This window comes from Thamnophis elegans, chromosome 16 (assembly GCF_009769535.1).
Source record: "Thamnophis elegans isolate rThaEle1 chromosome 16, rThaEle1.pri, whole genome shotgun sequence".
NCBI lineage: Eukaryota > Metazoa > Chordata > Lepidosauria > Squamata > Colubridae > Thamnophis > Thamnophis elegans.
The window spans coordinates 18,584,607-18,656,695 of record NC_045556.1 but is presented as its reverse complement, the minus strand read 5'-3'; the positions used below and the strand labels follow the sequence as shown (position 1 = coordinate 18,656,695).

At 42.6% G+C, this 72,089-nt stretch overlaps 3 protein-coding genes across 3 annotated transcripts in view; 2 read left to right on the top strand and 1 right to left on the bottom strand.

The window, feature by feature from the left end:
• Positions 1-22,734: 22,734 nt before the first annotated feature.
• On the top strand, positions 22,735-39,058 carry CILP (cartilage intermediate layer protein). The gene is given in 15 exon segments (XM_032233163.1): positions 22,735-22,798; positions 24,480-24,563; positions 25,620-25,889; positions 29,002-29,187; positions 29,918-30,090; positions 30,092-30,143; positions 30,146-30,232; positions 31,728-31,808; positions 31,811-31,835; positions 34,754-34,911; positions 36,685-37,260; positions 37,263-38,105; positions 38,108-38,317; positions 38,320-38,939; positions 39,023-39,058. Coding segments are annotated over 15 exon segments (3,465 nt in total).
• Positions 39,059-42,651: 3,593 nt separating this feature from the next.
• MTFMT (mitochondrial methionyl-tRNA formyltransferase) lies at positions 42,652-58,822 on the bottom strand. Its single transcript, XM_032232608.1, is given in 10 exon segments — positions 42,652-43,098; positions 43,101-43,201; positions 43,965-44,055; positions 44,955-45,036; positions 50,092-50,183; positions 50,773-50,853; positions 51,598-51,695; positions 52,246-52,368; positions 55,310-55,522; positions 58,612-58,822. Coding segments are annotated over 10 exon segments (1,161 nt in total). The 5' UTR covers positions 58,785-58,822; the 3' UTR covers positions 42,652-42,991.
• Positions 58,823-66,021: 7,199 nt separating this feature from the next.
• Positions 66,022-72,089, top strand: part of LOC116519000 (organic solute transporter subunit beta-like) — a 19,124-nt gene continuing 13,056 nt past the window's right edge. Inside the window, exons 1-2 of the mRNA XM_032232607.1 lie at positions 66,022-66,198; positions 70,450-70,548. Coding sequence (XP_032088498.1) covers positions 70,509-70,548 — 40 coding nt within the window. The 5' untranslated portion in view covers positions 66,022-66,198; positions 70,450-70,508. The remainder of the gene's footprint in view (positions 66,199-70,449; positions 70,549-72,089) is intronic.

Here is a 72,089-nt window from a genome sequence, read left to right as displayed (position 1 = left end):
AAATTCCCTGTGGGGAAAACTCCATGTTTATCTTGACTTAATGAGAGGCTTCCTTCATCTTGCTTAGTTCACTGGTGTCCCCTTTCTATGGATGAAGCCATTGGGGTTTTGACCTTTCTAATCAGAAGTGCTAAGTTGACCATCTTGAGATGTTCATGGAATCCTGTCTGAGGTGGACCCTCCTCTCAGCTCCTTTCTCCGAGCTGAGTCTCTGGTGTTCCCATGGATCACAAGGAGGAGGAGGAGGAGGAGAGAGGGAAAAAACAGGAGATCACAGTCAATTTTTGAATATTGAAGTCCCCAATGCTACGGACAAACTGTCCTTCTCCTTCACAACCATGGAAATGAAAGTTCTGCCACCATTGAAAAACTTTGTTGTCCACAGCTCTACTGGGTTGATATAGTGCTGCTGGAAGTCCCAAAGTTGCTAAGGCAAAGAAAAGCACGGAGAAGAGAAACAGAGGGACCAGATCATAAACCATTCCTTCTTCTTCTTTTGTTTCTTTTTCTGGCCATCTTAAGTCCATAGGCTTCCAAGTCTCTGCAGTCTTCAGTAAGAGTTCCAGGCATTTTCATCAAAAGTTGGTTTCACCATTCTGTAATTCAGTCTCACTCCTGCCCTCCCCGACGCCAATTTTTATTCAATAGCTGTAACTGTTGTGGTCTTCTCTATCATCCCTTCCAACAGCAAATGGAACCTCAACTCCAAAGTTGTGTAGCTTTCGCATCCGTCTGTATCCTACACAGCCTGTCTGTCTATTCTGTGATATGTCTAGAACTCAAGTTGGCATTACGAACACAAACGCAAAATCTTCATTCCAAAACACAGGGGGTAGACTTGAACTTGTTTTCTAGAGGTCCCTTGGTGCAAGGAAGACCACTCCCAATTTGGCAGGCAAATTTGGGGCTAAAATTCAGACCCCCTTGGTGGATCCAGTTCTTCTGACCCACTTCCAATTCTTACAGCCCAAAGCTCTACAGCACTGTATTCAGGCTTTCTGGTTCCAGCATTGATGGCCCTGTAACTGGTGTTTCCTCGGGCCAGTCTAGCTCTTTCCATTTGCTTCTGGGCCTCTAGGTGTCAGCCTCTATATCGCTTGCTTGCTATCAACTGCCATAGTAATGGGGAGGGAGGGGATTTTTGATATTTGGGGGAGATCATGCTGGAGGAGATATCTCAAAGAAGGAGTTTTGTTCTCACCATCTTCTGCACATGCTGAAGGCTCATGTTTGGGTCTGGTCAAGGCCCGTTATTTGTCCCAGCTTCTGGCAACCTAGCAGTTCGAAAGCATGTAAAAAAATGCAAGTAGAAAAATGGGGACCACCATTGGTGGGAAGGTAATAGCGTTCTGTGGGCCTTCAGCATTTAGTCATGTCGGCCACATGATCCTGGAGACGTCTTTGGACAGCGCTGGCTCTTTGACTTTGAAACGGAGATGAGCACTGCCCCTAGAGTCGGGAACGACTAGCACATATTTGTGAGGGAAACCTTTACCTTTACCTTACTGTTAAGCACATGGTGCCTAATGTCACACAGCAAACAACATACGCAGGTAGTGTTTGACATGACCACTACTGAGCCCAAAATTTCTGAGATAGGTGTGAAGTTTTTACGACCTTTTTATGACCTTTCCTGTGTCGTTAAGTGAATCACTGCTGTTATTAGTAAGTTGGTTAATAACATGGTTATTAAGTGAAGCTGGCTTCCCCATTGCTTTTTCCTCGTCAGAAGGTCGCAAAAGGTGACCAAGTGATCCCGGTATATGGCAACCATCATAAATATGGGTGAGTTGCCAAACCTCTGAGATCTGATCACCTGAGCCTGGGGATCATGTGTGTGAAAAAGGGTAATAAGTTGCTTTTTTCAGTGCTGTTGTGACTTTGAATGATCACCAAAATAACTGTAGTAAGTCGACTGCTTTTGAGGCTGATTCCCCAGGCAGGGAATGATGGGGACTATACAGTGGTGGGATACGACCGGTATGCTGTACCGGGGCTAGTGCCTGCTGGGAGCACCAGGTACGGTACGGTGCTCCGGAGGGCCCACCTGCCTGCCTGCCCTCCTTACCTGTATTTGAGCCGATCAGGGCTTTATGTGCACGGAGCATACGGCGACTGTGCAATGCTCCACCGAGCAGCTGGAGCATCGTGGGCAGTAAGTAAACATGCGTGCATGTGGTGGATGCCGGACCCCATTGCAGCATACCAGTTGCAACGGGATCCGGAACCTATCACTGGGACTATAACATAAAACATCTGGAGGGCACAATCTGACAAAAGTTGCATTACACACAGAGTAAGTATCTATTCGTAGAACCGGTTCGTCAAATCTACAGAACCAGTTAGAAGAAGTTCCACCAGTGGACTTGGAAAGCAGGCCACACCTACAGAAGATGTTCCAAAAATTTTTGAAACCCACCACTGATTACACACCATGCTAAATCATCTTGACCATTTCCGATTTTGTCAGAATGAATGAAAAACATTCCATCCATGTGTCTCGCCAGAGAGAAAAGGGTATATATTCAACATGTTTATTCCCACCACGACAGTTGCTTTGGCTGGCATGATGTTAGCTTAGCAACACAAGAGAAGGTGAAATCACTTTGTACAAAAGGGAACACAAGGTTCCAGTTTCCACCCCCATCCCCACTCGCATCTGCCAAAAGTGTTTCCCAGCTGCGCTAAACAGAGTTGGCAGATGTGAGTTTCCACATTGATCAACAGCTTAGCCCCCGTAGATTCTTTGTCCTGCGTTCCGTCACTCAAATCTTCACTTGCAGTGGAGACTAGATAGGAAAGCTGAGCAAAATACAGGCTGAAATGACATCATTGTTGGGGGAGTAGCTGGGGCAGGCCAAAAATGAACACGGTGGAGCATCTGTCTCTTTGCAAGCGGCCCAGATGGCTTCACTCAAACTCTGACCAATAAGATTTTGTAATCGTCCAGAAGTCTGTTTCTAAAGCACCTTCTGAAAGGCCTTTCCTGGCGTCTACTTTCTAGGCCAAGGGTGTCAAACTTGATGTCATTGAGGGCCACATCAAGGTTGTGTTTGACCTCCAAGGGGACCGGAAGGGCAGGGTGGACATCACGCTCAATATCACTTGTGTCAGGGGCACCTGTGGTCAGTGGTGGGATTCAGACCACTGGCACCACTTTGGGAGAACCCGTTGTTAACTTTCTGAGCAGTTTGGTGAACTGGTTCAGAGGTGGGTTCTTTCTGGTTCGGACCAGTTTGACCAAACTGGTAGTAACTTGGTGGCCTGCTTCACTGGAACCGGCAGCGACCCGGGCCTGTCACAACCCTGAACTGGTTCTCCTATGGTGGCGCCATCTTGATTTTTGGTTCTGTTCATGCACAGAAACACTTTTCACTGCAGAAATGTCATTTCCCCCACTTTTCTAACATTTTGCGCATGCACCGACTATTTTAGTCGAAATGGGCATGGACGCAGGGTGGTTTTTTGTGCATTGAATTGGCAGTAATGCCGGCAGCAACCCACCCCAAAACTGGTTGTTGGAAGAAATCATTAGGGCAGAGAACCGATTGTTAAATTATTTGCACCCCACCACTGCTTATTGTGGCCGAGCATGCGGCCTTTCTTTTGCTGGAAGAGGGTTGCAGGAGGCCGTCGCAGCCAAAAATGGAACTCGGGAACCTGTTTTCGCTCGCAGAGGCACCGTGGGCTGGTCCTTTGCTGTTGCCAGGGTGGCCCCGCAGGCCAGATTTAAACACCTCGCGGGCCAGAACTGGGCCCCAGCCTTTAAGTTTGACACCCCTGTTCTAGGCTGAATTAATGAGCACAACAGATAGTGTGGCACTCAAGGTCCCTGAAATTCATTAAACTTGGACGGAAGCAATAGATCAACACTATTTTCCAATGGATGTTTAGTGTTTTTGCATGATGCCTGGTATGAGTTCAGAACCAATTTTGTACCTTCTATAAAATCCTTAATGTGAATTCTGTCCCCAGATGTCTGTTACAGAGGCAGGATATTTTCTGTATAATCATAGATTCATGGGGCTGGAAGGAACCTTGGAGGTCTTCTATTGCAACCACCTGCCCAAGACAAGAGTCCTTATCCATCAATGCTACTGATGGTCTTACCTAGTTTGGTGATGAAACATCTGCAAGAACAGAACCAAGCTCCGAGAGCACCCAACCGCCCCACAAAATAGGGAATTATTGTAAATAGCAACTTCCACAACATAGTTAACATTCTTCCCTTTTCTTGCATGCTTCACACATATGTTTTATTGATACATTTTTTAAATAAAAAATTCCATATCTATCCGAACAGCATGTTGTCTGGGCATAGTTTTAAGTAGAGATACAGCAATAGTCATAATCATAATCATAATAAACATATTGATATGAATCTCAAAAGTAATAATACAATTAGTTTATCCATCTTGAAAATTATCAATACAATTATTATTATTATTTTTTACTCTTTTTAGTTTCTAACCTCTGTTTCTGTTAGTTAGCCATTGGTATAACACGTCCCATGTTGAAAAGTATTTTGTTACTTCCTTTTCTTTTCTTTTAAATGTTAATCTATCCATCTCAGCACATTCTAATTTTTTATAAAACTTTCCTCTGTAGGGATTTCTTCATTTTTCCATTGTTGTGCAAATACAATTCTTGCTGCTGTTAATACATATAAAATTAAATATGTATTCCCTTTATTCATACTGTTCTGGTAATATAGCCAACAAGAATACGTATTTCTAGTTTCAAATCTGTGTGTTGCTTTATCATTTTTTCTAACAGTATGTATTTTAGTTCAATAATTCTTTATTTTTTGCCTTTGGGCATGTCCACCACATGTGATAATATGGACCTGGTATCTGATTACATTTCCAACTTTTAGCTGATATCTAAACATCTTTGCTAATCTTGCTGGTGGTAAATGCCACCTATAAAACATTTTGTATAGATTTTCCTTATGTGCTCTTGACGTTGTTAGTTTACAATTTCTATCCCATAGTGAACCATTCTTCCATTGAGCAGATCAAACAGCTTTCCTAGATCCCTCTCAGTAACTGTGAAAGGTATCTTGGAGTCCAAGTGGACAATCAGTTAAACATGAGCCAACTGTGCGTGGCAGCAGCCAAAAAAGCCAATGAAATCCTAGGCTGCATTAATAGAGGGACAGAATCAAACTCACGTGAAGTATTAGTATTGCTTTATAAAGTCTTAATATGGCCACACTTGGTATACTCCATCCAATTTTGGTGACCACAGTATAAAAAGGGGTTGAAAGTCTGGAAAGAGTGTAGAGAAGAGCAACAAAGATGATTGGGGAAACAGAGGCTAAAACATATGAAGAATGGTTGCAGGAATTGGGTATGTCTAGTCTAGAGAAAATAAGGGCAGGATGTGATATGATATGATATGATATGATAGCAATGTTCCAGCATTTGAAAGGCTGCCACAAAATGAGGGGGGGGGAATATTTTTCAAAACACCTAAAGGCAAGAAAAGAACCAATGGATAGAAACTAATCCAGGAGAGAAGCAGTCTAGAACTAAGGATAAATTTCCTAATGGTGATGACAATCAACCAGTTTTCCCTTCAGAAGGTGGGGTGCCCCATCACTGGAGGCTTTCAAGAAGAGACTGGGCATCCATTTGTCTGAAACGGTTTCCTGCTTGAATAGGAGTTGGTCTTGATGACCTCCAAGGTCCCTTCCAATTCTATTATTCGGTGTTCTATGTTCTAGATTATCCAATGTAATATCCTTGCACTATCTAGCATGTACAAAGCTAATTCAGTATACTCTGTGACAACCTTCGGTTTATGAACTTTTAATTAAAAACTAACTACCCAATAACTAGAGTTCTTGGACGTTGAGGCAAAGATTACCTTCAATTTAGAGTCCCTCTTTTGACTACACCTCTGGATACTTCTCTGTCCACTTAGTTCACTGACCAACCAGTGCTTCTTCCAAAAAAACCTTATGTGTATGGTCCATCTTCATTTAGGTCAAGGGTGTCAAACTCAAGGCCCCGGGGCCGTATCCGGCCTGCGGGGTGCTTATATCAGACCTGAAAACAGCAAAGAACTGGCCCACAGTGCCTCTGCCATGGAAAATGGAGCTCGGGAGGGCCACACACGACCCTCCCGAGCTTTGTTTTCACTGGCAAAGGATTGCAGGTGGCTATTGCAGCCCAAAACGGATTCAGGAGCCCGTTTTCTCTGCAAAGCGCTCAGGCCACCACAGGCACCCCCCAACATGAGTGATGTCGAGCTGGCCATGCCCACCCTAGCCAGGGTGGGGTGGGCATGGCCTCCCAAGGTCAAACACAACCCTGATGCGGCCCTCAATGAAATCAAGTTTGGCACCCCTGATTTAGGTTACTCTCAGTATTCTTCTTGCAGAGCTTCGGCTAAGGAAGGGTAGTTGATTCAAGGCCACCGCATCGGGATCAAGAGCTGAGCGGAACACTGGACTGTAGTTTCTCCTGCCAAATTCCAATCTCCCAACTACTAGACTGCGCCACCTCCCATCTGGCCCACCCCCAAAGTTGTCTGCAGGTGCAACACCCACCAGGGAGTCGTTGCTAACAGATCAGAGTTCACGTTTGCGAAGCTGCCGTTGAAGGCTGCTCATTTGGAAATGAATCCTTTTGTACACACTGTCAAGACATGTCTGGCCTTACTATCAGTATGATCCCATCTGGATTCTCCTGAACTTTTGCACCAGGAGTGGCGGGGGGGGGGAAGTCTTGGAGTTGCTGAGTGCAGCAGGAACGCCCAAAAAGGACATACCAGATTTTGGAGGCTGGAGAAATTATTGCTTGAGCAAATCTTGAGCAGAAAATGGGCTTCTAGGTTTTCTTGAAAGATGATCCCATTTCCTTAAGCAGCTTCTGCACACGATTTGTGTGCCAGACCTTGCAGGGATATTAAAACTTGTTAAGCAATCTTCTTAACCTGAAGTTGAAGTTACTGATACCTTTTAAAACAACAGATTAATTTATAGGATCCCATCTGGATCGGTTGCTCAGATTGGATTAGTTATCAACAAGGTTTACTCAGAAACGTGCTAGTTTCTCCATTTCTGATGGTGAACAGCTTCCCAAAACTGCAAATGACTCCATGAAATAGAAAAGATATATGGCTTTTGTTTTCAGCCTCTTTCAACAAATATTGCACCTGCCAGTTAATCATCAAAAGCATTGATTTATATATTGCCCAGAGGATTGGGTTTAGTACATATTGCACACTTAAAGTCCGTGGAAATTCTCCATCATCTAGGTCATGGTTGTCCCAAAGGTGCTTTTGCAATCGGAAACTGGACTTTCTTGGGGTTTTTTTCTTTGACAAACATTTTTGCTTCTCATCCAAGAAGCTTCTTTAAGTTCTAAAAACTGGTGGGGAAGAGAAGTATTTATGATTTAAATCCTTCCATTTCCTCCACTCCCCCTGAGTCAGTTACAATTGAAGAAGCTTCTTGGAAGAGAAGTGAAAAACCCAGGAAGTCCCACTGCCTTTTCGAAAAGCACCTTCGGGACTACCTATGGGGATTCTCAGTCATCCAAGGTCATGGTTGTCCCAAAGGTGTTTTTTCAAGAGGCAACTGGACTTTCTGGCTTTTTCTTTGAAGGCGTTTCACTTCTCATCCAAGAGCTTCTTCAGCTCTGATCCATTCTCATCCAAGAAGCTTCAGCGCTGAAGAAGCTTCTTGAGTGAGAAGCGAAAACATTTTCAAAGCAAATCCAGAAAGTCCACTTGCCTCTTGAAACAAAAAAGCACTTTTGAGACACCTTTGGGATTGCACACTCAATTACCTGAACATCAATAAGCCCAAAACTATGGTAGTTGTTTTATGGACCATGTATTATTGGAGCCTGGTTAGGCAGCGCACAGAATGAATTGAGATCTATATATACTTAGGACTTACTTTCATATGTTTGATATGGTCAATTACTGTAACTAATCAATAAAGTGTATCATATTGAGTATTAGTGGAGTCTTGCAAATGGAAAAATTTCCTGGTGGGGAAAGTTGGATGATCTCATTGGAAGTTTGCAGAGCTGGTAAAACCTGTTGCAAAAAATAATAATAATAAAGGCATTTGATGGTAAAATTGACGACTTTGTGACTGGGTCTTCCCTCCCCTTCATTAGGATACATATATAGATGTCTTCATTTATTTATTGCATTACAAATAAAAAGAAGAAAATAAGCTGCTGCAAGAAACCCATTGCCAAGGAGATGGTTACAAAACAATAAAACATCACCTCTTAAACTAGAGCTTTGCACAATTGTGTGGCTTGGAAGAAATCTCTTGCTGTCTGGAATATAAATGAGGAGCTAACCTGACCACATTCCATGCTCAGTTGATCTTAGGCAGTGGTGGGATTCAAACAATTTAACAACCAGTTCTCTGTCCTAAGGATTAACTGGAGTGGCAGTTTCTGTAAACAGGGCAATAAAGATTAGGCTAGAATGTTTCCTTCCTGCCTTCCTTACAGGATTAGCCCTGTAAAGTGGGGAAAAAACAAAAGGAGATTTCTTCCAACAACTGGTTCTCCAAACTGCTTAGAAAATTAACAACCGGTTCTCCCGAATAGGTGCAAACCGGCTGAATCCCACCACTGATCTTAGGATCCCTGACTATAATTGAATGAATAGAGTAACTTCTTCTTGGGGTTGCCTTATTCATAAAAGTTGAACCAGAAGAAATTGGATTTCCATTCATTCTGGATATTAGGGCATGGGCAACTGTTTCTCCTCTAGATCACAAGACCCACAAAACTAGGGTTTGAAGTCTAGATATCTGAAAGGCATCAGAAGAACACTCTACAAAAGGAATGTCTAAAATACTGAGTAGGTAGGTATCTTCTAGTTAAGCGGGACTACACTATTCATTATTCCGAACAACCTTTTCTTCAAGGCACCCGAAGGCAGAATAAGAAGTAATGGATGGAAGCTAATCAAGGAGAGGAGCAACCTAGAACCAAGGAGGAAATTCCAGACAGTGAAGACAATTAATCGTGGGAACGGCTTGTCTTCAGAAGTTTGGGTGCTCCATCACTGGAGATTTTTTAAAGAAGAGATACAACAACCATTTGTCTGAAATGTTATAGGGTTTCCTGCTTGAGCAGGGGGTTGGACTAGAAGACCTCCAATATCCCTTCCAACTCTATTATTCTGTTATTCTCTTAACAGTGGAGGTTCCTGCTGATGGGAGTTATGGTCCAATGCCTTTGGAGGACTCCTAGGTCTGGAAGGCTATGCTGAAGCTTAGTTAACTGTGAAGGAGAGAAGAACAGTTCCCTTCTGCTTCTTGGAGATCGTTCTACAGGAAATGATACGTAGGTTCCATCCACCCTTTTGTAAAGTGAACGTAAACCATTCCCCACCAGAAGAAATGTGCCAGATGGGTTCTTGGCCAGAGAGAAGAACATTTCTTCCGAAACGAAATTGAATTAAAGTTGCTCTGCTCTATTTAGGAAGGGACCGCAGACTACCAGCATCGTTCAGCACAGGGAGGGGAAAGATTATTACAGAAACCTGATGATGTCATGCATGCAGGCATCACAGGTCATGGGTCTGCACCGTCCAACCTGAATCAAATGTTCTCTTATGTAAAGCAGGGAAGAAATGACTCACTCTTGGTTGGAATGGCGCCTTCTCGCTGGCCTGAGCTATAGGTGCTCCAATAGCGTGAAGAACCTGTCCATTTGGATAATGGGTTTTTCTGAAGAGAAGAAGAAGGAGGTGGATGTGATATAGAGCAGTGATGGCAAACCTTTGGGGCACCAAGAGCCTAAACCGGAACACGCCTCCATGTGTCAGCATGTGCGCCAGTGGTGGGTTGCTCTTACCGTTGCTACTGGTACGTTGGTCGCGGTCTGTCCGTGCAGCCTGATATGCACTGCACACGCATGCACAATCCACCGCCCCTGCGACACTCGCTTGTCGGGCTGTGCGCAGGCACCACACACTATGGATACAGGTGCAGGATGCCTTTTGGCTTAAAAACAGCCTATGGAGCGTCGGCGGGTGAGTGGGCCAAACAAGCCACCATACCGGTACACTCTCAGCTGCTCCTGGCCACCACCGGTACAGCGGAACCAGGCCATGCCCGCAGCAACCCACTACTGATGTGTGCGTGCTGGAGTGTTGGAAACCCGAAGACCAGCTGGCCGGTATGCGCATGTCAGTTTTTTGGGTGTTTTTCAGGCCATTTTCAGGCTGTTTTGGGGGGGCATTTTCAGGTCCAAAAACCAGCCCAAAATGGCCTGTTTTTTTAAATATGATTTTTTTTAATTTTCAAAACAGACACAACACAAAGAATCCTCCTTCTTTACATACTGTAGAAAGTGTATCAGTTGGTTACAAAAAGACTTTCCTGCATCTCTTCCACAGTCATCAAGCATAACATGGGAAATATTCTACAATTGGTTAAATGACAGATATCAATGTTAGAGGAGTGGAATTAGGTGAAATATGGTTTACGTGAGAAAGAAAAACAGATGAGTAAATTTTTGTTGATGGTTATATAATCGATATTATAATGGAAAATAATATATGTTATAATATGATTGATGTTATTGCATATTTGTTTAAGGTGCACCTTAAAGCTACAGGACATGAAATTGATTTTGAAGGAACCAAATTAATCTCCAAAACTGAACACTTCAACAAGAGAATAATTATGGAAGCTATCAAAATAGAGAAACACCCACACAACATGAATAAACATGATGATGCCTCCCGCCTACCAGACATCTGGAAACCAGCCCTAGTCAACAAACGATCCCCACCCACCACCCAGGCCGTTACAACACAAAACAACAATGGACACACAGCCAGCACCAATCAGCACCAATCTACCAATCATGATACAGCCACACAGCCAATCAATCCACTTACTGAAACAAAGCCAGCACTCCACACACACACACACACACACCAAGATTTATAGAAAGATGGCAGCTCCAGCCACGCTTTAAGCCAAAAACACCAGCCTGAGGATGGCAAGTGAAACCTCGCCGAAACATTCCCAAGACAATCTCAATCTTACACGGGAAAAGAGTTGAATACAACAAGACCAGCATATCTACACCGGTGAAAATCTATAACAACTTGGACACCTAGAGAACACACTGCTCAACAGAGAAAGGAAATGTATGATATAAAACAATAAAAAATATTTTATTTCTTTAAAAAAGGAAAGTGCTCTGGAGGCAGAGAATAGATGGGGACGGGGCCAAGGTTCAAGGTTCATTTTATTTATATGCTGCCCTATTCCCAGCGGGACTTAGGGCGGCGCACAAACCCAAAGGAGGGGAAGGGAAACACAAGAACTACAACAAAAAGTATAGGGAATTTAAAACAACCAACAGCCACACGCTTCGAGAGGGGAAGGGAAACTCATCGACCCCAGGCCTGCCGACACAGCCAGGTTTTAACAGCTTTTCAGAAGGCCTGGAGAGAGGTGAGGGTCCTAATCTCTGCGGGGAGCTCGTTCCAAAGGGCCGGAGCAGCCAGAGGTGGCATTTACCAGTTCTCTGAACTACTCAAACTTTCTGCTACCGGTTCTCCAGAACTGGTCAGAATCTGCTGAATATCACCTCTGGTCTAGACCTTTCCAAGGGTGAGCAGACTACATATTTTGGCCATGAAGTTCATGGATTCTCTGGTTAAAATATCTTGTTAGTTCCTCCCAGGTTATGCTCCTATTCAAAGCTACCCACATGGACTTTCTCTCTTCAGGTCATATGCAACGAATAAAAAAGCCTGAGTAGAGATTCTGTGAAGCTGGATAGTGTCTGAAAATGCCTGAGAAATAACAGAATCACAGAGTTGGAATGGACCTTGGAGATCTTCAACCCCCTCATCAAGCAGGAGACCCTCTATGATTCTGGACAAATGGCTGTCCAATCTCTTGTTAAAAACCTACTGTCAGGCCTGCAACCTCTTTTCTTTTGGATCTTTGGCCTGCCACACTTTCTATTATTCTACTATGCATTTTCTATTGTGGGAAAATGGGAGGCGGGATTGTAAGGAGTTAGATGATATGCAGTCACAAAAATTCTTCCTAGAAAGCCAAGGTCATCCTTTGTCTTTGCACCTTGGCACTTGACCGGAACTGGATGAGTGGAACTGCTAGCATGGCAGTGGAAAATTGGACCATGTGATGGACTTGTGGGTGGGGGCAAGATCTTGGACTTTCAAGTGGATGGGGAAAACCGGGAAGCTTTCAGATTCGGGTTTTCCCAGATGTGCCAACATGGCTGTCTTCATAAATTGGAATTTTGAGCAATACTTTTGCCTTGGATTCTGTTTTACTTTTGGATGCTATTTGGAACCCTGACATTAACCCGAATCTCTATTAAATACTTCACCAGGTACCCCGACCTTTGGTGTGTCATTGGGGTGCTGTCCAGGGTCCTGAGCCCTAGCGCCAACCCGAACCGGGGCAGTGTCAGGGAAGAAGACACCTACAGTAGGGGTGTCGATTTCATTGAGGGCCACATCAGGGTTGTGTTTGACTTCGGGGGTCTGTGGTGGCCGTGGCCAGGGTGGGCATGGCCAGCTCCACATCACTTGTATTGGAGGTGCCTCTGGTGGCCCGAGCGATTTGCCAGTGAAAATAGAGCCCAGGAGGGCTGCACGTGGCCCTCCCAAGCTGTGTTTTCACTGGCAGAGAGTTGCGGGAGGCCATAGCAGCCAAAAACAGAGTTTGGGAGGGTTGCATGCGGCCCTCCCGAACTCTGTTTTTGCTGGCAGAGGCACTGCGGGCCGGTCCTTTGCTGTTCCCAGGCCAGACCTAAGCACCCGCAGGTCTTGAGTTTGACATCCCTGACCTACAGTGATGAAGCACCCACAATTTCTGGAGTGCAGAATGTTAGTCCCTATGATAACCAGCAGCAGCAAATAGAGACTCATCATCACCGCAAAACAATGTTTGAAGAGACACGATTGACCAGAAAATCTAAAAGATAGAGAGAATAGAATAGAATAATAGAATAGAATATAGAAATAAATAGAATAGAATAAGGATTAGAATAGAATAGAATAGAATGAAAATAGAATAGAATAAGGAATAGAATAAGGAATAGAATAGAAATAAAATAGAATAGAATAAGGAATAGCATTGAATAGAATAGAATATAGAAATAAAATAGAATAGAATAAGGAATAGAATTGATACAAAGAAAATAGAATAGAATAAGGAATAGAATAGAATAGAAAGAAGATAGAATAGAATAAGGAATAGAATTGAATAGAATAGAATATAGAAAGAAAATAGAATAGAATAAGGAATAGAATAGAAGAAAAGAAAATAGAATAAGGAATAGAATAGAAAAAATAGAATAGAATAAGGAATAGAATAGAATAACAGAACTGGAAGTGAGCTTGGAGGTCTTCTAGTTCAACCCCTCCTCAAGCAGAAAACCGTATACCATTTCAGACAAGTGACTGTCCTGTTTCTTCTTTAAAAGTTCCAGTGTTGGAGCATTCATAACTTCCGAAGGTAAGTTGTTCTACTGATTAATTGTTCTGTCAGGAAACTTCTCCTTAGTCCTAAGTTGCTTCTCTCCTTGATTAGTTTCCATCCATTGGTTCTTGTCCTGCCTTCAGGTGCTTTGGAGAATAGGTTGACCCCCTTCATGTCACAGCTTTTCACCTTTACGACCACTTAGAGGTTAGGACATAAGAACAGATGCTTAAGATACAATTGTTTCCCTGAACAGGAGCCAGTCTGCCTTTCGGGGGCCGTAGGGATATCTTTTTAATGCCAAAGAAGCCAACATTTTTCTTTTTGTTATTTCAGTAAAATCCAATGATCTCATCTGTTTTTGTTCCTCTACTGTGCAAATATATGCAATTAGAGGCTGGCTATTATATGTCTGTGTCAACTTAGCAAACAATTTTCTCTTTGTCTTGGCTCATCTCGTTGCCGAGTTGGAAAGCTTAAAAAACAGGAGTAGCTCTGAACTTGATTTGTTTCCCAAATTATATTCTTGCCTCCAAAATCATGCTGAAACACTACCGAGAGGGACTACTGGCTGAATTTGCTTTAAAAAAAAATCAGGACTACAAAGACCTGATTTTATCCAAGCGGCTGAAATCAGGTCTTCCATCCTTCAGAGGTCGGGCATCATAAATTTAGACAAGATCAGGAAGGACATCACGGTGAAAAGCAAAGATTGGAAAAGTTAGCACAATGTTTTTTACAGCTGTGGAATCTGAGCACTAACAAAGAGTGGAAGAAGATAAGAGGCCTTCAAGTACAGTCCTAGTTCTTAGGGATATCAGAGACTGTCAGAGGGAGCAATCAATCAATCTTAATAATAGTTTTAAAAGGCTGAAAAGCAAGCTTTAGGGATGTTGTACAAGGGGATGATAGTCAGCCCCATCAAGTAGACCAGACCAGGAAATCAACTCTATCGAAAGGATAAATAATTTTCACTGAGATTGGCTCTTATAACAGGATCTTAATAGCCCGGCTGTGCTAGACTTCATCACTCTTCTAACACCTCAGGGAATCAGGGAGTTGTCTGTCCAAACCACTTACAAATGTTATCTTATTTCCCAGCACTTAAAGTATTTGTAAGCCACCCAGAGTCACTGAGGTAGGTAGGTAGGTAGGTAGGTAGGAAGGAAGGAAAGATAGATAGATAGATAGATAGATAGATAGATAGATAGATAGATAGATGGATGATGGGTAGGTAGGTAGGTAGGTAGGTAGGTAGTTAGGAAGGAAGGAAGGAAGGAAGAAGGAAGGAAGGAAGGAAGGAAGGAAGGAAGGAAAGAGATAGATAGATAGATAGATAGATAGATAGATGATAGGTAGGTAGGTAGGTATGTAGATAGGAAGGAAGGAAAGATAGATAGATGATTGATAGACAGATAGATAGATAGATAGATAGATAGATAGATAGATAGATAGATAGATAGATAGATAGATAGATAGAAAGAATAGATTTCAGCCCCCTTAGCTTAAATAATAATTCTGGCATATTTCTGTTAATGTCATTTCCCGTGCTATAATGAATTAGGAAAAACATTCCGATTTAGCAAGGTTAAAGAAATTAAAGTTATCTATGCAGATTCTCAGTTATCCAGGTCATGGTTGTCCCAAAGATGATTTTTCAAAAGGCGAACTGGACTTTGTTTTTTCCTTGAAGATGTTTCGCTTCTCATCCAAGAAGCTTCTTCAGCTTCTTGAATGAGAAATGAAATGTCTTCAGGCAAAACCCAGTAAAGTCTAGTTATTTTTTGAAAACGCACCTTTGGGACAAAATTAATGGGTAAAAGAATGGATGAGAGTGGATAGATGGGGTCAAGCTGATTAACGGAAAGCCCCTTAGTTGTATTTGTGTAACCAATTTTGTTGCATTGTTGAGGCGTCTTCAGGATGTGATCAACAGCCATAATGGTACAATTGAAACTCTGCCTGGGTTTTTTATGTGTGTTGCATATGTAGTACACACACACACACACACACACACACACACAGGGAGCAGGGAGGGAGGAGGGAGGGAGGGAGGGAGGGGAGAGAGAGAGAGAGAGAGAGAGAGAGAGAGAGAGAGAGAGAGAGAGAGAGAGAGAGAGAGAATTGCAGTTGAATCATTGTAGACAACTTGACTATTTTTGACCATTCTCTTTGGTCACCTCTGCTTGATAGAATGACAAATTATTTAAAGGAAGGTCAAGGTGCCAAGTATTTGTCAATCAGAATACAGATGGAAGGGACCCTTGGGGGTCTTCTAGTCCAACCCCCTGCTCAAGCAGGAGATCCTATTCAGATAGGTGGCTGTTCAGTCTTTTCTTAAAAACCTCGACAAATGAAGCACCTGCAACTTCTGAAGGCAAGCCATTCCACTGGTGAATCATCCTCACTGTTAGGAAGTTTCTCCTTAATTCAAGGTCGGTTCTCTCCTTGATGAGTTTCCATCCATTGCTTCTTGTCCTGCCTCCTGGTGTTTTGGAGAATAATTTGACACCCTCCTGTTGTGGCAGCGTCTCAAATATTGGAACATTGCTATCAAGTTCCCCCCTAATCCTTATTTTCTCTAGACTGGCCATACCCAGTTCCTGCTTATATGACTTACATGAAAATTAACTAAGCTTAGCAGATTATACAAATATATATAACATGGTTAGGTGTGTTATGCAAATGATGCTGCTCCCAAGAACTCTTCCATGGGATAAAGGAGAATACTGTAGCTCAGGTTTGATGCTCTCTGAGCTTGGTCATGTTTTTGTAGACATTACCCAACGTCATTACCCAAACTAGGAAACATCATCAGTGCTAGAAGGGAGTAGGGTTCATCAGTGCTAGAAGGGAGAGGAGGAGGATTGTGGGGTCCTTGGTACTTTGTGATCTTGGTGGTTTTCTTGCAGATGTTTCATGGCCCAACTAGGCAACATCATCCATGCTAGAAGGAAGTGGGGTTTGTGGAGAGGAGGAGGAAGAGGAGGAGGAGAAGGAGGACTGTGGAGTCCTTGGTACTTTGTGATCTTGGTGATTTTCTTATGGACGTTTCATCACCCAAACTAGGAAACATTATCAGTGCTAGTCACTTGCTTGCACGGATGATGTTACCTAGTTTGAATAATGAAATGTTTGCAAGAAAACAACCAAGCTCAGAGAGCACCGAGGACCCCTCGCTTCCAAGCGATTCCTCCAGACATGGAGGTTTTTATTTTCTTTTTTCCAGAACTTGACGTCCAATGACTATTTTACAATCTTTCCAACTTGGTGGGCGGCATTCTTCCTCAGGGTGGGCTTCCCAGCGTGGGAACCAACGGATGCAGTTGTTTTCATTGTGCAAAGAAACCCCTGATTCCACATTCTCTCCCTTACTGGCATTTACACAAGCTCTGGTTTCTTCGTGGTCAGATCAGGTTTTCCATCTGTGTGGCTCTGTGCCAGCCCCTGCAACTCCACGCAGAGCTATAAAAGGGACCCTCCACCGTTAGGAAAGGCTGAAAACGGATGCCTTGAACGGGACTTCAGGAAAAAAAACCTGGTAAGCTTAAACACTTTCTAGTCCTTAGAATTCCTAGATTTCGACTGAAAGAAACAGCATAATGTGCAACCGTGAAGGCTATGATTTCGGGTGTTACTCGGGGTAGATGATGGTGTAGTGTAACACTATTTTTATCCTGCAAACAAAAGCAGAGTAGAACATTATTTTGTTAACCGAGTGTTATTAAGAAAGGTGTTTGGGGACGTATTTCTACATGTAATACAGAACAAAATAGGACTTATTGCATGATGCTTTATCCACCTGCGGCAGAAGGTCAGGATTTACAGGATTAGTTTAGATGGGAAGATAGTTTGGAGGCATCTCGGAGCAGCTGAAATTTTTTTTAACTATATCTTAAATGGGAAATATATGAGATTGCTAACCAGGATGAAAGAATTGTTTCTGTCCTGAAAGTAGCTTAATTCCATTCTTTCCACTAAGGCACAATTTAGTGTATATTTTTAACAGAAGAATAAAATAGAATAGAATTCTTTATCGGCCAAGTGTGATTGGACACACAAGGAATTTGTTTTTGGTGCATATGCTTCAATGTACATAAAAGACAAGATACATTTATTAGGAAAGGTACAACACTTAATGATAGTGATAGGATAGAAATAAGCAATCAGGAAACAATCAATATCAATATAAATCATAAGGATACAAGCAACAAAGTTACAGTCCTGCAGTCATAAGTGGGAAGAGATGGGAGATAGGAATGATGAGAAGACTAATAGTAGTTAGTAATAGTAATGCAGCCTTAGTGAATAGTTTGACAGTGGTGAGGGAATTATTTGTTTAGCAGAGTGATGGCATGCGGAAAAAACTGTTCTTGTGTCTAGTTGTCTTGGTGTGCAGTGCTCTATAGTGTAGTTTTGAGGGTAGGAGTTGAAACTGTTTATGTCCAGGATGCGAGGGGGTCTGTAAATATTTTCACGCTCCTCTTTTTGACTCATGCAGTGTACAGTTCCTCAATGGAAGGCAGGTTGGTAATAATTGTTTTTTCTGCACTTCTGCAGTACGCCTCATAGAGAAAGAAATGGTTCAATCTACAGTTCTGTAAAGACATATCTAGGAATAAATGTCCCCAAGTTTCTGATCCTTATTTTTGAGGAGGGTTAAATTGTTAAGGTGCAAAAAACAATATAAAGATCAACCAAAGAGTTGCAAATGGTACATTGAGGAGAAATTCAACAATATGTTTAATTTGGTACTTTGAAATCCATCTGTGTCTTTTTGACTTGATTCTACAATTCTAGATATGTTCCAGTCTGGATTTTGGACCCATAATATGAAAATATATAGTCAGGTGGAAAATCCACATACATATTCTCTCCTTTGCATAAATGCTCCTGACATGGAATTATGAAGCTGCAAGTAGTCTCTATGTGTATATGTCAATGTGTGTGTTTAAATCGTCAAGTCCTCACCCTGGCAAGTTAACATTTTGTCCGTATATCTATTTCTTTACAAGTACTTTTATGCTCCTGCAAACTTACTTAAATTTACCTGTAAGATTTTTAAAATTGCAGTTTTCAATGCATCCTTCAGAAATATCCAGATCTGAACAAGCCTTGGTTTTATTCCAGTTCAGGAATTTGTTCACACAACATGGTTACACATGTTGGCCGGAAAAAGACTTTGGAATGATATTGTATATTTTAAATTGTGTGTGGGGGGGGCTTGTAGTTATTTAAACATAGTGTAAGAATATGCCTGTTTGATTAATTTATGATTAACTGCAAATCCTTCCCTCCAATTCAGTAACCAAGGGGTTCCTGTTCCTCAAAGCTACATATCATCTTTTGCAATATGACACTGGGGATAGAAGATAGCATCCTAGAGATTACACCATTAGTTTTGTAAAGTTTTGTTTCTAGTCCTCAGGGCTATGATGTGAGGCTTAAAAAACATGCAGGCAATGCCACGTGAAATCTAATATTGCCAGTGCATTTGTGGAGGCCATTGTAGTTCTTCCAGCTGCAACTTTCTTCCTTTTATAATGCTTAGTAATGGTTCTTCACTCAAGGACAATTTATTTCTAAAAAACGAAGTAAGGAGTAGATATTTATTTCCAAAATTAAATGAAAATTGCAGTACAATATTGGTGGTAGATCTGGATCTTGAGAACTCGAGCGAGAATGGAGTGAGACTCCAGTATTTGGATCATAATGCCAATTTTGGACTTAGATACCTATCTGGTTGTGAACAATATGGGTTGGGGGCAAGGGTAAGCTATATTTTTCTTAGTTATGCCTCAAAGTAAGGTCCATCTTAACAGGACAAATTACGAAACAGTCCTGTTAGTTCATCATTTGGTTCTGGAGTTGTTTCAGCCTTCACCCAAGGGACCTCCTAATAAGATTTCAGGAAAGGACAATCTACAGAAAATATTCAGGACTGGCAGCTGAGGTATACAGACAAAGTTACATACAACATGGAATCATAGGTCTGGAGGAGACTTCGGGGGTCTTCTAACCTTGGAGGTCCCCAATCCTTCTCTTTGATAGGCTAGATAGCTCCCTCAACCGTTCATCTTCCAATTTAGTCTTCATGGAATGTACCTGGGGTGTATTTAAACTAAGAAGTAACTATATATAAATAGCAAGGAAATAATTTACATTTTCCTGTGTTGACCTTTTATTGTGTGATAGGAGACCAGAGCTCACAGAGAACAATTATTGGGCTTGTAGTACTGTCCCAGGACCAAGGACTATATGTCTTTTGCAAGCTTCTCTGTTGTTATCGTTAAGCAGTTAATGTCAATTAGGCAGTGGAAGAGGGTAGAGATGGGAGAAATACTTAGACCGAATAGCCAAGAAGTAGATGCAAATAAAGATAAAGATCCAAAGAGGAATAAGGGAGGCAAGTAAAAAAAAAAGCATAGCAACTAAAGTACTGAAGTGGGCAAGAGACGATGGATAGATGATTTCTTTTTTGTTCTAATTTGCTTTTTTTTTCTCTCGCTTTCTTTTCTTTTTTAGAAAAGTTGATTAGAAGTTAGGTGGGATAGAACAAAAACGTCTTTTAATAAAAGGATGACATGATTAAAAGTTAGAATAAGAGATAGAAATAAGAGAAAAGGGGAATATTAGTGTATACACTTTTACATAAAACATTAAAGCAATAACAAGAGAAAACATGAAATAATTAAATAATGACAAGACAATATATATGTATATATATGACAATGTATAATGTATATATATATGACAATATAATATATATTATAACAATATAAATGTGTATTATTATTAGAAATATATAAGTTGGTTGAATGTAGTAACTATGATTAATTCTACTAGTTTTATTAGAATGTTAGACACCCAGGTGCCACACTGTTCATGCATTGATACGTGTGTTTGTATGTGTGTGTGTGTGTGTGTGTGTGATGTAAACAAAAACATATAAGCAGTTAATGTCAAGAGGATATGGGGAAAACATTCCCCTTTGTTCCCATAAGTTAGAACAGGGTTGGGCAACTAATTTTCTAACATTAGAGTTGGTACCATCTTCTTCAACTGAGATGCCCAGGGAGACATTTCTCTGGTCACAATAACATTGTTCTATTTGCCTGCTCCCAAGATAGTGGTCAGAGGAAGGGGGGACAAAATCCGTCCAGACCGAGTCCATATTGAAGTCAATGTGCCTTGTTTTCTTCTTCCCAGGTTGTTCTTCCATTTGGAAGCCCAACGAGACTTTAAAACCAGAGTGCGCGATGATCCAAATGCATTTTTGACCTGCTTGGAAATTAGCATTTGAGAATCCTCTTCTGGAGTTAAAGGATGATTGAATTACAGAGACATCTTCTGCCTTCCTTCCTCCTTCTTGCAGTTGCCTGTATTTCTGGTGAGTGTGGCTGACCTTTCTCAGATGTTCAAAATGGCTGGGTTGCTACACACTCCAACTTGTGTCACAGAGCCAACCAACCTAGAGCTAATTCAGGGGTCAGCAACCCATGGCTCTGGAGCCGCATGTGGCTCTTTCATCCCTCTGCTACGGCTCCTGTCGCTGGTCGGTTCCACAATGGATAGGGCTTTCAGTTAGGACAGGTAGAGGAAAAAGGATGCCGCACTAGGAGGAGACTATGATGGGGGAACCAAACCTCCTTTTGGCTCCAGAATTGAATCCGGTTAGGACCTTTGTGGCTCTTTGAGTGTTTAAACTTGTCGACCCTTGAGCTAAGGAGACATTTCCAGATAGCTAGATCAATTAAACAGTGGAACAGCTTGCCTCAAGAAGTTTTGGGTGCTCCAACATGGGTTTTGAAGAAGAGGTAGGATGACCATTAGAATGAAATGGTATAGGGTTTCTTGCCTGAGTGAGGGGTTGGACTAGAAGACCTCCAAGGTTCCTTCCAACTCTTTTATTTTGTTATCTGAGCCTTGTTTAAAGGGGAAGAATTACATTTCAACTCAAACTGAAGCACAAATATGCCAAGAAAACAATTGATTTCCTACAATGCGCTCAACGAAACCTTGCTGAGCCTCTCTAGGGTTACGTGGAAACCAGTGGTGGAGTTCAAATAATTTAACAACCAGTTCTCTGCCCTAATGATTTCTTCAAGCAACTAGTTCACCCAACTGCTCAGAAAGTTAACAACCAATTTCCCAGACTGGTGCGAATTGGCTAAATCCCATCACTGCAAATCCAATGTATGATTTCTCAAATTAATTTCCTGAGTGGTTATTACACTGATTTTTTATGGTTTGGTAACACTGAGAATATAACTCCCCCACCGCAAACAGTACATTTAATTTATTTTCTGATTCACAACAATCCACAGATAAGCAAGAAACACAATCATATTAAGTCACCAAAAGAGAAGCTAATGTGTTCTATATATTTGAGTATAGATTATGGTACAATGAATAAAATGAATAAATAAAGCCCCAAAAAAGAAAGGAAAGGGAAAAAAATCTGTAAATTATTAATATTGTTAGTATAAAATTAGCCCAGTCTTTCAATGAGTTCTTTAATCTAAATCATCTGGAAGCGTATTTTCCCATATTTTCATTTTTATGTTATTAAGACCACCCATAAGGAAAGCTAACCAAGTTTAATATTTGGAGTTCATGCCACGTTTTTATTAATTTAGTTAAGCATGTTGTTTGAATATAATCTATGTCTCTTTAGTTAGAAGGACTTCTGTCTTTTATTTTGGTCATTGAAATTTTACCATACAAAAAGTACAATTTAATGCACGGTCTTCAATGTTTATATGAAAAATAGGGAAACTGAATCATCTTTTTAAAGAAAATGTATATCTGCTGTTTGATTTTAGAGGTCTTTATTAGAATACAGTTTTGTAAAATGTTTTCAGGTTTTGCTCCCGGATTTCCCTTTGTAAAGCAAAGTTATAAACATAAACATTTTTGTTTAGTCTTATGAACCTGTTTCAAATTTGCTCCCTTTTTTTCTCTCCAAATCCTTTGTTTTGTTTTTTCAAAGAAAATATGGCCATCATAGCTGTACTCTCACAGCCTGTATCTAACGGTTTGCCTTTCAGCTCTGGTTAGGTTTGGTTGATTATTATTTTAAGTAATTACTAGTCATAAATACATCATTATTATAATTATTGGCTGACACCTATCTTCTCAAACATTTGCAGGGTTTAGGAAAAGAGAGCTTGATACTGACCCATGGGTTTACTCACGGGGGGGGATGCAACCGGTTTAACAACTGGCTCGGTGAGTGCGCCCTTTGTGCGCACGCTTGCGCTTCGCACATGCACGCAGCATTCAAAAAACGACTTTCTAAAGCTTCAAAACTGAACTTCTGTGTCAGCGCCTGTGAGTAAAAGAGCTGCTATGCGGCCATCTGCTGTGCCGTGTGAATCAGCTGAGCTAAAAACAGGGAAATATGGGCCAGGAAAGCACAAGGGCAGGTGGGCAGGTCCAAATGCTCACCGAAATCACCAGTTCGCCTGCACGTGTCCGAACTGGCTGAATCTCATACCTGGGTTTACTTCTTTGTGACTGGGTCAAACAAGTCTTAGACGCCAGATGCACGACATTTTTCTGCAAAGATTAATCCAAGTGTTTTGTACACTTTATAGCTGTAGGATTTGCAACTGGATCTGTTCCTGCCCAGGGCTTCCCTACTATCCAAAATCTAACTGCCATATGAGCTACTGGAACAAAACCCTCGTATCCATTTGGAGAAAATGAGATAAACAGACTAGACTGTAAAGCTTTTGGTCATTATCTTAGAGGGCACTCTGGTTTCATAAAATGCCTTTTTTAAAGCCTCAATTTTGATCACGTGACCGCGAGAAGGCTGTGATGGTCATAAGTGCGAGGAGCAGTCCTAAGTCAATTTTCTCAGTATTGCTGTCATTTCAGATGGTCACTAAGTGAACTCAGTCAAGGGTTACATGCAAAGGAAGTTTCAGCACCAAACTGATTTTTTTTTTAATTTGACGGAAGAGAAAAAATATAGAGAATCATGCATGTTCAAATTTCGTGATCATGGGATCAAGTTTCAGATGCTTGGCCACTAGTTCATACTTATGACGTTGCAGTGTCACATGATCCACTTTTGCGACCTTCTGACAAGCAAAGTCAAAGGGGAAGCTGGATTTGCTTAACAACCGGGTTACTAACTTATCGACTGCACGGATTCACGTAACAACTGTGGCAAGAAAGGTGGTAAAAAGGGGAAAAACTGACTTAACAACTGTCTCGCTTAGCAACAGTAATTTTACAGTCAATTGTGGTCGTAAATCGAGGACTATCTGTACCACTTTTCAGACAATGAACTTCAAGACACTATCAAATCGAAGACTCACCCAATCTTAACAATTACCCACATTCTATTCTTCCTTTCAGTGTCCCTAAAAATCTAGAAATCCCTTGCTTGAATAATTCTGTTTTCCAAATCCATATTGTTTACTGTTCATCTCTTGTTTAAAAACCTTATTTAGTATTTCGGCGGTACTCTGGTACAAGCGCCATTTCTGACTGTTTTTAGGAACAACTGCAATGGATCTGATGTATTTTTGTTAACGAGAATAAAATAAGAGAGTTAGAAAGGGCCCTTGGAGGTCTTCTAGTCCAACCCTCTGCTTAGGGTTCTACACTGCTTCAGATGAACAGTTATCCAATTTCTTTTTCAAAACTTCCAGTGTTTGAGGCTAGTTTGTTTATTTAAGCAATTTATATCCCACCATCTCATTTTCACAATTCAGAATATACTGAGTTGGCCAAAAAAAAAAACAACCACCAAAAATAACACAGAAAACCAAAATAAAATCAAATTTAAAACAACTCTAAAAACAACAACACTGATTAAACAATATTCAGTGTGCCAAAATGGACAGCAAGTGACATATCTCATTCAGCCTACATGTTGGGCTCACATTAATTTCTTGGCCCCAGAATTTTGTTGGAAAACCAAATTTTAAAAACAGCCTATTCTTTTTTTTTCTATTTCATTTTACAGCATTTTTGTTTCTGTTTTTCCCTCCCTAAGGTGAACGGATTTTAAAACAATCAGTGAGCTGGATCGCCAATGGACGAAAACCCTACAGCCTTTTGACCAAACACAATTCAGACAGTAAGTAATTTTCCAATCCCTGCAGTTCTATTTTAAGAAAGCATTAAGATGCCATATGCTTGTTATTATGTTTTAAACAACAAATTAAAATGGCTTAATTTATGAAAGATCCTGTCGGTCTCTCTCTGTGCCCTTCGATAATGGAAAACAGATTAATCCTTGCTAAATCCTAATTCATTCTGGCTAACACCCGAAGAAGCAGATTGCTAAAAAGCTAAAGTCAAGTCTATTGTGATTGCCAACATCCTTCTCCAGTTTATAAATCAGGCATTTCCTGTCATCGTAAATCCCAAAGGGGAATCTCAGTTTTTTTAAAAAAGTTTTTTATTTTTATTTTCTTACATACAATTATAGGTATACATTCGTATAGTTATTCTTCTTCTTTACATTTGTCGTTCTTATACATTTATTATTCCATTTAAAAGTTATAATATAGAGTTTGGGTTGCTTTATTTATTATCCCATCCATCTGTTTAACACCACCATATTTTCCCTTTCTTTTCTCCCTTCCTCCTCTTTTTTCCTTCTTCCCTTACCTCTCCCTACTCCTACTCTTCCCCTTCCTACCCGCTCTCCTTCTCTTTCTCTACCTTCACCCATCTCTCATTACATCTTCCTTCCTTCCCTCCTCTTCCTCGCCTCCTCTCTCCCTTTCTTTTTCTGTTGTCATAGGTGTCTCTTTCAAATCTCAATTTATGTTTTCTTGGGATGGTATTTGTGCAAACCAAAGTATAGTTTAGTATCATTTCTTATTCCCTTCCCCTGGAATGGAGAGGAAATGGAGATTTGCAGTATCCTTCCCCTGGAGTGGGGAGGAATGGGGATTTTGCAGTATCCTTCCCCTGGAGTGGGGAGGGAATGTGGATTTTGCAGTATCCTTCCCCTGGAGTGGGGAGGGAATGGAGATTTTGCAGTATGCCCACCAAGCCACACCATTCACACAGAACCGGTAGTAAAATTTTTTGAATCCCACCACCTCCTACAATGGCAAGGATGACAATTTCCCTTTCTGTAGCCGTAGAATCTGCACTCCTTCCTTCTCTCTTTCTCCTTCAGACCAAGAATCGTGGACCAGCTGGTTCAACATTGATCATCCCGGAGGGAACGGGGATTACGAGCGCTTAGATGCCATTCGCTTCTATTACCGGAACAGGGTGTGTCCAAATCCCATCCAGATCGAAGCCCGGACTACCGATTGGGTCCCTGCCACCAGTTCGGGCCAGGTGGTCCACTCCAGTGTCCACAAGGGCTTCTGGTGCCTGAATAAGGAGCAGCCCCCGGGGCAAACCTGCTTCAATTATTCAGTCCGTTTTCTCTGTCCTTCGGGTAAGAGCGGTGCTTAATTTTTCAGAAGGGTGTGTGTGCAAGTACAGGGAGTCCTTGGCTTATGACCACAATTTGAGCCCAACATTTCCATTGCTGATTGAGGGGGACATCGGCTGAGTGAGTTTTGCTCCACTTTATGACCTTTCTTGCCATCGTTAAGAGAATCACTGCAGTTGTTAAGTCAGTAACATGGTTGTAAAGTGAATCGGGCTTCCTCATCAACTTTGCTGGTCAGAAGGTGGCAAAAGGGGATCCCATGACCCTGGGAAACAGCAATGGTCGTAAGTATGAACCGGTTGCCAAGCATTCTGAATTTTGATGATGTGATCAAGGGAGGCTTCAAAGGTTGCGACTGTGAAAAACGATCCTAAACCACTTTTTTACAGTGCCGTTGAATTTAGTGAATGGTCACTAAAAGGACTGCTGTAAGTTGAGGACTACCTGTAAGAAGAACGGCCCTGATGGATTTAGATGCAAGGGATCTTATGGGAGGATAATTTGGGAAGGAAGATGCTAGAGGAGGCCTTGGGACTCAGCTTGGTTGTTTCCTTGCAGACATTGCATTACTCAACTAGGTAACACCATCAGCACTGATGATGTTAGCTAGTTGGGTAATGAAACATTGACTTGATTGGTGGCCTGCAGGAATTTTATTGCTCCATTAGGTTATATCATCAGTACCCTGAAGATGCATTGATGGGGTACTGATGATGTTACCTTGTTGGATCATGAAACATCTGGAAGCCAACAACTCAGCTCAGACAGCACCAAGGGCTCCGTGGCTTAGCCTTGAGCAATAGATAGTCTCTTCTATTGGAAGATTAACAGATTAATAGAGTTGGAAGGGACCTTGTAGGTCATCTAGTCCAACCTTCCACCCAAGCAGGAGACCCATTTCTAAGAGATGGCAGTCCAGTCTCTTCTTAAAAGCTTCCAGGGATGAAGCTCCCACAACTTCTGAAGGCAATTTCTCTTCCATGGGTTGATTGTTCCCACTGTCAGAAAAATTTCTCCTTATTTCCAGGTTGAATCTCTCCTGTTTCCATCCGTTATTCCTTGCCTGGCCTTCAGATGCTAGTATTTGACTGCATTCATGCAGCATATAAACCTGTACCACAGCTAGCCCACGTTCTGACTTTGCCAGAAAAACTAGCATGGCAACTAGAGTAGGCCCAGGGTACCTGTGAGACCACCTACTGCCACTGGTAGCCTCCCATCGTCCAGTGCGATCCCACAGAGTTGGCCTCCTCAGGGTGCCATTGGCCAGACAGTGTCGGCTAGTGACCCCCAGGGGGAGAGCCTTCTCTGTGGGAGCGCCTTCCCTCTGGAATGAGCTGCCTCCGGAGCTTCGTATAATCCCCGACCTCTGGTCCTCCGACGTGCCCTAAAAAGTTGGCTTTTCCAGCAAGCCAGCCTGGCCTGAACAAAACAAATCAAATTATTGATTACTGTTAATTTTAATTTTAATTCTTTAAAAAAAAATGTCATTGTCAATTTTTTGGGTTTGGGATAACCTATTTAATTTCTTTTTAACTTTTGTATTATATGTTTCTTTTAATGTTGTACACCGCCCTGAGTCCTTGGGAGAAGGGCAGTATATAAATCGAATAAACCTAAACTTAAACCTACACGGAGAGAAATTTCACCTCTGGGATAGAAGTGGAGAACTTGATGTGTCAAGCTGACCTTCTTGTCAGTCTTGATCACAAGCAGAAGCTATCAAAACTCTGGAGAATTAAATGCGGACAACCCATTACAAGCCCCCCCAAACAAAAATTCCTATTCAGTTTGGCTTTAAAAAGTTGAAGAGATCAAGGCATCTCCAAAGAAGTAAAAAATTAAGCTGCATGATTAAAAAGGGGCGGGGCTTCAATGGCACACTCTGCAGGAGCTGGGCAGTGCCAAATTGAATAAATTAAATTAAATCAAATGCCCTCTCCCCACATCTTAGAGTACTGGGTTCCTCATCAATGCACCTGAGCGCAGGACAAGAAGCAATGGATGGAAACTAACCAAGGAGAGAAGCAACCTAGAACTAAGGATAAATTTCCCGACAGTGAGAACAATTGATCTGTGGAAAGGTTTGCTCCATTGCTGGAGGCTTTTAAGAAGAGATTGGATAGCCACTTGGCTGAAATGGTATAGGGCTTCCTGCCTGAGTTGGAGTAGAACAGTGGTCACCAACTGGAGGTCAGTGGACACTAGTAGTTCGTGATAAAATTATGGTGGTCCACAGAAAAATTATTTGCATTTTTAATATTGCACTAAATACTATTTATCTTTTTAAAAAATTCATATTAGTGGTCCGCGGGACTTAAAATTATGAATTTAGTGGTCCCTGAGGTCCGAAATGTTGGCAACTCCTGGACTGGAAGACCTCCAAGGTCCCTTCCAACTTGTCTCTTCTCTTCTCTTCTCCTCTTCTGTTCTCTTCTCTGCTCTCTACTCTGCTCTGCTCTTTCTATTCCTATTCTATTCTATTCTATTCTACTCTACTCTACTCTTTCTATTCTTTTTTTATATAAAGATTTTTTTTATTTTTGAATAACACAAACAGACAAACACCCCAAACACACACACCAACACAAAACCATCTTCCATTACAAATGTTAGAAAGGGTGTCAATTGGTTACAAACTTCCATGCATCCTTCCAAGATTGCATGTCGTGTCGTCCTGATGTCAGCTCCTCCTCCTACTCTTTCTCTTCTCTTTCTTCTCTTATATTCTATTCTATTCTATTCTATTCATGCTACTCTATTACTCTACTCTTTCTATTTCTATTCATTCTACTATTCTATTCTATTCTGTTCTATTATACATGCAAAGGGTACATAGACCAAAACCAATAAATGTCCCATTGAAGGAGTTCCCATGATAGATTGCGCTACTTGGGGACAAACAATTTTGGAATCTGACTGGAGTGAATCAGTTCTTCATCATACACTTCGCTGTCATGGTGGTGAAGCAGTGAAGCTGCTTCTCAAGCCATCACCTGATGCTTCACTCCACAAGGAGAGGAGGTCATGCAGTTCTAGGCCTTTCTTTTCAAGTCTTCCCGGACTCATCTTGCTCAACCTCCTAAGAGGGCTGCTGGCTGTGTCTCCTTCCCAGGGTCTTTGACTGGCAATTCCAAATCCGTCTGGTCATAGTGGTCAACATGGAGTTCCTGTTCAGGAAAATGTGACCGAGCTGGTGTGCAGACTCGGAGAAGGATATGCCTTGCAGATACTTTCATGGATCCGCGCTGTAAGGATATCAGTGAGGAAGTGAGGGCTTGTCTGGGACCCCCTTGCAAAGGTATTTTCTAAGAACATGATAACTGTGAAACTTAAGTTTAGCAATATGTATGTGTTGTGGACCCGGTCAGTGGCCAGCAGAGCTGGCTGCAGATTAGGACAGTGAGGATGTTGGGGAGGACCATGAGCCAGTCCTGGAATCTGGGGAAGGCTCTGATGAGGGCTCTGTGTTGAAGGCAGAGAGGGACCAAGGCCATCTGGTAGTTATTTGCCTACCTCCGGTCTGACATCAGTGAAGCAGAAGAACAGCTGGAGCCTGTTCCCAGTGTGAGCATGCACAAAGTTGCCAGACGAAGGGACAGCTAAGAACAGGGGTGGATTTGGGAGTAAGGCCACAGTGTGGATGATGAACGGCCCCCTCCCAAAGGAAATAAAAGAGGAGTGAAGGGGGAGTGGAGTTTGCAGGAGACAATTAGTTTGCTTAATTGGTTTGTGACTGTCCAAGACTCCTTGCCAAATTTTGCATATATTGGCCCTGTCAGCTCTCCAAGCCAGATAAAGTCTGTGACTGTAAATCCTCCTTTGAAAGACTTTGCTGGAGGTGAATGAGCAGAATTCATAGTCAAATAACAACAACAATAATAATAACAATAACAACAATAACAATGATGATGATAACCAACCAGCCCCAAAGGCTGTGAATCTCACTAAAGATTAACCAAATAACAACAACAACAACAACAACAATAATAATCCTCTGGAGTAACTCATGCTTTCCTTACCCAATTTAGCCTGTAACCTGACGTGCTCCAGGGGTTGGGTGAATGCCGAATGCAGCGCATGTTTCTGCCAAGGACATGTACTCTCTGGCATGGTTGCCCTTCAAGATGGCGCCCCGGCAGCTGGAGCCCGCCTCTACCTGCAAGCGAAGCCATCCAAGTTCTTAACAGAGTCAGGCCACAATGGGGGCCTTTGAGGTTCCTGGCCTGTGCCCTGATGGGAAAACCACCCTGCAAATTAAAAATCCAAGTACGTGACGGCTGTGATCACTTTGTCAGAGAGTGCTGAAAATTACTCGGCTGTTCGTATCTACTTGAAAAGAGCCGGTAAGGAAACGTTGGGCCCACATTCAGTGGCAGAATAGACTTCATGAGTCCTGCAGTTCCCTAGGATTGCACTGTGATAACCATCATGCACGGCCACAGCTTCTATGAAACATATGCAGTCAGAATTGCTTTCACAGTGCATCCTTATGCGCCCTGATTATGTAAACAAAAGGGCTAAGGGTGTTATGATAGCAGTTTTCCAGTACTTGACGGGTATAGAAGGTTTATTTGTTTATTTTCCAAAACCATAAGAGGACAGGACAATAAGTAATGGGTGGAAGATCATTAAAGAGATCAACCTAGAACCAAGGGGAAATTTATGACAACTAGCTGATAACCCAGCATTGTCTGAGTATTTATTTATAGGGAGGAAATGTCCAGACCAAAAGTAATCTCAAATGTTGGATTTTTCCCCCTTACCAGAGGGAGACCCCTTGTGGAGTACTGTGAAGTCGTTACCATGGCAACTCCACTGTGCTATACAATAAAATCCATTTTACAGCAGTCAGTAGAAACCATTTGAAGGCATAACAGGCTGTATCTTAACGAACACCTGCCAAATCCCCCCGCCCCTAAGGGATTTAAGGGGTGTCTTACCCCCCACAGTATTATTTTCCAGAGAGGAAGTCATCTGTGTACCAAGTTTGGCTGAAATGATCGAGGGTGTCCCAGAGTTATGCTGGAACACACACACACACACACACAACACACAGCTATTTTGATGACAGATAGAGAGAGCCAGAGAGACAGAGACAGAGAGAGACAGAGAGAGAGAGAGACAGAGAGAGAGAGACAGAGAGAGAGACAGAGAGAGGGAGAGAGAGGGGGGAGAGAGAGAGAGGGAGGGAGAGAGAGACAGAGACAGAGACAGAGAGACAGAGAGAGAGACAGAGAGAGACGGGGAGAGACGAGACGGAGAGAGAGAGACAGAGAGAAAGGGAGGGAGGGAGAGAAGGGGGGAGGGAGAGGAGAGACACAAACACAGATACAGGGACAGAGAGGGAGGGAGGGAGAGAGAGGGGGGAAGGAGGGAGACAGAGAGAGAGAGAGACAGACAGAGAGAGTGGGGAGGGAGGGAAAGATGAGAGGAGACACAGGACAGAAGGAGAGAGACAGAGAGGGAGGAGGGAGGGAGGGAGGAGAGAGGGAGACACACACACACACAGACAGAGAGGGAGCGAGGGAGAGGGGGAGGGAGGGAGACAGAGAGAGAAAGGGAGAGAGAGACAGAGAGAGACAGAGAGAGAGACAGAGAGAGGGGGGAGGGAGGGGAAAGAGAGAGAGAGACACAGAGAGAGAGAGAGACAGAGATGATCCCACCCTCAGTGTGTGGGGGGGATTCTAGGCACTGACGTCCATGTTTCTGTAGGGGGTTGAGGTTAGCGTACGCCCATCTTCCAGACTCTTCCAGATGAGTCAGAATGAAATACAGATGGAAGCCCAAACTGGCCGTCCCAATTGTTGAGGAAAGATTCAAATGCTTTTTCTCTTTCAGAAAAACCATACATGACCATGCATCCAGGAAACAAAGCCAGAAGAGAGGGTCAGAGTGTGTCATTCTGTTGTCATGCCACTGGAATCCACTACCTGGCAGATATTGGTGGTAAGACACTAAAATAGGGTTAAAGATAAAGATGAAGGTTCCCCTCGCACATATGTGCTAGTCATTTCTGACTCTAGGGGGCGGTGCTCAACTCTGTTTCAAAGCCAAAGAGCCAGTTGCTGTTCAAAGACGAACTCCGTGGATCATGTGGCCGGTATGACTCAATGCCGAAGGCGCACAGAACGCTGTTACCTTCCCACCAAAGTGGTCCCTATTTTTCTACTTGCATTTTTACGTGCTTTCGAACTGCTAGGTTGGCGAAGCTGGGGACAAGTAATGGGAGCTCACTCCATACGCGGCGCTAGGGATTCGAACCACTGAATTGCTGACCTTTCTGATCGATAAGCTCAGCGTCTCAGCCACTGAGCCTCCGCATCCCTAAAATGAGGTTACAGGACAAAATCTAGGCTGATTACTACCAAAATTAAGATAATCCTTGATTTACAAGCAAATTGGGACCATAAATTTCCATTGCTAAGCAAGTTGGTTCAGGGAGACATGCTTGATTTTGCAACATTCTTTTATTTGCCGGGCATAAACAAATCACAGTAGGTTTTAAATAAATAATAATAATAATCCAAGGGCATTAAGCGAATCTGGCTTCCCCCATTGACTTTGCTTGTCAGAAGACAATGGAGAATGTGGCAAATCGATCATGTGACCACAGGGATGCTTAGGTGCAAGGGACTGATTGTAGGTCACTGTTTTTTTCAGTGCTCTTGTAACTTGAAATGGTTGCTAAATGAACAGTTGTAAATATAGTTCCAAATGGTGCAAAGCTAGCAGCATCTTCATGTGAGGAACATCAACCTGGATACATCCCCAGCATTCTCATGGGCTGGCAAGGGAAATGCTGGGATCTGAAACCCAGAGGGCAGCAGGAAATGCACCTGCGTTATATTTCAAGTCTAGACTAGTTTTCAGATGGGTATTTTAATGTTTCATGGAATGCCTTAAATCTCAATTGGACTTCCTTCCCCTTCTCCTCTTCCTTTAGTTGGAAGAGACCTTGGAGGTCTTCTAGCCCAACCCCCTGCTCAAGCAGGAGACTCTATAACATTTCAGACAAATGAATGTCCAGTTTTTGTTAAAACCCTCCAGCAATGGAGCATCCATAACTTCTAAAGGCAATCCATTCCATTCATGCATCGTTCTCACTGTCAGGAAATTTCTCCTTAGTTCCAGATTGCTTCTCTTCCTGATTAGCTTCCATCCAATATTTCTTCTTTTGCCTTGGAAAAATAAAGTTGACCCCAGTGACGTGTGGTAAGGTTTATGGCTAGTGAGGCAAGTGGGCAAAAGCCGCCCTATGTTGGACACAGCGGCAGCCGCGGCGCTGTGTCCGCCATAGAGACGGGACACCTCTATGTCAGACACAACGACAGGGCTTTCGGACGCCCCAGCGCTATGTCCGCCAGAGAGGCGGGATGCCTCTATGTCGGACATAGTGGCAGGGCGGCATTGCCTCTAGCGCCGGGGCGTCCAAAAGCCCTCCTGCTATGTCCAACATAGAGGCATCCCGCTATGTCCAAAAGCTTGCTGCTATGTCCAACATAAAAAAAAGTGCCAGAGGCGGGTAAAACACACACACACACACACACACACACAGACAAATTACTTACAATAATACAATTACTTAGAAATTACATTAATTTTGAATTCCTCCCCATCCCTCCGACCCCACATACCTTTTCCAGCTGTTTCACAGAGGATTTCAACTCTGCTCTTGTCTGCCATGGTGAAAATGTAAAAATGTAAAAGGAAAAAGGCAAGAGCTGCTGAGGTCAGGCTAGGCTAGCTGCTGACAGAGTCCCCAATGGATGACGCTGCTTAACTGTTTAAAAAGCCTCTAAAAAAACCACCCTCTACAGGAGGAGGTGAGAGAACCACGTGCCTCATCTACATAAGGAATTTTTTGGCTTTTAACCCTTGCTTAACTCTGCTCGAGTAATCATAAAGTCAGACTAAATGAGGCACATGGTTCTCCTGCCTCCTCCTGTAGAGGGCACTTTTTAGAGGCTTTTTTAAACAGTTAAGCACTAAGCAGAGTCATCCACTGTGACTCTGGCAGCAACTACCTCAGCCTTTTTGCTTTTACATTTTTTTTTTCTTTTGATGATGACAGTGGTGAGGCCCTGCTTCCCCTGACTGCACATCATTGGTTGACCCCATCTTCTTTGTGGAAGTCCTTCTCGGATAACCTCATTAGATGGCCAAATCTGGAAGAAATGTGTATGTACAAATATTGTGCAATGCATTGTTGTAGAAAGCAGGGGATGGAGACATCCCCAATCCTCCACCTTACTTCTTGAGCAGCTGCAGTTAGGCCCAGCCCTTTAAAGTTGACCAAGTTGGGAAAAACTAGCTTAATTTAACTTTGGAGCTCAACCTTTTCTCTCTTTCTCTCTTTCTTTTTCTTTCTTTCTCTCTTTCTTTTCTTTCTCTCTCTCTCTCTCTTTCTTTCTTTCTCTTTCTTTCTTTCTTTCTTTCTTATATTAGATATAAATATAGACATGATATGAATACAGGAAATGGATACAAATAAGCGGGGACAGTAGGACAGGGACGGTAGGCATGCTGGTGCACTTATGCACGCCCCTTACGGACCTCTTAGGAATGGAGTGAGGTCAACGGTAGACAGTCTTAGGTTAAAGTTATGCGGATTTGAAGATAACAACAGAGTGAGGTAGTGCATTCCAGGTATTTACCATTCTGTTGCTGAACTTGTATTTTCTGCTATCAAGTTTGGAGCGCTTTCCCTTGAGTTTGTATCTATTGTGTGCTCTTTTTTTTTTGCAGCCATTTCTTCCAAGTTCAAAATAATGGGAGAGGGGAGGAATCCGAGAAACCCCTGCTGTAGACCCCCTTAGACACATGATAGCTTTGCTTCTGAGTTGTAGTTCTGATCTTTCTTATAGGTTCCACAACGATACTCTGCTGGACCCTGCCCTCTATAAATATAAGAGCAACTTGATTTTGAAGAATTTGAAGATGAACCAAGCCGGACGATATTTTTGCAAGACCAGCAATGAAGCAGGTTCGGTCAAGTCTCAAAGCGCAACCCTTTCTCTCATAGGTGAGTTGTTTTCAGGGAGATCTGAGATGGACCCAGAAGTAGGCTGAACAGGGAGAGCCAAAGGTCCCAGATGTGGCCCCGGGATGCGTAAAATACTCAGGTCTGGGATAGGTGATGGAAGTGGTAGGTATTATTATTATTATGGTTGCCATAAAGAAGAGGGATGGGGGGGGGGGGTCAAGCTATTTTCCAAATCACCAGAAGACAAGAAAAGAAACAACAGATGGAAATTAAGCAAGGAGAGAAGCAACCTGGAATTAAGGAGAAATTTCCTAACAGTGAGAACCATTAATCAATGGAATGACTTGCCTCCAGAGGTTGTGGGTGAGTGCTTCAAAACTACAAGACTTTAAGAAAACATTGGAGAGCCACTTGTCTGAAATGGTATGTCCCAAAGGTGCTTTTTCAAGAGGCAACGGGACTTTCTGATTTTTCTTGAAGACATTTCGCTTCTCATCCAAGAAGTTTCTTCAGCTCTGGCTGGATGGTGGGAATGGAAGTTAGAGCTGAAGAAGCTCCTTGAGCGAGAAAGAAAAAAAAACGACCTTCAAAGAAAAACCAGAAAATCCGCTTGCCTCTTCAAAAGGCATCTTTGGGACAACCATGCCTGGAGGACTGAAATGATTGACATTTGAAATGGCATAGGAGTTCCTGCCTGAGCAGGGGGTTGGACTAGAAGACCTCCAAGGTCCCTTCCAACTCTCTAGACTTTGAAAGAGAGACACACAAGAGAAACCATGCCTACAACAAGATTAGAATCCCTTAGGGATAAAGTTCTTGCTATGATATAGTATGAACATAACATGAGGTGAAGTGCATAACATACAAAACGCACAGAGGTAGTCCTCAAGTTACAACTTTTCCTTTAGAGAACATTTTGTGACCGTTTTCCACACTTATGACACTTTTGAAGCAACCCCATGGTCATTGGATCAAAATCCAGACCCTTAGCAACTGACTCATATTTATGACGGTTGCAGTGTCCTAGGGTCCTGTGTTCACCTTTTGCGACCTTCTGACAAGCAAAGTCAGATTCACTTAACAACTGTATCACTAACAACTGCAGTGATTCACTTAATAACGGTGGCAAGAAAGGTCTTAAAACCAGGCAAAATTCACTTTAACAACTGTCTCGCTTAGCAGCAGCTCAGTTGTGGTCATAACTCGAGAACCACCTGAAATTTCTACTTTTGTGAGGACTTTTTCTTGTAATTTAAACCAAAGTTAAATCAGGGTGCACAACAAAAGGATTTTGCTCTTTTGAGGCAGGATTATAAAGAAACTGTCACTCTCCACCCTTCCACCTGCGTTTAGCATTTTTTAAAATGGGGGTAAAAATCTAAGATGCCCTTTTCTCTATCTAGAAAAATCCAAGATGCCATTTTTTTCTATCTGGGGGAGAGAGAAAAACCTCTAGAAAAATCCAAAATGGCATTTTCTCGATTTAGGAAAAATTCTAGAAAAATTCAAGATGCCATTTTTTTTTCTATCTGGGAAAAAAATTCTAGAAAAATCCAAGATCCTCTTTTCTCTATCGGGGGGGGGGGGGGAGTCAAGAAAAACCCAAATGCCCCTTTCTCTTATCTAGAACAAGTCCTGGTGTCCCCTCAATGTATGAAGTTGCCCATTTGCAGATTCCCCCCTGCTCCATATTGTGATCTTTGTAAAAATGACCTACCACCAATCAAAAAGGTATCCCATCCCTGGTTGAAGACAACTCTTACCATTGATGGCCACAACTTGATAAGTAACCTATGGAATTGATTTTAACAGGAAAGAACCGAACACCCTGTGAGTCCAGGCCGGAGAGTTATCTCATCCGACTGCCCCACGATTGCTTTCAGAACTCGACCAATTCTTTCTACTATGACGTTGGTAGATGTTCAGCTACCACATGCTCCGGAACATTACGTGAAGGTTTCTGGTGCAAGGACACCATAACTTACTGCTGTGGGGTCTCCAAGATGCAAACACGGGATATAACATGTGCCGGCTACACGCTTCCCATCAAAGTCCCGGTGGAGTGTGGCTGCCAGAAGTGCACCGAGGTCAAAGTCACCGTGCGAGGACGAGCTGTGGCGTCTGATACGGGAGAGCCCATGAGGTTTGGTCATATCTATATGGGGAACAACAGGATCAGTATGACTGGCTACAAGGGCACCTTTTCTGTGCAAGTGCCCCCAGACACCGAGAGGCTGGTTCTCACCTTTGTGGACCGCCTGCAGAAGTTTGTAAACACCACCAAAGTGTTGCCGTTCAACAGAAATGGTGTAGCGGTGTTCCATGAGGTCAGGATGTTAAGGAAAAAGCCACCAATCACACTAGAATCCACGGAGACTAACATGATTCCCTGGGAGAAATGGAAGGAGAAGATCCAATCGCCGAAGTTGAAATCCCTCCCAATACATTTTACCGGCTGAACGGAGAACTCTACGCGGGGAAAGTGAAAGCCAGCGTGACTTTCCTGGACCCCAGAAACGTCTCCGGTGCAGCCACGGCACAGTCTGACTTGAATTTTGTAGATGCTGAAGGGGACATGCTTCCTCTGAGGACGTACGGCATGTTTTCTATGGATTTCACAGACGAAACGGCTACAGAATCTCTCAACGCGGGCCAAGTGAAGGTCCGTCTGGACTCTGCTCAGATCAAAATGCCAGAACACCTGCAAGGGATGAAGCTTTGGTCTCTGAATCCACAAACCGGTTTATGGGAGGAAGAAGGGGATTTTGAACTGGACCACAGCAGGCGTGGAAAGCGAGAGGAGAGGACATTTCTGGTGGGCAACATGGAGATACGAGAAAGGAGGCTGTTCAACTTGGACGTCCCCGAAAACAGACGGTGCTACATCAAGGTCCGGGCTTACCAAAGAGAGAGATTCCTGCGCAGTGAACAGGTTGCAGGTGTGGTAGTTTCCGTTATCAACTTAGAACCAACCCCAGGATATTCTACCAACCCTAGAGCTTGGGGGCGCTTTGACAGTGCTGTCACCGGCTCTAGTGGTGTTTGTGTCCCAGCTTTCTGTGATGACCAAAACCCAGATGCCTACAGTGCCTACATCATGGCTAGTCTTGGAGGAGAAGAACTTGAAGCGGTTGCTTCCTCCCCTCAACTTAACCCTTTCACTGTGGGAGTGCCACAACCATACCTCAGCAAGCTCAAGTACAGGAGAACCGATCATCTGGATCCCAACATGAAGAAACGGCCTTCAGGATCAACGTGGCCAAGCCTACGCCCAATATCGCCGAAGAGAGCAATGGTCCCATATACCCTTATGAAAAGCTGCACGAGTGTGAAGTGGCTCTCCCCTCCGCGGCTCACTTCAGGTTTTACAGAGTAGAAGGAGACCAATATGACTACAACACCATTCCTTTTAATGAGGATGACCCTATGAACTGGACGGAAGACTATTGGCTTGGTGGCCCAAACCGATGGAATTCAGGGCATGTTATATTAAAGTGAGGATCAACGGCCCCCTTGAATTGATTGTGAGATCTCGCAACACAGGGGGCACCCATCCACGGACTGTCGGCCAGTTGTACGGCATCAGAGACGTGAGAAGCATCCGTGCTATGGGCCATCGCAACTTTTCAACAGCATGTCTAGAGTTCAAGTGCAGCGGCATGTTGTACGACCAAGAACGTATTGACCGGACGCTGGTGAAGATTATCCCCCAGGGCAGTTGTTATAGGCAGAGCGTGAACAACATGTTGCACGAATATCTGGTAAACCACCTCCCCGTGGCCGTGAACAATGACTCCAGCGAATATACGATGTTGGCTCCTCTCGATCCGCTTGGTCACAACTATGGGATCTATACCGTGACCGATCAAGATCCTCGGACAGCCAAAGAAATAGCTCTGGGTCGATGTTTTGATGGGACCTCTGACAGCTCTTCTAGAATTATGAAGAGCGATGTGGGCATAGCGCTAACGTTCAATTGCCATGAAAGAGACACACGAGAAAATGTGTTCCAGTCCCTAAGGAACGTAGCTAGGTTTCCAGACAGCCCTTCTAGAGAGAGAACTGGCGTAAGAAGACGAAGTGAAAGTCCTGTTGTTAGAGTCCCTCAAAAGTCCAATAAACTTTGGTACCCTTGCTCCTCAATGGGCAGCTCTGTGAGAATCCCAGCCCCCTTATTAATTCATGAACTAGAGTTGACCCCACATCATACCATACATCCTTGCCAATTCCATATTTTTCAGAGTATAAGATGTGCCTTTTTCCACCCTAAAAGAGCGTAGAAATGTTGGTGCATCTTATACACCGAACAAAGCCATTTTGGCCCTCCCGAAGCCCCACCCTTGGATCCCTTTTTTTGTAAAAAAAAATGGCCAAGAAATGGCTGTTTTTGCAAAAACGGGGGCATTTTTGCCTTCCCCAAACCCCCCAGAAGCACTCTTCAGTCTTCAGCAGGGCTGGGGGAAGGGGGAAAATGCCACCGTTTTGGTGAAAAAAACAGGCCTGTTTTTGCCTTCCCCCCAGCCCTATTGAAGCCTGCAGAGTGCTCCTGGGGGGCGGGGAGGACATAAACTTTTTTTTCTTACTTACCTCTTTGAAATCTTGGTGCATTCTTACACCAGTGCGTCTTATAGTCTGAAAAATACGGTACTTTGAGTTTTTATTCAAATATTTTACACATGCAATAAGAAATACATCCGAAGAAAAGAAATACAGTAAAAAGACAAGCAAGCAAAAGGAGAAAGAAACTAGATAATCCTTGCCAATATCGAGAGGAATGGGAAGGTGCTGCTTATGTGATGCTTTACATGTCCTTCATTGGCCTTCGGAGGTCCTCAGAGAAATGCGAGGAGCATCTCCAAAGAGCCAATAATAGACCAAATAGGTTTTCCCATCTGGTTCTATCCAGGTGTGTTTACTTCCATCATATTAATTCCCAAGTAGCATGCAAGGTTAGTCCCTCATGACAGAAAGATACAGGTAGCTCTCAACTTGCAACCCATTTGTTAGAGGCCATTAAAAATTACAATGGCAGGGACAAAAGTCCTTGCATTATGACTGTAGCAGCATCCCCACAGTTGTGCGAGAAAAATTTGGGCACTTGGCAACCGGTATATATTTACAATGGTAGTAGCATCCGGGGGAAATCACGTGATCACCATTTTGCGACACCCCCCCACCCCCCACGGCCAGCTGGCTTCCAGCAAGCAAAATCCAAGGCGGAAATTGAATTAACTTACTGCTCATGATTCATCAAAGAACTCCAGTGATTAACTGAACCACCATGGCAAAAACAGTTGCAATATCAGGTGTATCTCACTTAACAATGGTCATAGGCCGAGGATTATCTGCACCAGATTGGAGGCACTTAAATTATACTGTGGTCTTAAAAAAATATGCAGCAGGTAGCTAATGATATCAATATAAAATTGAATGGAGTCATTTGCTTTGGGGTATTAAAAGCCAAGATTACTGGGGAATCATAGCATCTCTAGGGTTGGATTCTCATCAACAGTATGCTAAATATGGTTTATATTGAAATAAACCGCCATTGGCTGAGTTTGCACAGTATGTTAAATCACAATGCTATTTCTTTGGCTTTGGCTTAACAAGTTGCATGACAGCAGCATTCATGATTTACTTCCTGAAAGAAATTCCTGAATTCGGCAATAAAATTAATAAATTTCCATCTCTCTTATTTTTAAAAAATGTTTTGCAAGTGCTTTCACCAGGCTACATATCTGCCAATAGAGAGGGGTCCACAGCCCAGGCCACCGGTAAATGCCTTCAGAGTTAAAATTTGCTGTTCTGAACCAACATCAGTTTTAGAATATTATCTTTAAAAATGTTGCTGGCCTATTCCTAAAAAAATTAAAAGGCTAAAGCATTAATAATCTATTTATATAATTATGGCCCTGCATTTCTGTAAATGATTCAATGTTATATACGAAGTTAGCAGAAAAGATGGGAGGGAGAATACGTAAAATAAAGGAATATATGCAAACTGCTTGCCGGATAAAGATTTGTTACGCTAAATTTTTATTTGGGGAGATGGTAACCTTTGTTTGCAGAAGGTCTCAGAGTACAGGCAAAGCCAACAACTAATAATCATGGCAATGATACCGATAAGACAAAGTAGTGAGTTGAGTTGAGTTGATTGGTCTTGTATGCCGCCCACTCCCGAAGGACTCCGGGCGGCTTACAATAAGAAGGGAAGGGGATAAATAAACAAAAACAACACTTTAAAATACGCAACATTCACAGTTACCGTGGGGCTGGATATTTCACAAGCCCCCCAGCCTGCTGGAGCAGCCAGGACTTGGTCGCTTTGCGGAAGGCCGGGAGGGTAGTAAGGGTCCGGATCTCCACGGGGAGATCATTCCAGAGGGCTGGAGCTGCAACAGAGAAAGCTCTCCCCGGGGAGTCGCCAGCTGACATTGGCTGGCAGATGGAATCCGGAGGAGACCTAACCTGTGAGATCTAATCGGTCTTTGGGAGGTAATCGGCAGGAGGCGGTCTCTCAGGTACCCAGGTCCGATGCCATGTAGGACTTTATAGGTAACGACCAGCACCTTGAAGCGGGTCCGGAGACTAATGGGTAGCCAGTGCAGCTCGCGGAGGATAGGTGTGACGTGGGTGTACCTGGGTGCACCCACAATAGCTCGCGCGGCTGCGTTCTGGATTAACGGAAGTCTTCGAACACTCTTCAAGGGCAGCCCCATGTAGAGCGAACAGATGAGAAGGATAAAAGTAAGGTTCTACCATTTAGGCAAGAAAAACAAAATGCACAGGTACAGTATAGGTGGTACCTTGCTCAACAGTAGTAACTGTGAGAGGGATCTTGGAGTCCTAGTGGACAACCATTTAAATAGGAGCCAGCCATGTGCAACAGCTGCCAAAAAACCAACACAGTTCTAGGCTGCATAAACAGGAGGGAGAGAATGAAGATCACATGAAGGGTTAATACCATTTTATAATGCCTTGGTAAGGCCACACTTGGAATCCTGCATCCAGTTTTGGTCACACAATGTAGAAAAGATTGGAGACTCTAGAATAGAGCAGAGAAGAGCAACAAGAGGATTAGGAGACTAGAGGATTAAGCATATAAAGAATGGTTGCTGGAATTGGTAATGTCTAGTTTGATGGAAAGAAGGACTAAGGGAGACCATGATAGCAGTGTTCTAAATCTCAGGGGCTACCGCAAAAGAAGAGGGGGTCAAGCTAGTCTCCAAAGCACCTGAGGCAGGATAAGAAGCAATGGGTGGAAACTAATCATGGAGAGAAGTGGCTTAGAACTAAGGAGAATTTCCTGACAGAACAATAATCAGTGGAACAACTGGCCTCCAGAAGTTGTGGATGCCCAACACTGGATGTTTTAAGAGATGTTGGATAACATTTGTCTGAAGTGGTTGTAGGGCTTTTCATGCCTGAGCAGGGGTTTGGACTAGAAACCTTCAAGGTCCTTCCAACTCTGTTATTCTAAGGGCAGTCCATTAGACGGGCAGGAAAAAGTTGTAAAAGGATGATGTTGGTGAGGTGCTGAATACACTTTTGTGTACAGCTGTGTGTATTTACACTTGTGTATCCTCACTGGCTACAATTCTTCTTAGCTATTCTACAATAAGTTTACTTATCGGGAATTCTTGGATTCTCAATTTGATGATTCTGGCTTCTGAAGGACCTTAGGGACGGATTTGTATGTGGAACCAACTCTATTACACAAGTCAGCATTCTAAATATCAGTCGTTGCAACGATTTGTGCGACATACCTACACAAGATGTTATAAAATCATTTATTGTTCAATAATACAACATGTGTGTCCTTAACTTAGTTAATCCTGCTCAACTGCATTTTTTAAGTTGGAAAAAGATGGATCCAGAAGCAGAAAGTACGGCTCCTGAAAAATGAGACTGCAAGACTGAGAGTGTTTTGAAGCTTTAAATAGGCCAGAATAAACACACTGTCCAGGTACTAGTCCTTTGTGTTATCCACGCCACAATATCAGCTGCACAGCACTATCTTTATGATTGTTTATTTTCTCCCATCAATGTTTTCCCATCGATCAATTCTGGGACAAGCTGAGATGCTTCCAATTTAGCTCTTCATGCAGAGTTAGTACTTTCACGCATTGCTGGAAATTGTATCACAATTATTCTGCACAGTCGGTGAATTTTTCAGCTTCTTTTTCACTGTGGTCAGCTTGAGTGTTTGAAACCGGCAATTCCTGAGAGCCGTTGAGAATTGTTCTGTGACAATGAATGTAGGTAGCCGTTGTAGAAGTCGGGTGCTGTCAATTTCTTTTTATGTATAATAGTTTTGACTCAACCCAACCTCCTAGAAAGGGAAAAGAGGGGAGGGAATACACACACAGAGAGACACACACAAAAGCTGAGCAAATCTACAACTCATCAGGAGTAATTCCATTGCAAGAAACTTAAAGATAAAGGTAAATGTTCCCCTCGCACCATATATGCTAGTCATTCTAGGGGGCGGTGCTCATCTCCGTTTCAAAGCCGAAGAGCCAGCACTGTCCGAAGACGTCTCCATGGTCATGTGGCCGGTATGACTAAACTCTGAAGGCGCACGGAACGCTGTTACCGTCCCCCACAAGGTGGCCCCTATTTTTCTACTTGCAATTTTACATGCTTTCGAACTGCTAGGGTGGCAGAAGCTGGACAAGTCATGGGAACTCACTCTGCTACGTGGCGCTAGGGATTCAAACCGGCCGAACTGCCAACCTTCTGATCAACAAGCTCAATTTCTTAGCCACTAAGCTTAGGTGGAACCTAATCTGAATCCAGCATCCTGGCATTATTAGATTCATTTTAAAAAACAAACAGACGTACATTTTGATTTGTAAAGGGCAATCTGAGAAAACCTATGGGCTCTCTTTAGAGAAGACTCGGGACTTGGTTGATAAGATTTTAATATGAACAGTAGTGAGGAGGGACAGTGTAACCCAAGACAATGCTAGAAACGTTGCATTTGACTGCCATTCTCTTTCTTCATCTCTCAGATGAAACGGAACAGGACGCATTTTGGGAGCCCAACCTCCTTTAAAAAAGGAGTAAGAATATCACATGCACACACACACACACCTACCTTGCAACGGATCAGCAGGATCTTTAATTGCTTGTGGTACAACACCAACCCTGGAGTTGCCTCTTTTTCAGCTACACCCTTATCTATAGAACATTATAAACAGTTAGGTCATTCTTGCCTCTTCACAGTAAAATCCAAGTTCCAAAGTGTTATTAAAATCATACTTTTGGTTAACTCTTATAGGGGAAGGCTGATTTGTTTAATACTACAAAGAACTGAATATATTCACAAAGAGCTGCGGTGGCGCAGTGGTTAGAATGCAGTATTGCAGGCTCACTGCTCACTCCAGGAGTTCGATTCTGGACGGCTCAAGGTTGACTCAGCCTTCCATCCTTCTCAGGTTGGTAAAATGAGGACCCAGATTGTTGGGGGCAAGAGGCTGATATAGTAAACACTTAGAGAGGTCTGTGAAGCACTGTGAAGTGGGATAAGTCTAAGTGCTATTGCTATTGCTATTCGTATTCTATTCTCGTTTCCATTCGGTTCTGCATTCTGTTCTATTCTCTATTCTATTCTATTCTACTCCACTTCCACTCTACATTCCATATTCTGTTGTATTCTATTCTATTCTGTTCCATGACGTTTGGTGCCATGCCGTGCCGTTCCATTCCATTCCATGCCATGCCATGCCATTCTGATTCTTGCAATTGCTATTGCTAATGTCTATACATTGTCACAGAGGGCAACCAAAAGAGAATATTCCTCTCTTCTCCTTGTAGGCACCAAACAGAGTGTCATCTTTTCATGCACATTTTTCTACAGATCATTCTAAGATTTATAGGTTAAAGACAAGGTATTTAATGTTCTTAGAAAGAAGAATGCACTCAAGCAGTTTGATTCCAAAAAGAAAAGAAGAAGAAGGATTTGCAAAATGGGAAGTCAGAAGGTGTTCAGTTTTGTTTCACCGACCGTCTGTTGTTATTTAGACACTGCCAGTATTACGATGTTCTCGATCAGAGTGCTAAAGGTTTCTTATAAGTACCAGTGAAATCTGGTAGCATTTCCTCTTCTTCAAAGTCCAATAGTTTTACACTGGAACCCATCCACAGCGTCTTTAGAGGCATCTAAAAACATACAGCACTGTGTAAGTTAAATAGTTGCAGAAGATCACATACATTTCGGTTAAATTATTCTTGTTCACTTCAAATAGAACCTAATTCCCTCTTATGTCAAATGTAACATGATTGCTTCAGGGTCTGTTAGAAAAAACAGGCCAGTTTTTCCTCCCAATCCCAAGGAAAGATGAATATGAACATTTTTCATACTGAAATGAATTTGGTTTAAGTAGTTAGCTGATCTACTAGCTTAAGAGACACAGAGGCTCAGTGGCTAAGACACTGAGCTTGTCCATCAGAAAGGTCAGCAGTTCAGCGGTTCGAATCCCTAGCGTTGCATAACTGAGTGAGCTCCTGTGACTTGTCCCAGCTTCTGCCAATCTGGCAGTTCGAAAGTATATTAAAAATGCAAACAGAAAAATAGGAACCACTTTTGATGGGAAGGTAACAGCGTTCTGTGCGCCTTCGGCGTTGAGTCATGCCAGCCACATGACCATGGAAACGTCTTCGGACAGCGCTGGCTCTTCAGCTTTGAAATAGAGATGAGTACCGCCCCCTAGACTCAGGAACGACTAGCACACATGTGCGAGGGAACCTTTACCTTTACCTAATTTACCTAGCTCAGTGGTGTCAAACTGGCATCCCAGTTTGAATGGGTCATGCGCTCATCCACCTCAAGCCACAACCAGCAAATGGGAAAAATGTCGTCGATGGCAATGTGACGCGGCAAGTTTGACACCTGTGTACTAGGTACTGTATTTTAATTGTATTTTAATCGGAAGGGAGCCATAGTAGAACCAAAAGAATTTGCATTTTTATCTCTGCCAAGTTAAATTCCGAGAGGAGACTCAGAGTTCAGTAAGAGGAACTCAAACTCTTCTTACTCATTTGTACGGCATATTTTTATACATGCTCCATTTTATCCATTAAAAAATCCATCAAGGTCACTTCCTGGGGGCGTGGCCTGTTGCGAGGAGGGCTCCACCGAGCTCCTCAGAGATCTGGTCTGTATATCTAAATAAGATCATAGATAGCACCCCTTTTTGGCTAAGAAAGGGGCAGGGAGGATAGCTCCGTAGACTAGGGTCTATTCGTAAGCCACAGCCTTTTTCTTTTTTTTGGCTGTGGAAGAGATTAGATCCAGCCGAAGCGGAGCTTTATCTCCGGCCAGTTCTTCTCAGCTGCCTTTTTTTTTTTTGGCAGCCCCAGACAGGCTAGCCCCCCCCAGGACAAAACAAAGTTTTCTCAAGCTAGATTTGATACGGGAGGGTACCACCCCTGTGAGATTTATGCTTTTATTACTATCTTAAATACCAGCACCATTCGTCTTAAAGACTTCTTTGTTTAAATAGACTTCAAAATGGCGATTTCTCTCCGTGGATGATTACTGGATGTACTTAGCCAGGTTTATCTTCCTGCAGACCGCTCCTTAACAAAACAAACTCTTTTTCTTTGGAAATAGAGGGGAGCGAAGCGCTGCTTACTTGTTTTATTTATTATGGCACCCAGATCAAAGAAGCGTCTTGCTACAATGTGTCTAAAGAATTTAAAGAATCTTTTTTGGAAACACAGCCTTTGTCTCCTACGCCCTCTACTGGAGAAGTTTTAACACAGGAATATCTCTTTAAAATACTTAATACCTTTAAGCAAGAATTAAGGAATTTGTATTGCAACTTTATGATGATCTAAAATCTAAAGTTAATCAAATGAAGGTGAATACGTTTGCAGCCGTGTCTGCCCTGTCAGATTACTCTGCTGAAATAGAGAACAAATTGGAAAGTCTGGAGAAGGCTAATTTTAACTTGACCACCAATATTCAAATTTTACAAGAAAAAATTAAAAATAACGAAGAACAGCTTATGGTGCTAAATTTTGATAGGAAGGCATTTTCAATAAGAGTCAGAGGATTCCGTGAAAAGGAGCAAGAGAATTGACAACAGACCTTTGCTGAAGCCTTCAGCCATGCGCTGGGAAGCCCGGGATTTAACTTTGATGGGCAGATTCGGAAAATCTATCGCCAGAACTCATTGATAGCGGAACAGCGACAGCTCCCGAGGGACATAATTATACATTTCTCTACAAAAGAATCTAGAAACGCGATTGTGCAAAAGTTTCATAATAACAGTCTCCGAGTTGATGACCAGGACGTGATTGTCTTCAAAGATATACCTTTCCAGATGTTGAAAGCAAGAAGGGATTACACTTTTTAACTAAAGAGCTTAGGAGTCAACAGATTCGATACAGATGGGAGGCCCCTGCCGGCATCACGGTTACATTTGAGAATCAAAGATTTCGTCTTAATTCTGTTTCGGAGGCTCAGATTTCTATTGTAGGATTCTGAAGGCGGGACTTCCTGACGCGCTTGGAAGAGAGGAGAGACAAGCGGAAGGAGAAAGCAAACGGCTGGCCATGCGGCTGCAAGATTGGAGGGGGTAGCCCCTCCTCCCTCGGAGAAGCAGAAGAACGCAGATCGAGAATTTAGATACTTCAAAAGACTTCCTAAAGTTGAGGACTGAATGGGGGTTTGAGACCTCTCTCCGGTAGAAAAAGTGGACTAATTTTATCAGAAGGGAAAGCTGGGGTGAAACTACTTTGAGCTAGATTCTAAAGTAACGTTAGCATAAATTTGATAGTGGTTAAAAGAATGCGGAATGATTTATGTTGTTTAAACTTTGTTAGATGGGACTATTTTAAAATAGAAGGTTAACTGACTCTTGCCGAAAGTATTATTTGAATATGATCCATGCTATTTAACTTTTATTTGAAGGGAAAGTTGGTTGTAATAGTTCTGAGTTATTTTTCAAATAAACGCTAGTATAAATTTGATAGTGGTTAATATTAGACAAGCAAGAGATGAGGGTAAAATGCATGTGAAATGAACTACGTTCTTTGAGGTAAATACCAGACAAGCAAGGGAAGAGGGCAAAATTTACGTTGTTTAAAGCTTATTAGAACAGGAAGCCGCTTGGGATTATCTTAAGATAACTGTAAAAAGAATGTGGAATGATTTATATTGTTTAAACTTTGTTAGAAGCGACTACCTTAAAATAGAAGGTTAACTGACTCTTGCTGAAAGTATTATTGGAATATGTGGAATGATTCATGCTACAAATCGCTCTGAGTTATATCTAAACAAATGGTAGTATAAATTTGATAGTGGTAAATATCAGACAAGTGGGGGATGAGGGTAAATACATGTGGAATGAACTAAGTTATTTAAATCCTATTAGAAGGGAAGTCGGTTGGAATTATCTTAAGATAGAAATTGATTCCTGTGTAAGGTAATATCTGATCTACGCTGCTTAACCTACTAAGAAGGGGAAATCTGGTTAGATTATTTGAATTATTGTTTGAAAAGGGGGTAAAGAAGATCATTTACGTTGTTTAAATTTTACTAGAAGGGAAAGTTTGATTACTTGTCTGTAAGTTATATTGAATATATGGCATGATCCACGCTGCTTAAATCTTATTGGAAGGGATCATGAGGTTTAGGAAGGAATGGGAGAGCCTACAGAAGGTCGGGGTAAATAGCAAAGAAGTAAGAGATGAGAATAAAACATAGATAGAATGATTTATACTATTTAAGCATAGATAAAGATGGGGGGCTGAGATCAACACAAAGAGTGGTTTCTTTTTTTTTCTTTTTTCTCTTTTCTTTTTTTTTTCCTTTTTTTTTTTTCTTCTCTGCTTTTCTTTTTCTTTTTTTTTTGATATATTACTTTTATTTTTTAATCATATGTATACAAGATATTTTAGATAGAAGGTAGTGCCAGGTGTGGGCCCTGGAAGTCGGGAGGATTAGGGATGGGGATTGTGGGGGGTGGGGTGGGGGGGTGTTAACATAGTTTTAACAAGAACAAGAATGTATTTATATACGGTGGTTCTTTTTTCTTTTTATATTATTATTATTATTTTTTCCTTGGTTCATTTTACTTTTATCAGATCAAACAACACTCGAATAAAGGCATACACCAAGGAGGGAGGTAGATGGGAAGGAAGAGGGAGGAGTAAGGAAGGAGTAAGGGGAATGTAAGGAGTAAGGGGAATGTAAGGAGGGGTGTCTGGGGAGTAAGGGGAGAAGGAAGGTTTGAGGGGAAAGGGAAGTAGGAGGGGAGTGTTAGAGGGAGAAAGGAAAGTTGGAGGGGGTAGATGGGGTGTATGGAGGAGGTGGGGTTGTGAATGATGAGTTGTGTTTCCTTTTTACTTGTTCGTTTTCCCTTTTTCTTTTTTTTTCTTTTTTTTTCTTTTCTTATAGTAAATACCCTGTATATAAATGATTGCAAATGGAATGTGAAAATTGAATAAAATATTTTGAAAGAAAAAAAATCCATCACATCAAACAAAAATATCCTGCAATATTTCCCTATTTTTAAAAAAAATTACACTGTAGTTCCAGAATATACAGTATATCACAGAAGTTGAGTACCCCCCCTCACATTTTGTAAATATTAAGTATATCTTTTCATGTGACAACACTGAAGAAATGACACTTTTTTTTTGCCAGCAGTTAAGGCATTAATGGCTGTATGTTGCGTTATTTTGAGGGGACAGCACATTTTACACTGTTATACAAGCTGTATACTCCCTACTTTACCATTGTAGCCAAGTGTCATTTCTTCAGTGTTGTCACATGAAAGATATACTTACCCGTGTTTCCCCGAAAATAAGGACAGGGTCTTATTTTCTTTTGACCCCCGAAATAAGTGCTTGGCCTTATTTTCAGGGAGGTCTTATTATTTTTGAGGTGCAGAAGGCAATGAGCGTGGTCACCTCATGGCTGCTGCTGTATTGCAATATTTTTTGGGAGGGCTTATTTTTGGGGGAGGGCTTATTTTAGCGCATGCGCTCAAAAGCCAGATTGGTCTTATTAATACATCTTATTTTTCGGGGAAACAGGGTAAATTTTCACAAAATGTGAGGGGGTGTACTCACTTCTGTGATATATTGTAGTTCCCACCAGCAACCCAGCTTCATCCAAGGGCTGAAAATCAAGATTATTTTTGTAAAAAGCTGCTTCTGAATTTAAATGTCTGATTGATAAGTGACCTGAGAGGCTGACCTTACCATGGCTCCTAAGGCACGATGTATCCTTAGTATCTGCTCAGCAGTTTGTTTTTCCCACTGAACACAGCTCATTGCAACCGTGACTTTAGGAGCTTTAGAGGAAAAGAAAAGAAAATCGACCACTTTTTCATCCTGCGTCTTTAAACAATTGAAAGGATATTTTCCAATGTCCTGGTATTGTTTAGAAGCTATTCTTTTCGGTTGATAAGTAATGGGTGATCCCTCTTCTTCCCTCTTTAAATAAGAGACATTGGGGTCCCTGACACCTCAAAAATTAACCCTTGGTTGCCAAGCATTCAACTTCATTACAAAGTATTTGAGTTTAAGAGAGGATGGAAGCAGGGAGAATCAGAGAAAACGTGTTACAATCATCTTCTTAGCAAAGCAGCTACCATTTTTCCTTGAAAATAAGACAGGGTCTTATTTTCTTTTGACCATCAAAATAAGCACTTGGCCTTATTTTCGGGGAGGTCTTATTATTTTTTGGGGTGCAGGAAGCAGCGAGTGTGATCACCTCATGGCTTGCTGCTGGGTTGCAATATTTTTGGGTTGGTCTTATTTTTTGGGGAGGGCTTATTTTAGCGCATGCACTCAAAAGCCTGATGGGCTTATTATCCGGGGTGGGTCTTATTTTCAGGGAAACAGATATATCTACATTACAAATGAAATTGGTGATAATACCATGTGTTACTCCTTCTTTGGGTTGTTCTTTCTTCTTGCTTAAACTTTCTGGTAAGTTTTGCAAAACGGCAATCAGCTGCGGGGGAAAAAAAAATCCAGACTGTGTGTAAGTTGAAATGAAGAACAGATTCTCCTTTTTCATAACCCTCATCGCTAAGAGACAGGAAGTGACCAGTTCCATCCTTTTCTAGGACTTATCCGAGCCAGATTCATTCTAGGAGTTCTGTGGTAGCCAGATCTTATTCTATGAGGTTCAAACCCTCTACTGGAAATGGAATTTGTGGACTTTTGCACCCCTATATTTTCCACATCACAGGCTGGAAACAACCACATCACAGGCTGGATGCGGCCCACAGGCCTTGAATTTGACAACCCTGGTTTATGCGAAGACTGCAGCGGCTTCTCTTCAGTTCAGGTGAACTGGTAGTGGCAACTGCAGGAGGCTCTGCCCACTTGCCCCAAGCACTGCGCATGCACAGGAGGCGATGCGCATGTGCAGGCATGGTGCGCACAAGCGAGGTGACCGCACACACTCACATTTGCGAACCGGTAGGGAATATAAGTGAATCCACTTCTGCAAGACTGGCTAGGGAATTCCAGGAGTTTAAGTTCATACACTCTAAAGTTGCCATGTTTGAAAAAACACTAATCTATGCGGTCTACTTAAGTTCTCAGAGAGATATTCCGATGTTATTATAACTCTTTGAATCACCATGGGCTCAGAACAGGTGCTCAGAGAAAACACTTTTGGCATTTATCTGTATCTCCTGTAATTGTTTTCACTGGAGAAAAATGTCATTAAACAAGGGCGTTCATTACCATGTTTTGCGCCTTCTTTGGATAACAGGGGCTCCAGTTTTTTTGCTGAGCAACGGGGTGGAACGGCAAATTCTTCTTGTTTAATAATTGGGCCCACATCAAACCTGGGAAAAGAACATATTACATGAAGCATTTTATCAGATTCTATATGGGATCTAAAACCTAGAAGAGGTAGTGGAGAGGCTGGACAGAACAAAGGCTTTTAGTAATGGGCTTTGAATCTTAAGACTCAAAGGATTGGAGGGGACCTTGGAGGTTTCTCGTACAACCTCATGTTTTGTGCGGAAATCTTCAAACCATTTTGGGCAAAAGGTTGTCCCATCATTTCTTGAAACCTCCATTAATGCTGCGCACACAATTTCAGAAGTGAAAGCTGTTCCACTGCTTAGAACATGTTAGAATAAAGTAGAGCTGGAAGGGACCTTGGAGGTCTTCTAGTCCAGCCCCCTGCTCAAGCAGGATAACAATCTCAGACAGTGACTGTCCAGTCTCTTCTTAAAAACCTCCAGTGATGGAGCACCCACATAATTATATTTTAATTATTATTACATAATTAATAATTCTTATAGTTTCTTACAAATTCTTGCTTAATACCGGTAATTCTCACAGGCCATGTCTTTGCAGACTGGATGCTGAATCAAACAGCCAACATACCTCTTAGGCCTGATCTGCATAATTGTGACCACAGTTACTGTATCTCCATGGAGCACGGTGTGGATGATTGGTGCAGGGCCACGCCACCGTGGAAGATAGCTGGGATGGACATTCAGCATGCCACTGGGTCAAAATATTGGGAAATTAGAACAGGATGACAACAATCCGACAACATTTTAATTTATTATATTTTGGGATTGCATTAGACTTCAAAATGACTCCCAGACGTTTTTAGGATAAAACAATCAAGTTAAAATGCAGCAATGTAACAAGCATAACATATAATGCAATGTAGAAGTGAGGAGTAATTTTTACTGATATCTCAGCGTCCAGTATAACTAAAACACAAAAAGGAAAAAAGGTAAAATCTATAACAATATATGATTTTACAAGGCAAGAAAATCTAAAATGCAATTCTTTCTCCAAAGTCCAGCCAGGCAGGTTTTTGGATTATAACTCCTGAAATTCACAGCCCACACTGCTTTGGGTATCTTGCTGAAACCAATCAATTACCTCATTTTTATCATTTGTAAATCTTGTTAAATCTTGAAGTAAAAAACAAGGATAGAGAAAGCTCGAACAGCATTCTTCAAATGAAAAGGGTCTTCTGCAGTTACAACATAAGCCTAAGACTGAAAATCAGGCTTGTCAGATGCTACATCTTTCTATACTGCTTTACGGAGTGGAGAGTTGCTCTCTGGACATAAAGCCACTTAAAGAGCAATAATAGCAATAACAGTAGACTTATATACCGCTTCATAGGGCTTTCAGCCCTCTCTAAGCGGTTTACAGAGTCAGCATATTGCCCCCAACAACAATCCGGGTCCTCATTTACCCACCTCAGAAGGATGGAAGGCTGAGTCAACCCTGAGCCGGTGAGATTTGAACCGCTGAACTGCTGATCTAGCAGTCAGCCTGCAGTGCTGCATTTAACCACTGCGCCACCTTGGCTCTAGAGCAGTGATGGCAACCTTTTTGGCGTGGTGTGTCAAAAATCGGCAAAAAATCGAGCATAACTCGCGGTGTGTGTCACTTCGACAAAAACATAATTTTGCGCAATTTATAGTTTAAACTACAAAAATGTATAATTGCAATATAATTGTATTTAATAAACCAAAACAAATTATTTTAACATTAACAATTTCACAAATCCAACGTTTTTCCCCCACCATGTTTGGGGCACCATCTGTCGTCACTGACACAACTTTAGATATATCAATGCTTAGGTCGCAGAATGTTTGCATAACAACCTTACATATTTCGCTTCCTGATGTACTTGTTGGCACTGATACTAACTTTATCAACTCTTCTCTCATTGTGTGACCATCAGAATATCGACCAATAATGGCCAACTGAGCATGCGATGTGACAGCAGTAGTTTCATCAAGAGAGATGGAAAAATATTTACAATTCCTTATGTCTCTCTTTAATTGCTGTTGTACGTTTGTGTTCAGTCTCATTATTCGGTCCTTTTATGATATTTCTACTGAGTGGTAACTCAGATATTCTCTTAATAATTGCATCTTTATTCTGCATATCGTGAAATAGAACTGGCGCACATCTTAGGAGAGTTTCTTTAATAAATTCTCCCTCATTAAGCGCTTTTGCATGCTGAGCTATGGAGTGAGCAATGCTCAAACTTGCAGAGTTAAATTTGTAGAGCCTTTCATAAATTTAAGGATGGAGTTAGATTGGCTCTTATAAAGGTGTAGCTTCCTGGAAATGTATTCCCTCCTTTCATCCTCACTTTTTTCCAAGAGCTGGGAATGATTAGTTTCAAAATGTCTATTTATATTCCACGTTCTGCTTACTACCGTTTCAGTACATAGAACGCAAAATGATCTGCCATTTTTTTCTATAATGCCATACATCTCGCTCCATGTCTCTTGAAAGGGTCGGCCACTGCCACTACCACTCCCTTTACTTAACCTTTGTTTTTTATTTTTTGGGTGCTCCATCAGTGGGCCAGTGACAGCAGATAGAATTATAGATAGCCAATTAGGGGTTAACTAGCCTAACAAGCTAACACAACCTCCCCCTCACTTATCTCAGTTATTGTGGGCAATTACAAGTCCATGGCACCCCAATAGTTGCTGCTAATGGTGCTCACAGTTCCCGTTGGCACTCCGCTGTTCCCTGCTGTGGTGCGGTCGTAACCGACAGTCCCAGGAGTAGACTCTCTGTGCCGGCCTGACTGGAGAGAGGCGCGCACTGTTCCCGCGCTCCTCTCCTGCGGGTCCTCCCTCGCCGCGCTGATGACGTGTGTGCGCATGGCACGCACGCCTTACCAGCAGCTCCTGCGCTCAGAAAGGGGTGGCGGCGATACAGTAAGTGAGTGTGGGCAGGGGAGATCACACGTCCCGCCCCCCCCGTTCCTCCAGCACAGATTCTTTCATCCTCGGCGGCCGTGCAGGAGCCGAGGATGAATCGCATGAAATCCTGTGCGTGTCACCCCAAATGGCTACGCGTGTCAGCACTGACACGCGTGTCATAGGTTCGCCATCACTGCTCTAGAGACTAGAAGCATTTGAAATGTGGATTTACAGATGGCTGTTACATTAAGCTGGGTTGACAAAATTAGAAAGGAGGTGATAAGCCACCTGGGAAAGCCAAGGGAAATAATCAAAACCATAAAAAACTACAGTTAGAATATTTTGGATGTGTGATGAGGTACCTGGAAAAATATGGCATACTTCACTTAATCCCCCAAGGAAAGATTGAAGGCCAACGAGGTCCAGGCAGAAGAACATCATGGCTTCAAAATCTAAGGGACTGATCTGGATAAAACTCAGCAGCACTTTCTCGTGCAGCTGTTGATAAAATTAGGATCACCAACATCTGATGACGGATACGGCACAAGAAGACGACTAAGTCTTGTTCTGAAATCTGTCCTGACTGCAATGGCATATAACATTACGCTAGAATGCTGCAATGTCTACTTTATTTTTTATGAACTGCATGCAAAAGATAAGTGTTATTCCTCAACCAGAATTTGGAGGCTGTTGCTCCCAAACAATTATAAGTCAAGAAAGTGTGTATAGGTTTTTGTGTGTAGAATTCTTACTAGGGGAACTTTCGGATGAGGTCCTCACTAAGCAGACGTCCAAACGATGCCACCACGCCAACGTCAAAATTCTCACACTCCCCTACATCAGGCCAGATGTGGATGGGGAGCTGAAACTGCTCTGCATACTTCTTCACAGGGAGTACCTTTGAGTGATTGGGGGGCAGAGTCACCACCTCCAGCTGATCCACAAGCTGGTCTGGCCTTGGCGTTCTGCCCTTGGCAGAGGATCAAAATAGAATAGAATAAACTTTATTGTCACTTTAAATGCACATTAATCAGCATACAATAAAATGAAAGTTCATTGCATTCAGCTCTCAAAAGATAACCATTATACATATACCCACACACAGAGAGACATAAATGACACAGAGAAACATCACAGTCTAGTTCGAATGTATACGTTATATGTGGTGAGAAAAATGAATCTTGCAAGTGTATTAACAGATGGCATAGGGAACAAAGCTCCAACAGAATCTGATAGTTCTGCTAGAAATACTTTGAACCTCCTGCCAGAAGGGAGCAACAGAAACAGACCGTAATTGGGTGTGTGGGGGTCTCTAACAATGCTTCGAGCTCTAAGCACATGGCACTTATAAGCAGCCTCCTGAATAACGGGAAGCGAGCTTCCTAAAATCTTCTCTGCTGTCCTCACCACTCTCTGTATGGACTTTCTATCTGAGGTGTTGCTAACACCAAACCAAACAGGGATGCAGTTTGTTAAAACGTGCCTCTGTAAAAAGTGGGTCAGGACAGGAGGAGAAAGATGTGCTCTCCTCTTCTGATGCAGGAAACGCAGACGCTGGTTTGCATGCTTCACTAAAGATGATGTGTGGAGAGACCAGATTGTGTTATCTGCACCCCCAGATACTTAATATGTTTGACCACCTTCACAGCTGTTGCAACACATGGAGATTCTTTAAAAAGAGTTAAATCTACTATTTTAATTGGGTGGCCAAAGAAAGATGGGAAGCTGCATTTTATCACAACAAAGTGCTTATTTGAAGAATCTTTATGAATTCACTTTGAAATGTAGGAAACCTGACGTTACCTATACCCAGGGTTTAATGGAGTTTCTATAGTCAAAGCAAGTGTTCCGCACACTGAATTTCAGTTCTATTTTTGTCTGTGCTCTCCTATGGCCTTATTGGTGGCTTATAATTCTGCCACTGACATATTGCTTTTGCTCTTCAGGTATAGGAGGGTTTTCAGCTGATATTTTCAGTATGCATTATGACTGTGAAGGTTTTAAGTTCTGGATCAAACATCTTCAACTGAAGGGAGTCAAGGCTGCTGGAGAAAAGAAAACCTCTTGTCCATGCTAATTAAATTAGCCAATGAATTAATGGATAAGCAACTGTGTCAGGTCTAAGTCAGCATCTAGAGTTCCCTCATTTGATTCAAATACAGCCAGGCAAAGCTTGCCTTATGCAATCATCATCGCTAAGTTGTGTGCTTAACTAGTATCATAATAAAATCGCAACTGGATGGGTGGATTCACTCAGGAAAGCACTACAGTTTATAAGGCTTATTTGCCTAATTGGAAGAAACACCACTCAAAAATCCAACCAATAATGTGGTTTATCCATAGGTGTGAGCCCTGTCAAAAGTTAAGAGAGTCCAGGTGTAAGTCACCTGGAACCCCCAAAGTTAGTATCTCCTTTGGGTCAAGCTTACCACAAAACCAAGAGTAGCAAAAAGCTGTAAGCGATTGCTATGTTTTCTTCCCAACCTAGCTTAAAGTCGTGCATTTGCGGATGTTCTTCCATCTCCTATTGCAGCCAAGTTCAAGCCTGCTGGGCTGATAAGAACCAGCCAAGGTTGGTCAGGGGTTAGGATTAGGGTTGTAGATTTGGCACCCAATCCCTGTATCTTCCCATTGATTCATCTCATTTGCTCTCCATTTATAAACTGGTTTAAGAATAAAATGGGGGAGGGGAGGAGGATTTTGTTTTAATAAGCGAAGCAGGGTTATGGCACTCTTATTGTGTTGACGCTCAACTGCTTACAGTACTGTTTCCCAACCTCAGCAACTGTCAGAGGCTGGAAACCAAGAAGGAAATTACTAGGGCTCATCTAAATCTAAGCAGACAACAAATATAATATTGGCTTGCTCTTTGTGTCTATGGAGATTCTCAGTCCTCCAGGTCACGGATGTCCCAAAGGTGCTTTTTCCAAAAGGCAACTGTGTTTGTGTTGGATTTTTATAGCTATAATGTACACTGAAGATGGCATTTAACTTTATTGTACGAAGTGCAATGACGATAAACTAAAACTAAACTTTCTGGTTTTCTTTGAAGACATTGATACAATTATTAATAAATAAATTAATACAATCGAGAGAGTCCAGAGGTATTTCACGAGAAGAATACTCCACTCCTCTGCCCCACAATAGAATACCCTACACCACCAGGCTTGAAATTTTGGGCTTGGAGAAACCTACAACTACACCGCCTATGGTCTGACCTAAGCGCAGTACACGAAATTATCCGCTACAACATCCTACCTGTCAATGACTACTTCAGCTTCAACTGCAATAATACATGGGGAAACAATAGATACAAACTCAAGGTAAACCGCTCCAAACTCAACTGAAGAAAATACGACTTCAGCAACACCTGCAATCTTCTACCTGACTCCATTGTTACATCTTTAAACCCCTACAGCTTCAATCTCAAACTGTCTCCCATGGACCTCACCCCATTCCTAAGAGGTCTGTAAAGGGGGGTGTGCATAAGCGCACAGCGTGCCTACCATCCCTACCATCCCTGACCTATTATCTCCATTTATTTGCATCCATTTACTCTGTTCATATTTATGTTTACACTTATATCTGTAATCTTTTACATGTCTGACAAACTAAAATAAATACAAAATACATTGAATAGAATAGAAAACAGAATAGAATGGAATATAGAATAGAATAGAATACAGAACAGAATAGAATTCTTTATTGGCCAAGTGTGATTAGACACACAAGGAATTTGTCTTTGGTGCAGATGCTCTTAGTATACATAAAAAGACAAGATACATGCATTTTGCTTCTCATCCAAGAAGCTTCTTCAATTCTTCTTGGACGTTTTCAAGAAAACTACCCAAGAAAGTACAGTTGCCTTTTGGAAAAGCACCTTTGGGATTGTGTGGACTTCAACTCCCAGAACCCCCCAGGCAGCCATGACTGACTAGGGGATTCTGGGAGTCGAAGTCCACACATCTCACAGCAGCTGAGGTTGGGGGGGGGGCGCTGGGCTTGGAGTGACCCTCCCCCTTCCCATTCCCTGCCCCCCCGCCCAAAGACCCACCGGGCTGCCTGGAGCGCTCGGAGGATCTCTGCGGAGAAGTGGTCGGTGCCAAAGAAGAGGACTCGCCAGGGGGGCTTCTCGCGCCTCGGAGCCTCTCCCGCGGGGGTCGTGTGGCCCCTCCCGCAGCCCCGGCCCCACCCGCCCCGCCAGGCTCGCAGGAACCGCGCGCTCATCGCCGCCCCGGCTCCCGCTTCCGCAGTCCCCCTGGACGTCGCGTCCTGATGACGTAAGACGTTTGAGCGACCATTCCTTGAACGTAGCCCAAGCGAGCTCGCCGCGAGGGCTTCTGGGATTGCTCGAGCCCGGGGATTTGCCGCGTAGCCATAGCAACCAGGGAGTCGCCGTATCCATGGCGACCTCTAGGCACCTTTGCTAGGGAGGTTGCGCGTCAAAGCAGCCACGTTTAGACAACTCGCTTGAACTAGTGACTGAAGCCCCCCCCCCCCCCCGGTCTTTTCTGGATTCGCACAAAGATTATGCACCAGTTGCTATGTTCACCCCATCAATACAATGAGCCACAAAGAATAAACTAACCAGAGTTAACACGGAATTGGTTTAGCCTTGCAGATAGAAGACCTGCCATTGTTTAGAAAGCAGGATGGTCGAAATCTAGCTGGAATGTTAATGCCTCTTTGCAACATGTTAATGTTAATGCTTCTGTCCAACTGCTGCATTGCACTGCAGGCAGATGTTCAGCAGGAAAATTTTAGAACTGAGCATACAATGCTTGCTGGGAGGAGGCATGATAAAACGCTGTCCTAAAAGCTTAATAACCTGCAGGAATGTATATGGAGATTCCCAGTCCTCCAGGGCATAGTTTTAGTTTTTTTTAGTTTTTTTTAGTTTTATTTGTCATTTATAGGCCGCCCTTTTCCCTGAGGGGACTCAGGGCGGCTTACAATTCGTGGGAAGGAGTGCAAGACAAAACATAAAATATGTGAATAAAATAAAACAGTAAAACACAACATTCATTCAACATTCGGGTGGGGCGGATTAGGATCTTATCCCCAGGCCTGACGGGATAGCCAGATCTTAAGGGCTATGCGGAAGGTCTGGACGGTGGTGAGGGTACGAATCTCCACGGGGAGATCGTTCCAAAGGGTCGGAGCTGCTACTGAGAAGGCTCTCCTCCGCGTAGTCGCCAGTCGGCACTGACTGGCGGATGGAATTTGGAGGAGGCCTAATCTGTGCGATCTGATGGGTCGAAGGGAGGTAATTGGCAGAAGGCGGTCTCTCAAGTACTCAGATCCACTACCATGGAGGGCTTTATGGATGGTAAGTAGCACCTTGAAGCGCACCCGGAGATCAACAGGTAGCCAGCGCAGCTCGCGGAGGATAGGTGTTATGTGGGCGAACCACGGTGCGCCCACAATCACTCGCGCGGCCGCATTCTGGACTAGCTGAAGTCGCCGGATGCTCTTCAAGGGCAACCCCATGTAGAGCCCATTGCAGTATTCCAGCCTAGAGATCACAAGGGCTCGAGTGACTGTTGTGAGGGCCTCCCGATCCAGGTAGGGCCGCAACTGGCGCGCCAGGCGAACCTGGGCAAATGCCCCCCTGGTCACAGCTGACAAATGATAGTTGTTCCAAAGTTGCTTTTTTTTCAAGAGGCAACTGGACTTTCTTGTTTTTATTTGAAGACGTGAAGGCATTTAAATGGTAGATTGGTTTCAAACCTGTTTTTAAGTTTCATGCAGATGAGGAATTGAGAACCAGAGTAATAACTGCACACATTATGATTTTATTATCTCTGCTTTTTAAAAATATTATTTTTAAAAACAAAACGATCATACTGCAGGTCTTTGGGAACTACCGTATATACTCGAGTATAGGCCGACCCGAATATAAGCCGAGGCACCTAATTTTACCACAAAAAACTGGAAAAGTTATTGACTCGAGTATAAGCCTAGGGTGGGAAATGCAGCAGCTACCGGTAAATTTCAAAAATAAAAATAGATACCAATAATGTTTTTGAATATTTATTTCAAAGAAAAACAGTAAACTAGCGGTGTATTCAATGAAATACTTCACTCACCTCATGATGCTGACGTCCCGCTGTGATGATGATGTCCCGTGCAGCCGCGGGAGCGATGTCCCGCCTCCTATGACACACGGCACAGTGATTCCTATCATTGGATCACTGTACCAGAGGAGGTGGGGACATCGCTATGTGGCTGCTTGCCATAACAAGGAGGAGGTGGGACATCGTTGCAGAGCAGCAGGAGGGGAGGAAGGGGAATCGTAAGACAGCCCTGCATTACATTAGAACGTGAGGAGGGGGGATGGTGCGGTGCGCGCTGCGCGGCAAACTGACACAGAGGGAGGGGAAACTCACAGGGGCGCTGGGCCATTCACGAGTGTCACCCAGCGGCATGGCCCCGCCCCTTTTTCTCCTCCATTTCGGGCAAATTTTCACTGACTCGAGTATAAGCCGAGGCGGCTTTTTCAGCCCAAAAGTGGGCTGAAAAACTAGGCTTATACTCGAGTATATACAGTATATGTAATCTTAAGCATTAAAAAAAGCCTGTACTGCATTTTGAAATTGTTTTAAATTACTTGGCAACCTATGAGTACATTATACAAATGTAGTTCAAAACTGTTGCTTATCTCCATTATAGAATGCCAATGTCTCTTGGGTTATAAACTAATAAAAGGAACAAATGAATTCATGTAGATTTCTTTTTTTTTTTAAAAAAAAGATAGTGTCAGAAGACCTGACCCAAAGTGCAATCCTAGACATATCTGCTGAGCCATAAAGGCTACTGTGTAGGATGCATGTATGATTACAAGCCTGGTTACTCTGTAACCAAGAGCCTAGGTTAAAGACCCTGCAAACAGAACAGTTTCAAGGACTGATAAGCCAAAGTAAATATACTAAATGCAGATTAGGCTTTCTTCTGAGCCATACCAAGGGCAAAAGTGGACAGAAATAAAACCACCAAAGATGTTCTTGGCAAGATTCCTGCTGCTTACTCAAGCGATAACGAAATGCAAGGCAGAATTTGTAGCAGGCTCTGATTGTTGAGCTAAGAAAAATAGGAGAAAGGGATCTAAATGCATATAACCTTCCACCTGTAATCTTGAAGCCGGTAATCTGAACAGAGAATGAAGCTCATCAGGGAAAATAGCAATAAGCGCTTAGACTTATATATCACATTGCTTTTACAGCCCTCTCTAACTGTTTACAGAGTCATCATCTTGCCCCCAACTATTTAGGTCCTTATTTTACTGACCTCAGAAGGATGGAAGGCTGAGTCAACCTTGAGCCCGGTGGGACTTGAACTGACAAACTGCTGGCAATCAGCAGTCAGCAGCCTGCAGTACTGCACTCTAACCACAGCGCCACTATGGCTCTAACTGTGCTGTTGAATATACGTATCTCTATGCGGATGTCACGATTACCATATTGGCAGTTTGAGTCAGAAATAAATGCATTGTTATGGCTCCTCTCCTAACTTAAGAAAGTAAAAACTTTTGAAACGGATTATTTCAAAAGGAACCTTTAATCAAGCAGGATGGAAACCATTAGAAGCAAAGCAGCATCTGAAAACCTTTAGGCCATGCAAATGGGATTAAGCTGACAATGACCCTCCCCTTTGTCCAAATGCAGATTCTGACCAATACACAAGTTTGAAGATGCTTCTTTAACTCTTCTGCCCTGGGAGTCAATAAAACACATGTTCCCATGGCTATCTCTAGTTAGACATCAAAGTTGTATATCCCACATGGCTACCATAAACATCCCTCCAGAGATGTTGGGACCTTCAGTCTCCCGGTGACAGGGAACCAGTTGTAAAGTTGTAAAACTCAGTTGTTTCAGATGTAGCTAATGATTTAACTCAGAGGCTCCCCTCCTCCCAATTGAATGGCAGTATCACTTTTAGGGATCTGACAGGCATTCAACAAAAGAATATAATCTTTGAGGGTGGTTTAAAGGGTTGGAAGGCTCACTCAGCCTTTCATTCTTCCAAGGTCGGTAAAATGAGGACCCAGATTGTTGGGGGCAATCGGCTGACTCTATAAACTGCTTTAGAGAGGGGTGTAAAACACTATGAAGCAGTATATAAGTGCTATTGCTATTTAAACAGTGGCCTAATCCTATCAAGTCATGAAAAGCACAGCAGGGAAATTCTTATGCCAAGCTTTCAGGTTTTTTTAAGGAAGGCCTTGTGGTCAACTCTCAGTCCATTCTGCTTCTCTTCAGATCTTCCCCAATAAACTGATAAGGCCACACTTGGAATACTACATTCAGTTTTAGTCGCCACAATGTAAAAAAGATGTGGGGACTCTAGAAAGAGTGCAGAGACGAGCAACCAGGATGATTAGAGGGCTGGAGACTAAAACATATGAGGAACGGATGCAGAGACTGGGCATGGCTAGTCTAGTGAAAAGAAGGACCTACGGGAGACATGATAGCATTGTTCCAATATCTCAGGGGTTGCCACAAAGAAGAGGGAGTCAAACTATTCTCCAAAACATCTGAAAGCAGAACAAGAAGCAATGGGTGGAAACTAATCAAGGAGAGAAGCAACTTAGAACTGAGGAGAAATTTCCTGACAGAACAATTAATCAGTGGAACAGCTGGCCTCCAGAAGTTGTGAATGCCCCAACACTGAAAGTCTTTAAGAAGATGCTGGATAGCCATTTGTCTCAAATGGCATAGGGTTTCCTGCCTAGGCAGGGGGTTGGACTAGAAGACCTCCAAGGTCCCTTCCAACTCTGCTATTGTATTATTGTATTATTGTATTATTGTATTATTGTATTATTGTATTATTGTATTATTGTATTATTGTATTATTGTATTATTGTATTATTGTATTATTGTATTATTGTATTATTGTATTATTGTATTATTGTATTATTGTATTATTGTATTATTGTATTATTGTATTATTGTATTATTATTGTATTATTGCATTATTGCATTATTGCATTATTGCTTATTGCATTTTATTGTATTTTATTGTATTTTATTGTATTATTGTATTATTGTTGTATTATTGTTGTATTATTGTTGTATTATTATTGTATTATTATTGTATTATTATTGTATTATTATTGTATTATTGTAAACTGAGATTCTCTGCGCCATTCCTGAAAACTGGCATAAAATTGGCCATGCTCCTTGCTCAGAGTCCCGCAACCAATGTCTAAAAAGTTAAGATGGCAGCTGCAATGGTGCCATTTCTGCTAATTCAGCATGTTTTTTGAAGGCTGAAATTCATTTTGTTTGATCTATTGATTGGCATGGGATTGAGGGACACACTCTGAAAACTTCATTGGGGAACCGACAAAGATGACATATGGTCCTTTCATTATGATGTAAAGTACCCCTTATGTGCTTGTGAAGCAAATACAGGTTGTCCTCACTTACGACCACAATTGAGCCCAGTGTTCTTGTTGTTAAGTGAGTTTTGCCCCATTTTACAACTTTTCTTGCCACATTTATTAGGCGAATCACTGCAGTCGTTAAATTAGTTAAATTAGTTATACCATTGTTAAGTGGATCTGGCTCCCCCGTTGACTTTGTTGTCAGAAGGTCGCCAACAGAGATCACGTGACACCCACCCACCCCCGGACACTGCGACTGTCATAAATGTGAGTCAGTTGCCAAATATCCGAATGTAAATCATGGGTCCATGGGAATGCTACAACGGTCATAACTATGAAATACAGTCAAAAGTAACTTTTTTCAGTGCTCTTGTAACTTCAAACAGTCACTAAATGAACTGTTGTAAGGCGAGGACTACCTATACAAACAAACGGACCTTGCACTGTGATGTCACAATGCACACTTCAGGATTTTGGCATCATCCTGGTTAGGTAAGGAATGAAGACCAGCCATAGGTAGATACATGATTGTTGCTTTATTTCTTATTTATTTATTCCTGATTAAATTTCTATCCTGCCTATTTTGCCAAGCCAACTTCTATTTAAATAAAATGATGGAAGTGGTTCTGTTCTTTGGAGATGCTGGAACACTGACCAGGAGTGTTTTCTGGCTTCTGTTACTGCTAGTTTGCTCAGGGATGCACTTTGGGAGGGGAGGGGGGGCTTCAGGGTCACACGCACATGCAGAGAAGCAAAAAAGAAGATGGCGGCGCCTACAGTGACGCCGATAGAACCAGTTCGGGTGCGTGGCCAGCTGAGTTACTACCTATTTGGCCGAACCGGGCCGAACCGGTAGGAACCCACTCTGACTGTGACATGTACAAAAGGAGTTGGGATTGCTAATTCCTCGACTTGTGACCGCTCTTAAAGTCCTCGACTTATGACCGGCCACAAGTCCTCGACTTACCATTGACAGCTGGCGACAGCCTAGCTGCGCCTGATTGGCTAAGACGCAGCTGGCTGAGCGCGGGCTTGCAGAGGCACTCCTATTGGTCTCCCTGCTTGACAGCTCCCGTATAAATAGCTGTCAAGCAGAGCGAGGTGCTAAAATTCTATCTGTATATAGTTGCCTGTTGCTCTTACACAATAAATAGATGTTCGCTTACCTCAGCCGCCTCACGTCTCATCTGTTCCTTCGAACTTCAACAGGGATTGTGTCATGGCACAGGGCTACTTTAATCAAACAGATGAGTTTGACACACAAACGTACCCATGCACCCATGGAAAATACTGGATTGATAGATGGGTGGATGGATAAACAGATAAAAATAAAACAAGAGTGGCAAACTCAAGGCCTGGGGGCCAGATCTGGCCTGCGGGGCCATCATGGAAACAGCGAAGGATGGGCCCGCAGTGCCTCTGCCAGTGAAAATGGTCCTTGGGAGGGCCGCGGGCAGCCCTCCCAAACTCCATTTTCACTGGGAAGGCATTGCAGGAGGCTGTCATAGCCGAAAACGAAGCTCGGAAGCATGTTTTCGCTGGCAGAGCACTCGGGCCACCCAATCAACCCCCCCCCCCCAACATGAGTGATGTCGAGCTAGCCATTCCCACCCCAGGCCCCCAAGGTCAACCACAATCTTGATGCGGCCGTCAATGAAATCGAGTTTTTACCCCCTGAGTTATCAGAAGTAGAGCTAGAAAGATGATAGAAAGAGAGAGCCTGCATCTAAAGAAATGGAGATATTTTTTGCAAAATAAAATCTAGCGTTTTGTCCTGGAGCATCTTAAAAGAGAAGAGGAAATAAGCCTCCCAGGGAGAAGACTACGTCTCCTTTCATTTTGTCACCATGGGGGGAAAAATGTCTTTGGCAATAATTGGCATTCAGGTTAATTTAAGAAAAGCGTTCAGAAGAGGAATGGCTTTTTCTGCCTGTGGCATTTTCTGGACCAAGAAGATAGAATCACGAGTCTTCCTGTTGACAAGCAGCCAAGAGGCTCTGATTGAGGAAAAGTTTCACTCACCTTTGGCAGAAAGTTGCATGGGTGTGACGGGTGTGGAGACTTTCAAAATGCCTTTTCCCTGGGTTACAAGTTCTCTTAGCTGCAAGGGAAGGCAGTGAACGATTGCATCTTATTAGTTACGGCACCTGAAGGGGTGAATGCCATGGTCCTCCCAACTTGCCAGATGTTCTGAATGTGGCAAAGGATCAGGTCTTGCTGCCTTCCGTTTATCTGGGCCAAGCTACGTGTCTTTTGGTAAGTTTTTTTGTTCTTCAAGATTGGACGAGTAGAGCAAAAGGAAGCTAAGAACATTTATGGGGCCAGGAGGACAATGACTGGATTTTAGAAGAGGGGGAGGGGGGAGAGGGAAGTGTAACTTTTGTGCCAGATGTGTGAAAAGTGCTGAGAAGAGCTTTTGGGTTCACTACTCATGCTTGGAATACTTTTGATTTCCTCTCCTCTTACTTGGGTCTGTGACTCTGACACTTTGGTGGAATCTGTCCCCGTTCCAATTCAGATTCATCCCGAGGGCATACATGTCTTTTTGCTTGCACATGCATTGGTGTGCTTCAGTACATGCCCCTTAGAGAAGGAATAGGTACAAGGCATACTAATAAGCCCTTGAGAAGCACTGTTCACCAGCTTCTGATTTTCCAAGGGGAAAATGTATAAATCCCTGCCTTCCACTTTTAATATTTGATCTCCTGCTTCTTGGGGTTTGGGGGTTTCCCCCTTCCTTCCTTCCCTCCTTCCTCCCCCACTTTCTTCTTCTTCTTCTTCTTCTTCTTCTTCTTCTTCTTCTTCTTTCTTCTTCTTCTTCTTCTTCTTCTTCTTCCTCCTCCTCCTCCTCCTCCTCCTCCTCCTCCTCCCTTCTTCCCTCCCTCCCTCCCTTCCTCCCTCTTTCTTTCTTTCTTTCTTTCTTATCTTTCTTTCTTCTTTCTTTCTTTCTTTCTTTCTTTCTTTTCTGGTGTATGTGGGTGTTTCCACTCCATTCAAAAAGTCCATTAAGGAAGGGAAAGACATGGAGAACATAAGTTCTGTCAGGAAGAAGTTCCAGAGCAGGATCAGATACTGTATGGAAAGGAATTTTTTCCCCTCAGAAAATGTAGGGAGGCAGGGCAGATCAAGACAAATAACATTTGGACGCATTCATACAACCAGCCTTGCTTGATTTTTGAGTGTTCAGGTTAGTGCAATATACCGAATCAGAAGTGAGCCAAATGTGTAGTCTGCCTTACATGCTCAGCTAGTGGGGAAAAGAACCCCACCAAAATTAAGAGAATTTATATTGTATACTGCCACAGCATAACATACACTGTCTTTTCAGCTCTTTACCTGACTGCATTGTGTTACATTGGATAGAAACTTAAGGGCTACAGAGGCAAACCAGTGGCACTGGTATTCAGGGAATAAAGTATTCTGAACATCATCCTTGCAGATGACTGTGCTATAAAAATGCAATGAAGTAATGCATGAATTAGAGCTATACTTACAGGAAAAGATGCAAAAGGGAGAGAGAGAGAACATCAAGTACCTCTTTCAGTTCTGGTTTTTGTTCAAGGGTCAAACGTTTAATCATGCAATCTGAACTTTGAGTTGTAAAGAAGGTAAAGGAGAGGAATGTAGCAAGAAAGAAAGTGATTATAGTGGGCCCTGACAGACATGACCTTTGGCTTCATGCCCAAACAGAAAGACTGAGATTGGGGGGTGGGGAGTATGCTTGGAAGCCATCCCAGGCTGAATTCTCACTCAGACCAGTGAGGAGGGAATCAGCCAGTTGCAGAAAGAATTGTTCCTGAAGCAATTGCCAGAAAAAGAACTTCAACCCTCTCCTTCTCCACCCCATTTCTTCACATTTCTCCTCCTCCTCCTCCTCCTCCTCCTCCTCCTCCTCCCCCTCCTCCACTCCCTTCCCCTTCTTCTTTCCCCTTCTCCTTCTCCTTTACAATACAGAGAAATGGTTGGCACATTGCTTGTGCTAAACCATCCTGCAGTTGGTTTGGGTTTGGACTAAATTCAATGTGCTCTCTGACCAGTGCAGTTAATTAACTGGGTGAAAGTTCTACAAGACTTTAAAACTTTATCTCTCTCTCTAGCAACCTAGAACTAAGGGGAAATTTCCTAACAGTGAGAACATTGAACCAGCAGAACAGCTTGCCTTCAGAAGTTGTGGGTGCTCCATAACTGGAGGTTTTTAAGAAGAGACTGGATAGCTACTTGTCTGAAATGATATATAAGATCTCCTGCTTGAACAGCTAGTTGGACTAAAAGATCTCCAAGGTCCCTTCCAACTCTGTCAATCTGAGGGCACAAATTTGCCAGCCAATAAGGGCTGAGCTGCCAGGGATTGCCCAATTCTGCTCTCATACTGTGCATGGAACCCAGTGGTGAAATTCAATTTTTTTTAGTACCTGTTCTATTTTTTACTACCGGTTCTGTGGGCATGGCTTGCTGGGCATGATGTGGTGTGGCTTGGTGGGTGTGGCAGGGGAAGGATACTGCAAAATCTCTATTCCCACCCCACTCTGTGGCCAGCCAGAGGTGGCATTTGCCGGTTCCCCGAACTACTCAAAATTTCTGCTATCGGTTCTCTAAACTATTCAAAATTTCTGCTATCGGTTCTCCGAACTACTCAAAATTTCTGCTATCGGTTCTCTGAACTATTCAAAATTTCTGCTACCGGTTCTCCGAACTACTCAAAATTTCTGCTATCGGTTCTCTGAACTATTCAAAATTTCTGCTACCGGTTCCCCAAACTACTCAAAATTTCTGCTATCGGTTCTCTGAACTATTCAAAATTTCTGCTACCGGTTCTCTGAACTATTCAAAATTTCTGCTACCGGTTCTCCGAACTACTCAAAATTTCTGCTACCAGTTCTCCAAACTATTCAAAATTTCTGCTACCAGTTCTCTCGACTATTCAAAATTTCTGCTACCGGTTCTCTGAACTATTCAAAATTTCCACTACCAGTTCTCCAGAACCTGTCAAAACCTGCTAGATTTCACCCCTGCTGGAACCCCAAAGAAAAGGTCAAGTGGGTCACTGTTTATTGGATTTGCCCGTATGCCATGATAAGCCACTAACAATCAGGGTTGAATTTACATAGCCATGAGTGTCCATGTGAGGTTGACAAAGTTAAGATGGAAGCTCTGGCTGTACAATTGAAACCCCATCTAATTTTTACATGTGACATGCATTGTAAAAAGGGGCAGGGCTTTGTCACCACTGTTTTAATGTATTTTTTGACACTTCTGTGGATGTCCCACTCTCTGAGCCTAGATGAAACTTTTGCTGGTGGATTCTGGCATTGTCCTTTCTGTAATAGAATAAAATTGGCCAAGTGTGATTGGACACACAAGGATTTTGTCTTTGGTGCAGATGCTCTCAGTGTACATAAAAAGACAAGATACATTCATCAAGAATCATAAGGTTACAACACTTAATGATAGTCATAGGGTACAAATAAGCAATCGGGAAACAATCAAATGTAATAACTGGAGTGTTGATATCTGTCAGAAAAGGACAAGCTATGTTTTTTATTTGATGATCATGCCACGAATCTCTCTTCAAAGATTGCTGCATTGTTTATGCCTGCAATATGGACATCCTAAATTACAATTAATAACTGATATTTTTCTTTCTTTCTCTATTTTCAATGCTTTAAGCCATCTAACGGAATGTGGATCACCGCTAATCATATCGTATAAACATCACTGCATTGAATCAATACAATCTAACGTGATTTATAACACTGTAAATCAAAAGGAAAAATAAATAAAAGGTAGCTTTAATTGCAGCCTATTTCAACAGTTATCTCTAAGTTTAAATTTGACTCAGGCGTGGAGGCCTGCAGGCTTTCAACGCAACAGCAGCAGCAGTAGCAGCAACAACAACAATGCAATGAATGCAGCATTGGACTGCAAAACCAAATGGAGCCCCCTCCCCCAATTAAGAGAACAATTAAGAGGATTGCTTATGACATTGTGTAATGCTTGCTATTTGCTTCAGGCTGACCTGTTTGACTCCTCAGAGCAATGCCACTGGGTCTCTTTCATATTGTTTTATTTTATTGTGTATTTTATATGATTTAAACTTATAAAATTATGCTATTAAAATTGTAATTTTTACAAAGGAATCTGTATTTACTGCCTCTGTTGGATCCTCCCCCTCCTCTTCCTTTCCCTTTTCCTCTTCATCGTCATCTCCTCCTCCTCCTCCTCCTCCTCCTCCCCCCTTCTCGTCCTTCACCTCCTTTCCTTCCACCTCTGTTATATCCTGGAGGCAACAGAACAATTTTAATTCCTTATTTTGAGTTTGGATTACCATTGCTGAGATGCTTGCGTAAAAACTGTATGCATTTGTCTGTGTGTGTTTAATTTTTCTCTTTTTGTTGGGGTAATGGCATTATTTGATACCTGGAAAAGGAATAATTAAGTCAAGAACCACTGACCTATAGTAAGGCAGACCGCTCTCAGGACTAAATATTGTGGTTTCCCTTTTCTTAGCTTCCACTGAAGGATCCTCTGAAAGAAGAGTTTCCCCTTGAAGGGTGATTCCAACCATCATGGGGATATTTTGGACAACCTTATGCTTCCTGGTGTATGGTAAGTTCCCTGTTTTGTACCCTAGGAAGTAGACCGGATCAGAAAACCAACCCCACAGGAAGATATTTCTTCATTGATGTAGGCTACCAACATGTATCTTCCAATCTAGTTTGCGTCTTCCATTTCCACTTTGGGGAGCTGGGGAAGAACCAACCTAAGTCTCTTCTCATTCGAAGAGAATAGGAGCCGTGGTGGCACAGTGGTTAGAATGCAGTATTGTAGGCTGACTGTGCTGACTGCCAGCAGTTCGATCCCGAACTGGCTCAAGGTTGTCTCTGCCTTCCATCCTTCCAAGGTGGGTAAAATGAGGACCTTGATTGTTGAGGGCAAGATGCTGACTCTGTAAACCACTTAGAGAGGGCTATAAAAGCACTGTGAAGTGGTATATAAGTCTAAGTGCTCTTGTTCTTGCTATATTTGTAGCTCAGGGGTGAACTGAGGGGCCCTTGGTGCTCTCTGAGCTTGGTGGTTTTCTTGCAGATGTTTCCTTACCCAACTAGGTACCATCATCAGTGCTAGAAGGGAGTGAGGCTTGCTGTCTGTTTACTTATTGGTGGATTGCTGTCAATGTTGTTGGGATTATCTACAATCAATACTGACAGAGCAACCCACTTGCATACAAAAAGAGACCAACCCCCATTCTCTTCAAACATTGATGATATTAGCTAGTCAGGTAAAGGAACATCTGCAGGAAAACAATCAAGCTAAGTATTTTCTCAATACTATCTCCTTTTCCAGGACTTAAGCAATGTTTCTGTCCTTTTTGTTCACCAAATGGTTTCCGAATATTTGCTTCAAGGCCACATCTATGACTCTTTACATAGTAGAAGTATGGAACACTAAATATTCCCTTGCTGAAATACTTTCCAGGGAACTTCAGCAATTGAACATTGTTAAAAAAAATGCAGTCAATCAATAAACCTACCAATAACTAAAGAGAAGTGCATTGAGGCATTGTGATGAAGATGAGATGAGTTCTCTTGGGCAAGTTGTACTGAAGTACAAAGTAGATATGTTTCATTTTGAGCCTGTACAAGGAAATTGTCAAGCGCTGGGAAATAAAAGAGATTCAGGCAAGAGAATAAAGATTTATTGCATGCGTAAGCTCTCTACTAGATTCTGACCAACTCACGGATCAAGGGAAATGAATGGGAGATAAAAAAGGCATTCTAAGTGGGCTGAACTTAGATATCTGGGGCATGTAGGGACTCATGACTTATGACATGTTTGATCTCTCCTCTAAGGTTTCAGCCTGGTCATCTCCCATATAATTACTGCAGTGATTGCACTCTTACTCATCCCTCTGCAGATCTGTTCTGACCGAGGCTTCCAAAGAGCACGAAGCAACTCCTGGTCCCAACCCCTTTTATTAATTTACTGTGAATTCTGCTCATTCACATCCAGCAAAGTCTTCAAAGGGAGGATTTACAGTCATAGACCTTATCTGGCTTGGAGAGCTGCCAGGCCGATATCAGCAAAACTTGGCAAGGAGTCTTGGAGAATCACAAGCCAATTAAGCGAATTAATTGTTTCTCCTGAAA